The 71,905-nt window shown below is 48.2% G+C and overlaps 2 long non-coding RNA genes across 2 annotated transcripts in view; one reads left to right on the forward strand and one right to left on the reverse strand.

Moving 5' to 3' along the window:
- Nucleotides 1-19,128: 19,128 nt before the first annotated feature.
- LOC114812258 lies at nt 19,129-31,151 on the reverse strand. Its single transcript, XR_003759921.2, has 3 exons — nt 30,956-31,151; nt 23,447-23,605; nt 19,129-20,001 (listed from the first exon to the last, which is right to left on the reverse strand). It is a non-coding gene; the product is annotated as an uncharacterized LOC114812258 (long non-coding RNA).
- A 39,142-nt stretch (nt 31,152-70,293) lies between these two features.
- The window catches only part of LOC114812213, a 16,955-nt gene continuing 15,343 nt past the window's right edge, over nt 70,294-71,905 (forward strand). Inside the window, exon 1 of the long non-coding RNA XR_003759863.2 lies at nt 70,294-70,877. This is a non-coding gene — a long non-coding RNA (uncharacterized LOC114812213). The remainder of the gene's footprint in view (nt 70,878-71,905) is intronic.

Here is a 71,905-nt window from a genome sequence, read left to right on the forward strand (position 1 = left end):
CGGTAGTAGTTCGGATGGAGAGGAAAGGGCTGATTTTAGAGATGTTGTGAAGGTGGGACCGACAGGATTTAGTGATGGATTGAATGTGTGGGTTGAGTGAGAGAGAGCGGAGTCAAGGATAACGCCAAGGTTTCGGGCCTGTGAGACAGGAAAGATGGTGGAGGAATCTACTGCGATGGGAAAGTCGGGGGGAGGACAGAGTTTGAATGGGAAGATTAGGAGTTCTGTTTTGGACATGATAAGCTTGAGGTGATGGGCAGACATCCCAACAGAGATGTCTTGAGGGCGATACGTACGTAAGTGCTGTGTGGTTGAGAGGGGGCAAGAACAAAGGGAGCAAGTCAGGGCAACGTAGAAGGGAGTGAGAGAAGAGGAAAGGGGTGTTTAGTCAGGGAAGCCTCCTTGGAAGAGATGTGCCTTCAGTAAGGCTTTGAAGGGGGGAGAGTAATTGTCAGAATAGAGAACGGAGGGCGTTCCAGGCCAGTGGTAGGACGTGGCCGACGGGTTGGCGGCAAGATAGATGAGACTGAGGCGCAGTGAGAAGGTTAGCGTTAGAGGAGCGACGTGTGTGGGCTGAGTTGTAGTAGGAGAGTTGCAAGATAATGGCGGGGAGGGGGGTGGGGCGGGGAACAAGGTGATTTAATGCCTTAAAGCCAACGGTGACTTTCTGTTCGATGCGGAGGTGGATGGGCAACCACTGGAGTTTTTTGAGGAGAGGCGTGACATGTCCTGAGCGTTTTTTGTAGAAAAATGATTCAGACAGCAGAGCGAAGTATGGAATGGAGTGGGGAGGGACAGGAGTCTGAGAGGTCAACAAGGAGGCTGATGCAGGTGGGAGAGGCTGAGTGATTGTATGAATGTGGTAACTCTTTGATTGGAGAGGAAAGGGTGGATTTTAGCGATGTTGTGAAGGTGGGACTGAGAGAATTTAGATGGATTGAATATGTGGGTTGAATGAGAGAGAGAGGAGTCAAGGATAACACCAAGGTTACGGGTTTGTGAGACAGGAGGGAAGGTGATGCCGTCTACAGTGATGGGAAAGTAAGGGGGAGGACAAGGTTTGGGAGGGAAGATAAGGAGTTCTGTTTGGACACGTTAAGCTTGAGGTGATGGGAGGCCATCCAAGTAGAGATGTCCCGAAGGCGGGAGGAAATGCAAGACTGAGACATCAGACTGGAGATGTAGATTTGGATATCATCCACATAGAGGTGGCATTTGAAGCCATGGGAGCAAATGCATTTTCCAAGGGAGTGGATGCAGACGGAGAATAGAAGGGGGCCCAGAACTGAACCCTGGGGGATCCCCACAGTTAGAGGATGGGAGGCAGAGGTGGAGCCCATGAAGGAGACTGAGAATGAATAGCCAGAGAGATAAGAGGAGAAGCAGGAGAGGAGAGTGCCAGTGAAACAAGGAATCAATCAAAGAAGTGAATCAATCCCCATTTTACAGATGAGGCAATTGAGGCACAGAGAAGTAAAGTGACTTGCCCAAGGTCACACCTCAGACAAGAGCAGATTAGAATCCAAGTCCTTCTGACTACTAGGTCTGTGGTCATGCTGCTTCTCTAATCCATCCATGGTCTGCGAGGATTCTGGGATGTTGGCCTTTCCCTCTGACCTTTCCCTTTGGAAGGAGTCTTCCTTCCTTTTGAAGTTGAGTTAGACTTCCCTTGACCCCTTTTCACCGGGTCAGGTGGTGAGGGTGATGACATCATTACGCATGGAGGGGGCTGAAGATCGCTCCATCATGCTGCACAGCACAGTCGCGACGTTTTCAATCAGGCCATCAGGCAATGGTATTTTTTGAGCACTTGCTCTGAGCAGGGCACTGTACTCAATGCTTGGAAGAGTACGATAGAAGTAGTATTCCCAACCCCTACCCTAAGGAATTTTACGGTCTATCCTATGATATTTTTGATGGTGGTTTAAGAGCAGTTTCTCGGCGAGAACGATTCCTCAGGACAACCAATCTCAAAAATGAACTTTGCCTTTTCCCTTCCAACACCAATCTTTAGCGTGGCTCAGTGGAAAGAGGCCGGACTTGGGAGTCAGAGATCATGGGTTCTAATCCCAGCTCCACCACCTGTCAGCTGTGTGAGCTTGGGCAAGTCATTTCACTTCTCTCTGCCTCAGTTACCTCATCTGAAAATGGGGATTAAGACTGTGAGCCCCACGTGGGACAGCCTGATTACCTTGTATCTCCCCCACTGCTTAGAACAGTGCTTGGCACATAGCAAGTGTTTAACAAATACCATAATTATTATTCCCCTATTTTCTCATCTCTGCCCAAAACATCACCATCCTGCCCCAGAAGAAGCCTTCACTTGCCTTTTTGGCTTTCACATCGATCCATCAATCCATCAATTGTATTTACTGAGTGCTTACTATGTGCAGAGCACTGTACTAAGCACTAGGGAGAGTGCAACACAACAGAATTAGCAGACACATTCCCTGCCCACAGCAAGTTTACGATCTAGAGGGAAAGAGAGACATTAATATGAATAATTAAGTAATTGATGATATATGATTGAAAGATATGTACATAAGTGCTGAGGAGTTGGGGGTGGGGAGAGTATGTCCAAATGTCCAAAGGATAACATCCAATCAACTGCCAGGTCCTACTGGTTCTTGAGAAGCAGCGTGGCTTATTGGCAAGAGCCCGGGCTTGGGAGTCACTGGTCGTGGGTTCTAATCCCGCCTCCGCCCCTTGTCAGCTGTGTGACTGTGGACAAGTCACTTCACTTCTCTGGGCCTCGGTTCCCTCGTCTGTCAAACGGGGATGAAGACTGTGAGCCTCACACGGGACAACCCTGTATCTCCCCCAGCGCTTAGAACAGAGCTCTGCCCATAGTAAGCGCTTAACAAATACCAGCATTATTATTATTATTATTTCTCCACCACATTTCCTGAAACTGCCTCTCCTTCTCCCCCCAAATTGCCACCCCCTCCCTGGTCATCCTGTCGTCGCCTCCAGATCAGATTACCATATCAACCTCTTCTCCCATTTCCCTGCTCATCTACCTCTCCCCACTTCAGTCTGTATACTTCACGCTGCCTTCTGGATCGTCGTCATCATCAATAATGAAATTTATTAAGTGCTTACCGTGTGCAAAGCCCTGTATCACGCTCATGGGAGAGTACAACAGAGTTCATCTCTATTAAGCACGACTTGCTACCCTCCTCTTCACTCCTCAGAACCCTCCAGTGGCTTCCACTTCTCTTCATGTCAAAGAAGAAACTCCTTATCCCGACTTCAAGATTCTTCGCCACTTCACTCCTCTTTCGCTCATCTTCTAAGTGAATCTCGGTCTTGACACTCCAACCCCCAGCTCCATTACTCACACTCTTCCCACTGCTTAGAATCTTTTTCCTCTTCAAACCAGTCAGTCACAGCTCTTTGCCTCTCAAAGCCCTCTTGGTAATTCCACCTCCTTCAAGAAATAAATATTGATAATAACAATATTGGTTAAGCACTCACTATTTGCCAGGCTCTAGGGTAGATATAATTTAGGCAGATCAGACACGGTCCCCGCACCAATAATAATAATAATATGGGGCTTACAATCTAATTAGGTGGGGAATAGGTGTTGAATCCCCATTTTACAGAGGAGGAAACTGATGCACAGAGAAGTTAAGTGAATTGCCCAGGGTCACACAGCCAGCAATAGGCAAGTCAGAATTAGAACCCAGGCCTTATGAGTCCTGGACCCGTGTTCTTTTCACTAGACCACACTGCTTCCCTGATTACTTCCCAACATCTCAGAGGAGGAAGAGGGAAAAGAAGTGGAATAGGTGGAAGAGGAGAAGGAGGAAGCAAAGGGAGTTGGAGGAGAAGGAGGAGGAGGAAGAAGAAGAGGAGGAGGAGGCAAAGGAGTTGAAGGAGAAGGAGGAGGAGGAAGAGGAGAGAGAGGAGGAAGAGGAGGAGGGGTTTGAGGAGGAGGATGAGAAACAGAAGTAGGAGAAGGAAGAGGGAGAAAGCGAAGGAGGAAGAGGAGAAGGAGAGCCTGACAGGGAACAATGAAAACACAAAGGAGAAACATCAGATGTCTGCAAAGCCAGAGGCTAATGGGGCAGCCAGCTGTTTGGCTTTAAGTTAAGCTGAACACAGAAAGTGTGCATAAGTTGGTTTTTACTAATCTACAATTAATTTGGATGACTCTTGAAAGTGAACAAGAGACACACAGTTCTGCCTTTGATGGTCAGGGAGACCAGCTGCTTTTATTCCTTTTCAAGACTTTTCCACCCTTCATTCCCCACCCCCGACCACTGCCCCGAGCCAAAAAACCCAACAGTTTGCAAAGTGAGGCTGAAGTTGGTATAATTCCTGAGAGAAGGATGATTCTTAGATAGAAACTAATAGAGATGAGGTGCTCTATGGGGTTCAGGGAAGCGGCGTGGCCTAGTGGAGTGAGCAGGGGCCTGGGAGTCAGAGGACCTGCGTCCATCAATTGCCCGCTGTGGGACCTTGGGCAAGTCACTCAACTTCTCTGGGCCTCAGTTTCCTCATCTGTAAAATGGGGATTCAATACTTATTCTCCTTCATTCTCTCCCCCTCTACATTGTAAGCTCACTGTGGGCAGGGAACACGTCTGTTTACTGTTGTAGTGTACTCTCCCGAGTGCTTAGTATAGTGCTCTGCACACAGTAAGTGCTCAATAAATACGATGGACTGACTGACTTAGACTGTGAGCCTCATGTGGGACAGGGACTGCATCCAATCCAATTGACTTGTATCTACCCCAGTGCTTAGAAGAGTGCTTGGCAAGCACTGTAACAGATACCATAATTATACTTGCATTATTTCTGCTCCTGCTTCATTTTGCTTCATTTCCCTCGCCTTCTTCTCCAGGGTTCCTTGTGATGCTGACATCACAAAATGTCTCCTTCTGCAGAATGCTAGCTCCTTGTGTTCTGGTGTCTAGGATGAAGCAGCATGGCTTGTGGCAAGTGCACGAATTCGGGAGTCAGAAGATGTGGGCTCTAATCCCGGCTCCGCCACTTGCCTACTGTGTGAACTTGGGCAAGTCACTTAACTTTTTTGTGCCTCAGTTACCTCATCTGTAAAATGGGGATTAAGACTGTGAGCCCCATGTGGGACAAGCTTACCTTGTATCTATCCCCGTGCTTAAAACGGTGCTTGGCACATTGTAAATACTCAACAAATACCGTTGTTATTATTATTATTAGGATGAGTGAAAGAGAACATAGTTCAAGAAGACCACGCTAACCAAAAGTCAAGAGGTGCCTCGGAAATCTTTTCCTTTCTCTCTTTTCCCTTCCTCCTCTTCCCACTTCCCTCCGACCTTCTAAAGACTATCAGCCATCTCTGCAGATAATAATAATAATAATAATAATAATAATGTTGGTATTTGTTAAGCGCTTACTGTGTGTCAAACATTGTTCTAAGCTCTGGGGTAGATCCAATGCCTGGCACATAATAAGCTCCTAACAAATACCATTATCATTAATACCTCCGAGTCAGTAGACAAATTCCCTGTCCACAGCGAGCCTACGCTCTAGACTTCGGCAAGGTCCAAAGTCCACTGAGCACCAACCAAGTGCAAAGCAATGTACTAAACACTGGACACGATATGGGCAGGGAACGTGTCTACCAACTTTGTTATATTTGTTATATCCTACTCTCCCAAGCGCCTAGTACGGTGCACTGCACAGAGCAAGTGCTCAATAAATACGATCGATTAATCGATTGCAAGGGAAGCAGGGAACATAATCACTGCCCTTTGGTAGCTTACGATCTAATGGAGTGGACAGACAAAAAGCAGGTAGTCAGAGCTAAGGAGAACCTTATTTTCAGACCCAAGATTCGAGTCGATTCAGGTATCGTCATAAATGCAGATATTGGAAGTTTCCTTCGAATCTCCTTTATAAATGGAATCTCTTTTCTAGGTTGAATTGGGCCTATTCGTAGGTTGCCTGTTGCCACAATATCTAGATGCTTCTACAATCTAATTAGGCTAATTTCAATTTCCTAGTTTTAATTATTTTTAATTTAATTAATGTAAAATGCACTCTACAAGGTTATTAATTAGTAAACGTTAGTAAAGCACTTTGGAGATGAAAAATGACGTGTTTGGATTAAATAGTATCACGATCAGAGCCACTAAATCTTCCACGGAGAATCACCTTCTTTTGTTGCAACCAAGTGGGAAGAGACGGAGGAGAGGGAGGAGAGGGGGGTTGAGATCGATTTGGAGGATGATGCTGAGCTCCAGAAAATATTGGTTTTTAAAAGAGACATACATGAACTGGGGTGAGGATGGATTTCACTGAGATAATTGAGTCAGTCAATAGTATTGCCTCTATTGTTAATCAATAGAATAACCTTGTGATTCTGCAGAATTTGGGGAGAAATACTAGACCAGACCTCAATTCTAGAGTAATAGTAGTAATAGTATTTATTGAGTACCCACTGGGTAAAGTCTACTGGATTAAGCTCTCATTTTTTAAAAAAATGGTATTCTCAAAGTAATTACTATGTACCGCACATTGTACTAAGAGCTGGGGTAGATAAAAGATAATCAGGTTGGACACAGTCCCTATCCCACGTGGGGCTCACCATTAAGGGAGAAGTTAAGTGACTTGCCCAAGGTCACACAGCAGACCAGCGGAGGAACTGGGATTAGAACCCGGGGCCTCGGACTTCCAGCGTTGTGCTGATTTTTGTAATAATTGTATTTGTTACCGGGTTACTATATGCCATGCACTGTGCTAAGCACTGGGACAGATCCATTGCCTTCCCATAAGGGGCTTATTCTTTGTGGGGAGAGAGAGACCTTAAAATATTTATAAATGAAAGATGTACAACTAAGTAATTGAATGTACAACTGAATAATGTATGGAGAAGTGGTCAGGAGACTGTTAAGACGGTGAGCTTGAGGGGAGCGAAGAGAACGAAATGGGGAGTAACGGCGGAGGACTTTGGAGCTGATATAGGATATAGAGAGCCGGCGGAGCGTTGCGAGGAGCTGGAGGAGGGCTACAGAGAGCTGGCGGAGGGCGGGAGGGAATACTGAAAGCCGGAAGAAGGGGTTAAGGATTTGGAAGAGGATTTTGAAGAGTGGGCGGAGGGTTCGGAGGGGTGGAAGGGGTGGTCCAAGTGACACTAACAATAATAATGATGATAACAGTAGAAATGAGAATAATGAGAGTTGTAGTTGTTCAGTTGATTCAATCATTTTGTTGAGCGCTTATTGTTTGCAAAGCACTGTACCAAGTGCTTGAGAGACTACAACATAACAATAAAGAGACGCATCCCCTTCCCACAGTGAGTTTACAGTCCCCGGTGCCTACTGTGTGCTAAGCTCAGTGCACATAGTATATTCAAGACAGGCCCAGTCCTTATCCCACGTAGGAATCATTGTCTAAAAGGGAGGCGCTTGATACATAGGAGGGGCATAAGAAGTATCGTCAAATCAAATCAAATCAAATAAATATCTTAAAAAAGCTCACCCCAGGTAATCTGGAAATTGCATTTCCCAAACACTCTCTCTCTCTCTCTCTCTCTCTCTCTCTCTCACACACACACACAAAAAAACACACACACACACTGAGCTACCCTGTTACCATTTCACTCCCCTTGAACATTAAATGGGACAGGTGGGAGGGTTTGGGAATTTCAGGATTCTGTGCCTTTACCCAGGTCTTCCCGACTCTTAATCCTCAACTCTCAGATAGGAGAGCCAGGCACGGGGCAGGCTTGCTATGAAGCAAGCTTCGATCCTTATCGCGATCAACCCAGAATACTAACTTACCTTTCGATCTTTGCCGAGAACCTAGCTTGTTGCCTCTTCCTCTTCTTCCGGGCCTTTGGAGATGAAGCTGAGTGAGTCGGGCTAAGTTACCATGATTTATTGGAGCCTGGGGAAGTTGTGTTTTACATGCGTGATCTTTGAGATGCTGGCAGCGTCTCCTCCTATAAATCTTAACTAGCGTTTCTTTGCCTTTTCTGCCAGAAATTTCAGCCATACAACACCTTTCCCATGCAGTAGCCTGTGAAAATATTGAAACCGCGCCCAGACAAACACCAGGATACGAAGGGAGAAACTTTGATGTTTTGCAGCTATTTTTGAATGGGGACTTGCCAAATCTTAATTTTTCCAGTTTACAAGTAAGAGTTTCTGACCATCTGTTTGCTGTCAACTGATGTTTGTTTGGATAGAGATTTTATTATTTTTTTCCATCTAACACTCCTGTTCTTATGAGTAGTTTATTGAACTTAATAAATGTCAGCTTTCACATTCATTTGGTAAGCAAGTTATGATTTACTATTTAATCAAAATTGAGCAGTCGGTGTCTGTAATCAATCTGAATCGAGAATAACAACAAGAAAAAAAAATGACCAAAATTTATGTATTCCAACAGCCTGAGCGTTGGTTATCATAATGGTTACCAGGGATCATTGTCATGGAAAATGAAAAGAAAAAGAAATCTGTTCCCTGAAGGAGTGGTGGGGTGAGGGGAGATTAGAACAGCTTGACATTTTTGGTTCCCAAAGATGGCAAAATGCTTAAGGCCATTTATAGCCAAATTCCTTTCTTTGTTTGAACTTTATCTTATTAAATATTAAGAGTAGACCCTTTGGGATGTGTGAAGGGAACAGGATTGAATAATAATAATAATAATAATAATGGTATTTGTTAAGCGCTTACTATGTGCCAAGCACTAAGTGACTCAGGGCCAAGTTTTCTGTGGGCTCTGCTAATGGTTGACATACATATGTGGTGAGAGAAGAGAGAGGGAGAGAAAGAGAGAGAGTGGAAAAGGGAGAGAGAATGGGAGGGAGCAGGAGAGAGAAAAAGAAAAGGAGGGAGCGAAAGATAGAAAAAGAAAAAAGATAGGGAGGGAGAGAAAGCTGGAAAGAGAAAGAGAGCAGATTGAGAAAGAGAGAAAGGGAGGGAAAGATGGAAAGAAAGAGAGAGGGAGAAAGATGGAGAAAAGAGTGGGAGAAAAGGGAGGGAGAGAGGAAGAGAAAAGAGAAAGGGGCAGAGAGAGAGAGAGAGAAAGAGGAGAAAGGGAGGGAGAAAAAGAGGGGGAGAGAGAAAGGAGAGAAAAAGATAGGAAGAGAGAAAGAGAAAAATAGAAAGAACGAGAAGGGGAAAGAAAGGGAGAAAAGAGGGAGAGAGAGAAAGAGCAAGAGAAAGAGAGAGAGAGAGAAGATAGGAAGAGAAGGAGAAAGGAATAAAAAGAGGGGAAGAGGGAGAGAAAGATAGTGGGGAGAGAAAGACAGAAAAAGAGAGAGAAAGCGGATGAGAGATGGAGAAAGAGAAAGTGTGAGGGAAAGAGGGGAGAGAGAAAGATGAAAGAGAGTAAGAGAAGGAGAAAGGAAGAAAAAGAGGGTGAAAATAAGAGAGAGGGAGGAAAGAAAAAAGAGAGAAAGAGGAGAGGGGAAGAAAAAGAGAGGGAGGAAGAGAAAGACTGGGGGAAAAGAGAGCGGAAGAAAGAGAAAGGAAGAGAGCGAGAGTAAGAGAGTTGTCCTGGTGCCAATGAAGGAGCTACCCAACCCTTGGTGGAGGGGAGTTTGAAAATACCAATTCAAAGCTTTCATTTTTGTTCTGACAGACACTGTGTACATGCAGAGATTGTTCCTTCTTGTGCTTATGTGTTTGAGGTTGGCAGTGCCTGGCACTGATTTGGCTTTTGCTTCCTCGTCTCTTCTGCCTCGGCACAGAAAGAGCCGTTTGTTTCTCGAGAGCAGAGCGCCACGCCCGTCTACCTACGACTGCTAGTCTTCCACTGAAACGCAGAGTAATCCGAGGCTCAGTCTTCCCTTATCCTGAAAATGCCTCCAGACTGTCAGCTCGCTGTGGGCAAGGAACATGTCTTCTAATTCCGTTGTGTCTTACTCCCCCAAGCGCTTAGTACAGAGCCTGAGTCCTCTAGACTGTAAGCTCATCCTCCGGACCCTGAGCTCATTGTGGTCAGGGAATGTGTCTACCAACTCTGTTGTTTACTACTCTCCCAAGTGCTTAATACAATGCTCTGCACACAGAAAACACTCAATAAATACGATCGATTGATTGATTGATTGATGCAGACCTTGGCACTTAACAAATACCCCAACTATTATTATTATTATTCAATAAATACCACCGGTCGACCGGTCGATAAAATACTTCCGCCGCCTTATTGAGGATCGGTTTGGCCAAGTTGAAAGAGCACAGGTGTAGGAATTAGAGGGCCTGGGTTCTCATCCCAGCTCCACCTTTCGCCTTCCGTGTGACCCTGAGCACGTCATTTAATTCTTCTGGGCCTCAGTTTCCTCATCTGTAAAATGACGGTTAAGTCTGATCCCTCTTACTTAGACTGTGAGCCCCCCGTGGGGAGGGACAGTGTCCAACCTGATTACCTTGTACCTACCCCAGCACTTAGTGCAGTACTTGGCACATAGTAAGCGCTTAACGAGAACCATCTTTTTCTTTGGTTTTTGGGTTTCTTTTGACTCTCCCCAGCGCCTAAGCCTTATTGAAGTCGTCTCCTCCAAGAGGCCTTCCCTGACTAAGCCCTCCTTTCCTCTTTTCCACCTTCCTTCTGTGTCACCCTGACTAGCTCCCATTATTCATTCCCCTTCCCAGCCCCGCAGCACTTACGTCCACATCTGTAACGTATTTATTTATATCCATGTCTTTCTCCTCCTCTAAACTGTAAGCTCACTGCGGGCAGAGATTATGTCTGCTTATTGTTGCATTGTACTCTCCCATGTGCTTAGAACTGTGCTCTGCATGCAGTAGGTGCTCAGTAAATATGATCTGTCGACTGGCTCAAGAAAAATCGTCGATTGACTGATTGACCCACTGAGCTGGTCTGATCCCTGTCCGAGAGTGATGTTTGTGATTTTCAGCCACCAGTTCCTCTCCGACTTGGCTCCCGCAGCTGAGTTCTGAGGCTCGGAAGCGGGGCCGCGTTCACGAGGGGGATGCAGAGGCTCTGGAGAGAGGAAAGGTATCGGGGATCCCCCACGGGAAAAAACACCCTGGATTTTGGTAGACTTGAATAGGCTTCTGCAGAGAGGTAATAATAATAATAATGTTGGTATTTGTTAAGCGCTTACTACGTGCAGAGCACTGTTCTAAGCACTGGGTTAGATACAGGGTAATCAGGTTGTCCCACGTGAGGCTCACAGTCTTAATCCCCATTTTTTTACAGATGAGGTAACTGAGGCACAGAGAAAGTTAAGTGACTTGCCCACAGGTACCTACGACGTCGTCATTTGAAGCTGTCGGCTCGGGAGAGCCCGGGTGACACCCGGCCTGTCAGACCTACTCCACAGTATCTGGCTCTTTCAGCTCTGGCAGGATTCCTCTCAGACCTGGAGTTTGAGAAAAAGGGCGGCAGAGTATTCCAGGTTTGGGAACTGTGATAAACCCCTCTATCTGGTACACTGACCTGTGTAAATCCTCCTTGATTTATCTAGGCCTTGTTAGTACTTTAGGTTCTTTAAATAATTCATTGTTAATGGATTATTAAACATCAGCTTACTAATGGTTTATTATTGACCGAGCAAGCAGCAGATTGTTGACTCCAGGTGAATCGGAGCTCAGGGAAGCTTAGCTGTGCCATGTCTCACCGAGCTGAGCTCTGACTGATTTTTTAAATTTCATTTTATGGCATTTGTTAAGTGCTTACTATGCGCCAGGCACCGTTCTAAGTGCTGGGGTGAGTACAAGTTCATCAGGTTGGACACAGTCCCTGTCCCCTCTGGAGCTCACAGTCTTAATCCCCTTTTGACGGATAAGGTAACTGAGGCCCAAAGAAGTGAAGTGACTTCCCCAAGGTGACGGGGAAGACAAGAGGTGGAGCCTGCATTGGAACCCAGGTTCTCCTGACTCCCCAGTACCATGATCTATATCCACTAGGCCACTCTGCTTCTCTGGTTGAATGAATGATGACCTTTGAATGTGGATTCCTTGGGGCTTCCTTGTGCCTAACGCGATTGCTGGCCACAGCATCTCTTTTTGCCCTCCCCCGCCCCATATATTTTTAACGGTTCTTGTTAAGCACTTACTATGCGTCGAGTACTATTCTGAGCACTGGGAGATATGAGTTAATCAGGTCACATTAGAACCCAGATCCCCTGACTGCCAGGCCCGTCTTCTTTTCAGTAGATCACGCTGCATCTCAAGGACTATAAGCTCCTTCAGGGCAGGTATCTTGTCTTCTAACTCTACGGAAATCTCCCAAGGGCTTAGAACAGTGCTCCCAACAGATCAAGTGCTCGATAAATACTATCAGTTGATCGTGAGCCCTCTGTGGGACAGGGACTGTGTTCGACCCGATTGTCCCATTTCTTCCCCAGCACTTAGAATAGTGCTTTTCACATAGTAAGTGCTTAATAAATATCACAATTTATTATTATTATTATTGTTATTATTTGATGGAGAAGAGAGGTTGGGTGTTTAAATCAAAAGTAGGGGCTCAGTGGAAAGAGCACAGGCTGGGGAGTCAGAGGTCACGGGTTCTAATCCCGGCCCCGCCACTTGTCAGCTGTGTGACTTTGGGCCAGTCACTTCACTTCTCGGTGCCTCATCTGTAAAATGGGGACTAAGCCCCACGTGGGACAATCCAGTGACCTTGTATCTTCCCCAGCGCTTAGAACAGTGCTTGGCACATAGTAAGTGGTTAACAAATACCAGCATTAATCAGTGCCATATCTGTACCAGCAGAGAATAGACCAGCAAGGAGCCCTCTAATAATAATGATAATTATGGTATTTGTTAAGCGCTTACTATGTGCCAGTCACTGTACTAAGCGCAGGGGTGGGGACAAGCTAGTGGGGTTACACAAAGTCCCTTTGGACTTTGCCCAGTGTCACAGAGCAGACAGGTGGCAGAGTCAGGATTAGAACCCACGAACTTCCGACTCCCAGGCCCATGTTCTCTAGACTGTAAGCTCATTATGGGCAGGGAAAATGTCTGTTTATTGATGTACTGTACTCCTCCAAGCCTTTAGTACAGCGCTCTGCACATAGTAAGTGTTCAATAAATATGACTGACTGACTGATTGACCAGGAGAAACCTGGGCCGTCCAGTATAAAACCAATGGCCGGTCATCATCAGCGTCCTTCCTCCACTTTTCTCCTGTTGTGCTCCCCCACTTAGAGGCAGAACAAAGGTCCCAGGGCGCACTGCTTCCATACCCCACACCCGAGTCACCTTCGGGGAGCTCTCGAGGTTTGCGGTGGATACGGGACAAGAGGAACCATTCCCCATCTTCCCCGTGCGGCCTAGTGGAAAGCACACAGGATCAGGATTCGGACGATCCCAGGTTCTAATCCCCACTCTGCCTCTGATCTCTTGTCCGGAGAGTCACTTCGCTCCGCTTTCTCATCTGTAAAGTGGGGTTAAGACTACAAGCCTGGAGTGGGAACGGGACTACATCTGAATTGTTAACTCTGTATCTTCTCCGGCCTTAACGCCTAAGTGCTTAATTCACACCGTCGTTATTATTACTGAACAAAACCGAGGAGCAAGCTGGATATAGAAGTGATTTCAGGGTATGGCCAATGGCTCTCCTTCCCAGGGCTGTTGTACAGCTCTGTGCCTCTGTTAGGGTCCCCCCAAGGACCCCCACCCGCCTCCCTTTTCTAGAGCAGCCAACCCCTTTTCTGGAGTGGCAGCCCCTTTCTTCTAGAGCGGTGATCCCTTTTTCTAGAGTGACCAGCAGCCAGTCCCAGAACTCCCACCTCCAGCCCCGAGGCGCTGACCCAGTGCTCTGTGCCGCTGCCAGTCCTCTCCCTGCCTTCCCCAGTCTGACCGATTCGTTTCCACTCGGGCTTCGGAGGGGCTAAAAGATTTCCAGAAAAAGTGCTCGGCCTGGAGGCCTATGAATGAGTAGGAATTTTAATATCCGAGCCGTCCTTTTTCAAAGGTTTCCCTGGCAGACGGACACTCTCCCGGCCGTAATTACGTTGACAAATAGCGATCGGTTAGTTCGATTACACGTCAAACGCTTCCCTAATTTAGGTCTTTGCTCCCAGGCCCCGGGAAAAAGATAGAAGCCCAGACCTCGTGGACAAACCAGAGGGATGGGTTTGCAAAGGACAGGTCCTCTCCCACTGGCTTTGGAGGTGGAAGAGCTGAGAAGGAAATAGGTCCAGCGTCGCCCCACGAATTGTCATTAGGGGAAGTCCACGGCTGGGCAGGCCTCCCAGTGGAAAGAGCCTGGGCTTCGGAGTCAGAGGTCATGGGTTCGACTCCCGGCTCTGCCACTTGTCAGCTGTGTGACTGTGGGCAAGTCACTTCACTTCTCTGTGCCTCAGTTACCTCATCTGTAAAATGGGGATTAACCGTGAGCCTCACGTGGGACGACCTGGTTACCCTGTATCTACCCCGGCGCTTAGAACAGTGCTCTGCACATAGTAAGCGCTTAACAAATACCAACCTTATTATTATTATTGTTAAATAGGAAGTCCGACCAGAACATCTTGGAGAAGGAAAGGGTTTTCCGCTGGTGATTGCCCGAGCCCGCCAGTAAGAGAAATTGACAGATAGAGCTTTACTCTCCCAGGCTGATTAGAGCGTAAGCTCCTTGTGGGAGAGAAGCATCGTGGCCTGGTGGATAGAGTTCAGACCTGGTTTCTAGTCCCAGCACTGTCACTTGTCTGCTGTGTGACCTTGGGTAAGTCACTTCGCTTCTCCGGGCCTCAGTTCCCTCATCTGCAAAATGGGGTTTAAAACTATGAGTCCCATGGGGGACAGGGACTGTGTCCAACCTGACTTGCCTATAGCTGTAAAGAGGGGTTAAGACTACAAACCTTAACTGAACAATGTTCGGTTCTGTGTGAGGCTCACGGTAAACGCTTAGCAAGTACCATTTAGAAAAAGAAATAGTCAATAGCGTCCTCCCCAGGACAGTTAGAAAGGGTGAAACCTTGGGAATTTCCAAAGTTCAGTGAACTCTTGGACCTATGCAGAGGTAAATCCAGACAGATCTTGGTGAAGCTGCCCTCTCCCAGCAAGACTATTGGTTGGGTCTTGCTCCCAGAGAGGCAGCCTGTCTTGAGTTCAAATCTTGACTCTGCCACTTGCCTGCTGTGTGACACCGGGTGCCTCACCTTAGCTCTCCGTATCTCAGTTTCCTCATCTGTAAAATGGGAATATACCCACTTTCCCTCCCACGTAGACTAAGAATCCTATATAGGACAGGGGCGGCGTCTGATCTGATGACCTCAAATCTGCCACAGCATTTGGCTTATAGTAAAGCACTTAACGAATACCATAAGTAGTACTATTCTAGATCCTGTGTGGATGGAGGAATTGATTTTAGTGCTAGCAGCTGGCACGGTGCCCCTCGGGCTCACTCGTCTCTTCTAGTCACGCTCCTGCCAGGACGTGGGGTGCACTGAGTAAGGGCGCAGGGCCGCGGCACCCCATGAGATGGTTTACAGTCGGCCGCGGGGGTTCCGACCCACAGCCGACGCTAGGCCGGAGCACCGTGATCCAGCAGGCGGTCGTCCCGTTAGCCACCGCGGTCTTCCCCGTCCTCGTCGTTCGGCCATTTTTCCCAATCCCCGTTAGGCCTGTCCACCTCCCGACAAAGGCTTTCCCCAGCGGCGGCGCCCCAGGGCCGACATCTTGACTTCCAACGGGAAACGCTCAAGGCTCCCGCCCCGAGGCGCTTTGACAAGCCGGGAGAAGCAGCAGACCCGGCAAGTGGAGCCCTTGGAGTTAGACGCACGAAGAGCCGGGACACCGGAACATTCCCGTTGATATTCCATTCTCCTCAGGCAGTGGCGCTGCGGGCTGCTATTTCAATCTGGTGATCTCTGTGGATCTCCTTCACGGGCTTGTCCTTGCCGGAACTGGCCAGACAAGCCTCCCTCTCCCCCCCGGCAGCCTCCCCCCGGCCCGCTCCCCGTCTCTCCCTGGCTTCTCCAATCATTCTGCTTCTCCACGTCTAATCCTGAGGAAACGAGATATCGCCAGCTGTAAGGTTACCCTTGGCAATGTGCGTCAGTCAGGAAACTGCAAATTGTGACTCCTACAGTATCTCGCGCTTGGTCACGGTACACCCGCTGCTGGGTAGGTTAAGGGTAACTCAGGGGTTAGGTGTCCTTCACAGGGCCCCGGGAGAAGGGAGCCAGGTCTGGGAAGGGATAGGGGTGACTGGGAGGGCATAATAATGATATTGATAAGAATAGTATCTGTTAAGCGCCTACTGTGTGCCAATCACCCTACCAAGTGCAGGGGAAAATGCAAGATACATGTGGGGCAGTTCCTTCCCCAAAGGGGACTCGCGGGAGGGAGAATGGGCATTGCATTCCCATTTCACAGATCAGAAAACTGAGGCATAGAGCAGCTAAGTGACTTGCTCAAGGTCACTCTGCAGACAATTGGCAGTGTGGAGATTAGAACTCAGGTCCCTAAATCCCAGGCCTGTGGTCTTTCCACTAGGCTATGCTGCTTCTCCGTGAACCCTATGACTATATCTATTCGGATGTGTTTGAAATTCCACCGTCACATCAGCGGCTCGCTTTCTTTTTATGGTTTTTGTTAAGTGTTTACTACATAGCAGGCCCTCTACTAAGAGCTAGCGTAGATGCAAGATAACCCAGTTGGACCCAGTCCCTGTCCCACATAGCGCTCACAGACTTAATCCCCATTTTATAGATGGGGTCACTGAAGCCCAGAGAAATGAAGCGACTTGCCCAAGGTCACACAGCTGACAGGTGGCAAAGCCGGGACTAGAACCCAGGTCCTTCTGACCTCTAGGCCTGTGCTCTATCAACCTGGCCACTCGCTCATATCTTTTTGCCCTTTGAGGACAGTTTTCACTCAGCCCCACTGGGGGCCAGTATGGAAAAACCTAGTTATTCCAGTGGAAATGATCCGGGATCGATTTCCTTTTGGCGGGATTCCCGGAGAGCCAACGTGATCAGAACCTGTCATTAATGATACGGACAACTGAGAAAAACTGATACGGGTCATGAAAACCAAATGAATTGGGTGCCAGCTAGAGCAGTTCCGTGCTGAATAATGAAAGATGGAAAACAAAACTTGAAGTAGCCTTCTGATACATCTGGACCCAATTACTCTGGAGTGGATTAGAATTCTATGTCTAGAGGCAGCAGGTAGAGTCAAGGGGTCTAGGTGACAGGTATCTTTATTAAGAGACAGAAAAACAGAGAGCGCGAGACAGATTGAGGAAGAGGGAAAGAGAGGAGAGAGGGAGGGAGGGAAAAAGAGAGGAGAGGGAGTGGAAAAGAGTGAGAGATTATCATTATCAATATTATTATTATATTTGTTAAGTGCTTACTCTGTGTCAAGCACCGTTCTAAGCACTGAGGGTGGGTAGAAGATATTCTGGTTGTACATAGTCTCTGGAGAGAGAGAGGGAGAGAGAGGGGAGAAAGTCTGAGGAAGGGAGAGAGAGAAGAGTGAGAGTAAGAGATTGAAGGGGGGAGAGAGACAGAGAGAGAAAGAGAATCCTAGGGATTGAGGAAGGAGGAATGAGAGGGAGGAGAGGAGGAGGAAGAGAGTGAGGAATATAGAGAGGGAGTGAAAGAGATAGACGTGAGAGAGAAAAGAAAGTGGAGAATCTAGCAGCAGAGTAAATTGAGAAATGTAAAAGGGAAATGGATCATTTCCAATTCAGCAGTTCTCTTATGTCCTCGCAATCGGATACTCTCTGACACTAGAGAGGAAGGGCGGGGAGGACTTTTCCTTTGAAAAAAGAAAAAACACACCGAGACTATTCTTTATAAACTAATTATTTTGAATATGCACGTTGGTTGGAGATCTGGTTCAGAAAACTGTATACATGTGTTTTCTCTTTTGTGGCATTTGCCATACTCCTACTACGTGCCAGGCCCTGTACTAAGCGCCGGGGTAGATACAATTGGGATGGACGCAGCCCATGTCCTACGTGGGACTCACAGTCTTAATGCCCATTTTACAGATGAGGTAACTGAGGCCCGGAGAAGTGAAGTGACTGGCTCGAGCAAACAAGCGGTGGAGCCAGGATTAGAACCCAGGTCCTCCTGACTCTCAGGTCTGTATACTATCCACTACACCATGCTGGTTTCTCTGTTAGGTGAAGACTGTAAACTCACTGTGGGCAGGGAATGCGACTACCAACTCTGCAACAGTCCATTCTCCCAAGTGCTTAGTACAGGGACCTGCGCACATTAAGTGCTCAATACATATGATGGACTGATTGAGTGAATAAAGCTCGGCAGTAAGCACTTGGCAGAGTACAATAGGGAGGGAGACATGATCACTGCCCTCAGGAGTTTGCAGTCTAGTAGGAGGAGACAGACACTAAAATCAAAATAAAAAACAGGTTGGAGGGAGAAACTGAGTTTAGAGATGTGTACGTTCAGTCGATTATACGTGGGAAGCAGCGTGGCCTCGTGGAAAGAGCCCGGGCCTGGGAGTCAGAGAACCTGGGTTCAAGTCCCGACTCCGCCACTTGCCTGCTGTGTAAGCTTGGGCCAGTCACTTAACTGCTCTGTGCCATGATTTCTTCAACTGTAAAATGGGGATTCAATACCTGTTCTCCTTCCTGCTTAGACTGTGAGCCCCATGTGGGGCAGGGACTGTGTCCAACCCAATTTTCTTGTAGTTACCCCAGTGCTTAGTAGAGTGCCTGGCAGGCAGGAAGTTTTTAACAAATACCGCAATTATTATTATTATTATTAATCAACCCCCACCCGAGGCCGGGGGAGGTTTCACCGCAAGAGAGGGAATCTGACTACCGCTCGATAAACTTCATCAGGCCGAGCGGAGCCGGGTGGCTATTGACACCTTGGAGATTAGAAATCTGGGTTCATTTCGGGAGAGTAACTGGAGTTGTTGATAGGCAGAGGAAATCTGTGATTGATGATCGCAGATGAAAAGTATTAAGTAATGAATTCCCCGCCGGTGCCGGGCTAGTTGAAGACTCTCTCACTTTCTTAATTCGCTTGAAAAGCGCACACGATTCCTCCTGAAACCGACAGTAAACTTTAATAGCGGCAGATTCCGTGATTGTGTTGGTTTCTGATTGGCCCAAGCCTCAGAACCAGGCAATTCTCTGGTGTCTGAAGCTAATTAGGATGCAATTTTTCAATTACGGTACATTAAGCAACCGCACCTCCCAGATCTGGGAAAAAGAAAAAAATCGATAGGCTTAATTTGTCTATTTTCCTTTATTTCTTAATCATCTGATGATAGAGCAGTAATTATTTGTCATTTGGAAAAGAAAATTGTCGCACAGCTATTGTCTTCTCCTCTTAATATCCCATTCCATCTTTCTGGGAACACTTATACTTTGATCGATGTTTTGAATTTTGCCTCGATGTCGGCGAGGCAACAGGAAAGCATTATCCTGTGACGTTGGTCTGTTCCGTTGGAAATACTTTTTAAAAACCAGGCGTGGAGGAGGCTGGGCTTGTGTTTAAGAGCGGCAGAAGGGCCCAGATGCCAGTTTCCCAGTATCATTTGTGTTGGGTAAATCTCCTCCATCCTTTGCCCTAATAAGATGTCCGGAAAATCAAGGGTGCCAAAGAGAAGTGGGAATAAAACCCTTGCCAGATATGGAAAAAACCGAAATTACTCTGAATGTCACAGTCCTCCGAAAAGGCAGTTCTCCTCCGTCTGCGAGCTCATTAAATGGAAAAATGTCAAATGAGCTGTTTGAAAATATTAATGACAAAAATGATGCAGGATTCGAGAATATGCGGCGCCTAGGAAACCGATCTATTGCTTAACCCTTTTCGGAGGCTCTTTAAGTTGGCATTTTCGGGATGGTTCGAAGCGATTGGGTCTGGGTGAGCTAACACCTGCAGGATTTAGATAGCAGGGGCCTATCCTGTGTGGTTCCATCTCCAAAGGCTCATCAGCGGGATTAGTTCTGGGTTTCGTCTGCGCCGTGGTGCACTCAGCCAGTCTCACATGACGGCCTCGATTGGAGTGGCCGGCTGTCCGTTTTTCTATCATCCGGTCCGCTGGTTCGCTGATCCGTCCTCCGCCTGGTACAACTCCGATACCGGATACCTCTATGTCTGCTGTTTTTAATTTTCAGTGATGATAATAATCAATTGTGGTATTTATTAAGCGCTTATTATGTGCCAGGCATTGTACTAAGCGCTGGGGTAGATACGAGATGATCGGGTCGGACACAATCCCTTTCCCTCATAGGACTCACAGTCTCCGTCCCCATTTTACTGATGAGGGAACTGAGGCACCGGGAAGTGAAGTGACTCGCTCAAGGTCACATGGCAGGTAAGTGGCAGAGTCAGGATAAGAACCCAGGTCCTCTGACTGCCAGGCCCGTGCTCTTTCCACTAGGCCACACGGCCTCATTCTGCCTCAGCTGCAGCTGCCGATTTCCATGGCTTGGAAGTAGCGCCCGTGTCCACAGCGAACTGGGAGGGGAAAGCATTGGTCCTCCAACAAGTACGTAGGGTTCGGGGCGGGGTGGAGGGAAGGGACGGCAGGGTCCCCCCAGAAAAATATTTTGGGTAAGGGGATCCAGAAGTACTTCTGCAAAATGGTGCCCCGGGCTTTACCCCTTACGCTGTGTGTCCAGCATGGTGCATGTGAGTTAATAATATTAATAATGATAATGGTATTTGATAAACGCTTACTGTGCTTCAAGCACTGTTCCAAGCACTGGGGTAGATACAAGGTAATCAGGTTGGACACAGTCCCTGTCCCACATGGGACTCACAGTCTTAATCCCCATTTTACAGAGGAGGTAACCGAGGCACAGAAAAATGAAGCGACCTCCCTAAGGTCACACAGCAGACAAGTGGCGGAGTCTGGATTAGAACCCCAGTCCTTCTGATTCCCAGGCCTGTGCTGTATCCTCTAAGCCATGCTGCTTCCTGAGTTCACGTGTGTTTCCACGTCTGGTTTTCTCTGGTGCCATAAGGGGCCACGCTAGTAATTAATTGTGATGTGGGTTAAGTGCTGACTGTGTGTCAAGCACTATACTGAGCACTGGGTTAGTTACTAGCTAATCAGCTCAAGCATAGTGTGAGACGCGGAGTGGCCTAATGGGTAGAGCATGGGCCCGAGAGTCAATAGGACCTGGTTTTTCATCCCGGCTCCTCCGCTTGTCTACCGTGTGGACTCGGGCAAGTTATCTACCCATTGGTCGATTGGTTAGATCGAAACCTCCTCCCTTCTACTTAGACCATGAGCCCCGTGCGGAACAGAGACTGTGTCTGGCCCGACTATCTGGGATCCATCCCAGGGCTTAGTACAGTGCCTGGTATATAGTAAGCACTTCACAAATACCATAAAAAAGTGACCCTCAGGAGAGGCAGAGGCAGGAAAACCCAAGGAAACAAGAATTAGTGGACACGTTCCCTGCCCATAACGAGCTTACAGTCTAGCAGAGGAGACACATGTTCATAGGAATAAATAGGTAATATATCCAGCGCTTAGAACAGTGCTTCACACATAGTAAGCGCTTAACAGATGCCATCATTATTATTATTATAATACATAATTTGAAGATTTGTACACAAATGCTATGGTGTTGGGGGTGAGGCGAATATCAAATCTCCAAAGGTCCCAAATCCGAGTGGATAGACGATGCAAAATAATAATAGCACTATTTGTTAAGCACTTACCATGGGCCAAGCACTGTTCTAAGCTCTGGGGTAGATACAAGGTAATCAGGTTGTCCCACGTGGGGCTCACAGTCTTAATCCCCGTTTTACAGAGGAGGTAACTGAGGCCCAGAGAGATTAAGTGACTTGCCCAAAGTCACACAGCTGAAAAGCGGCAGAGTGGGGATTAGAACCCACAGCCTCTGACTTCCAAGCCCATGCTCTTTCCACTAAGCCACGCTGCTTCTCTAAAGGGAGAGGGAGCTGGGGAAAAGAGGGCTTATTCGGGGAAGACGTCTAGGAGAAGTTGTGACCTCAGTTAGGCTTTGAAGGTGGAAAGAGTGGTGGCCTAGGAGGACCTCACTATCTTGTGTCTACCCCTGAGCTTAATACAGTGCTTGTCACATAGTAAGCACTTAACACACGCCAAGGTTACCATTTTTATTATTAGACCTTTGGGATTGTAAGGTTCTTGAGGTCAGAGGTCGGGTCATTACACTGCATTGCATGGCACGGTCCCAAGCACTAAGCAGAATTTTCTGCACAGTCTAGGCACTTAATAAATGCGACTGATGGATTAATTGATTGATTAATTGCCCTCAAGGAGCTTACAATCTGATGAGGGAGATATATTATTTAAAAAGAGTGGGAATGGGGGGGATGTATATGGGTAATAACAGGAAGCAGTCAAATATATCAGGATGAAATAGCAGAATACGAATACAAATACAAATATCCACATGTACTTAGATGCTGAAAATAAGAATAAATTATATCCAGGCTAAGGTAGGGTGTTCTCATTCCCTTTTGTCCTCACCTAATAATATCTGTTAAGTGCTTATCGTGTGCCAAGAACTGTACTAAGCGCAGGGACTTAAAATAGAAAATACAAAATAAAATACAAAATACAAAATAGAGATTCAATTCCTGTGCATCCACCTATTTGGGTTGTGAGCCCCCTGTGAAACAGTGACTGTGTCTAACCTGCTTATCTTGTCTCTACTCCAGCACTTAGAAAAGAGCTTGGCTACAAAGGCTTAACAAATGCCATTATTTTTATTATTATTAGTCTATATGTTGCCAAATTGTACATTCCAAGCGCTTAGTACAGTGCTCTGCGCATAATAAGCGCTCAGTAAATACTACTGAATGAAATACTATTGAATGAATATTCGTATTCTTGTCAAGATAATGAGGTAGGACACAGCTCCCATGTGGAGCTCGTAGCCTAAGGGGAGGGAGAAGAGGTATGGAATCCCCAAGTAGGGAAATGGAGGCACAGAGGAGTTAAGTGGCTCACCCAAGATCACCCGGCAGGTAACTGGCGGAGCCAGAAGTAGCAGTCGATCAATCAGTCAATCACAGTTATTGAGCATTTACTGTGGGAGAGCCCTGTACTAAACACTTAGGAGAGTACAGGACAGTATTAGGTGTAACCCATGTCTCCAGACGGCCAGACCTGTGCTCTTTCCACCTGGCCACGCCACTTCTCAGTTGGCTTGTTGGCCAAGGTTTATTCTTAGTTACTCTGTTTCGCACCCTGAAGTTGCAGACCTCTAGAAAAGTCCCTGGCCACTCTTTCTCCTGCACCCTTCAGAAACTGTACTCTCCCAAGCACTTAGAGAAGCAGCGTGGTTTAGTGGAAAGAGCACAGGATTGGGAGTCGGAGGGCGTGCGTTCTAATCCCGGCTCCGCCACTTATCAGCTGTGGGACTTTGAGCAAGTCACTTAACTTCTCTGTGCCTCAGTCACCTCACCTGTAAAATGGGGATGAGGACTGTGAGCCCCACGTGGGACAACCTGATCACCTCATATCTACCCCAGTGCTTAGAATAAGCACCCAATAAATAGGATTGACCGTCAGTCAGCCGGAGCCGGAGGTCCTTCCCACCTGGTGGTTTTAGAGGTGACATGGCAGTCTTGTATCTGAGGGCCGGAGTTCGCTTCGTCGCTTCGTCGCTTCATCCTTTGACGTCTGTCTATTGTCGGAGGCCTCCGCTCCTTAGAAGCTCTGGCTACGTCTCGCTTCCGGGGCTTCGGGGTTCAGCGTCTGTGGGAAAGGATGACGCGGAGCTGCCTCTCAAGAGGCCCTGTGGCAAAGCAGATGTTTTCTGACGGATTTTCTGTCTGGTCAGCGATGGCCTCTGTTCGGCTGTGAGCCCTGCCTCTTGGGACAAGTCATCGACTTTCTCTCTTAATAAACCAACGGTGGGGATTTCCCAGGAGGTTTACTTTTTTAAAGTGCTTTGATTTTGGCAGCTCATGGGGAGACTTAGGTTGAAAGTGCAAATAAAGGCCTCTCCGTATCAATCGGTGGAAAGTATTGAGGCTTGCTGTGTACAGAGTGCCGTGCTGACCACCAAGGGAGAACAAAACGACAGCGTTGGTAGACACAATTCCTGCTCTCAAGGAGCTTACGGGGCCTGGCACTTAAGAAGCGCTGAGCTAATACCATAGAAAAGGAGCTTACGATCTAGTAATGGTGGAGAGCAACGTGAAAATAAATTACAGATAGGAAAAGTGGCAGAGTATAAGGACATGGACGTAAGTGATTTGGGGCTGGGAGTGAATATCAAAATGCTCATTTTTTTTTTAATGGTACTTGTTAAGCACTTACTTTGTGGCAGACACTGTACTAAATGCTGGGGTAGATAAAAGGTAATCAGGTTGGACACGGTACCTGTCCTACGTGGGGCTCACAGCCTCAATCCCCATTTTGCAGATGAGGTGACTGAGTCCCCGAAAAGTGAACTGACTTGCCCCACGTCATGGAGGAGACAAATGGTGAAGCTTTTGCCGATTTTGCCGCAGGCAACTGACAGGGTCAGGATTAGAACCCAGGTCCTCTGACTCCTAGTCCATGTTCCAGCCATTAGGCCACACTGCTTCTCATTCCTCTTCTCTGGTCATTTTTGATGGAGACAGTGGCAGATTTCCCAAGAGGCTCTAAAAGCTCCAGGTTTAGAGTGGTAAACTTGGAAAAGGAGAAAGAGAAGGGAAAAAGGAAGAGAAGTATGTATGTTCAGCCGGCTTTATGCCTTACGGTGGCCATTTCGGGTTTGAAAGGAAGGCATGGCAATCTTCTAAAAGTCAAAACTCACCCGACCTGGGCAGCGGCGGCATGAGAGAGAGAGTCGAGGGCGGAGACTCAAGTTTACTGCGCGGAAGGAGGCGGTGGTAAACTACTTTCATATTTTTACCAAGAAAACTCTATGGATAATCTACCAGAACGATTGCAGGTGGAAGTGGGACATTCTGGGAGCGATGTGTCTATGGCGTCGCTATGCGTCGGACCTGACTCGACAACGTAAGACAACAACGACTCTTCCAAGTGCTTAGTACAGTGCTCTGCACACAGTAAGCACTTAATAAATATGATTGAATGAATGAATAAATGAATGGTGTTTATTGACTGCTTACTAGAAGTAGAAGTAGAAATAGTAGTTGTAGTAATAATAATGATAGTATTTATTAAGTGCTTATTGTGTGCAGAGTAGAGTTCAAAGCACTTGGGAGAACGCAAAAGAAAAACCAGCAAAAAACAGTGTGTTCTAGAGGAAAGAGCCTGGGCCTGGGAGTCAGAGAACCTGGGTTCTAATCCTGACCCTGTCAGTTGCCTGCGGTATGACCCTGGGCAAGTCATTTACTTCTTTGGACCTCAGGTTCCTTAGCTGTAAAATAAAATTTCAACATTTGTCCTCCCTCATCCTTAAAACGGGAGCCCCATGTGGAACAGGGGCTCAATCGGACCGTATTATCTTGTATTTACCTCAGTGTTTGGAGTGGAATAAGTGTTTAACCAATTTCGCTCTCATTATTGATAGACTTAGTGGTCACAATCCCTACCTTAAGAGATTTGTAACCTAGCAGGGGAGGAAGACCCAGAAATAAATTACAGGAAGAGGGAAGCCGGGCGAGTAGAAAGATACGTGCCGTGAGTGCAATGAGTGAAGAGGTATGACTGCTCAAGTGTTTAGGTGATGCAGAGGTGCTGAAATGGCAGTTGGGCGGGAGATAGAAGGTGTTTAGGATTTCTTTAAATCTGTCAAGTGCTTCCCCAGTTAACATGCAGTGTAGTGTAGTTCCTGATCTTGCTACGGACATCTACAGTGCAGCACAGAACGAATGGCGAATCGCTTTAGTCTGAAAGACCAAACGGCTGGAAGACGGTGATGAAATGAATGAAATATTTTCCTTATTTCCTACAACTCCACTTCTTGCATTCATTCATGCATTCATTCATTCATTCATTCATTCAATCGTATTTCTTGAGTGCTTATCATGCGCAGAGCACTATACTAAGCACTTGGGAAAGCACAGTGTAACAATAAGCAGACACATTCCCTTTCCACAGCGACCTTCCAATCCAATTTTGATATTTGGCAAATCTGACTTGGGCTTGGTATCAGAGCATAAAAAATTAATAAATGAAATGAAATAGAGGAAGATTTTTCAGAGACCTCACATGGACCGATAATCTGGAGGGAATTATAGTGATCGGACTCCTAATTAGCCATCTTTATACAACGCATTTTGAAGAAACTCATTAAGAGCTACTGAAATGAAACAAGAACGAAATAAACTCCAAGATCTGTAGGACAAAAAGCAATCCTTTTCTCAGTGTCTTTCATAGAAACCACTTAATCCCTCAATCAGTGGTATTTATTGAGCATTTACTGTGCAGAGCATTGTACTAAGTACTTGGGAGAGGACAGTACAATAGAGCTGACAAAAATGATTTTAGAGCCAGTGTGGCTTTGTGGAACGAGTGAGGGACAGGAAGTCAGGAGATCTGAATCTAATTACCACTCTACCACCGACCTACTGTGTGACCTTGGGCAAGCCCTTTCACCTCTCTGGGCCTCAGTCTCTTCATCTGTAAAATGGGAATAAGATACCCGCATGGCATGCATCTTACATGAGGGAACCTGGGAAGGACAAGAACTGTGTTGGATCTGATCACCCTGTTCCCGCCAAGTCCTTATTATTATTGTTGTTATTATTATTTATTATTATTACTGAATCTTGAGACCCTCATAGCTCTAACTGGGGACCAGCCTAGCTCTCCCAGCCTCATGTTTATCCTGAGAGTTGGGATTCTGAAGAACTCATTGTAGGCAGGGAAGCAAGCGTGGCCTAGGGGATAGAGCACGGATCTGGGAGTCAGAAGGACCTGGGTTCTAATCCAGGCTCTGCCACTTGTCTGCTGTGTGACCTTAGGCGAGTCACTTCACTTCTGTGTACCTCAGTTCCCTTATCTGTAAAGTGAGGATGAAGACGAGCCCCACCTGGGACGGAGACTGTGTTCACCCTGATTAGCTTGTATCTACCCCAGCTCTCATTAATCTCCAGAGATTAATTCTCTGGAGAAGACACTAGCGCTAGGAAAAAATCCGGGGAAAACGTGGAAGAGACAGACCGGCAGCAAGATGGATAGAGACCATAACAACGATAACGGAAGAACCATTAGAAAGGTTGCGAATTATGGCAGAGGACAGGACGTTCTGGAGAAAGTATATCCATGAGTCGCTATGGATCGGCAACGACTCGACGGCACTTAATAATAATAATTACCCCAGCTCTTACTTCAGCGCCTGCCACATAGTAAACGCTTACCAAATGCCACTTAGAACAGTGCTCGACATAAAGTAAGTGCTTAACAGATGCCATAAAAAAGAAAAAAAAAAACAGAAGGCCATACAGTAGGCTGGTGGCAGAGCTGGAACTTGAGCCCGGATCTCCTCTCTTCCTTTCTTTTGCACTTTCCACTAGCCCACACTGCCCTTCCCTTCCCCCTTCCCTTCCCTTCCCTCCCCTGCCCCCCATAACTCAGTGCTCAAAAAAATACCAGTCTCTCAGAAGACAACATCCTGTGGGTTATGGGGAGAATTAGATTATTGGCACCAGAATTTTTCGTTTCCCAAGTCATTAAAAGCTCGGCAGCTCCAAAAGTCAAAAGCTTTCAAGGTGAGGTCTGCTTTTCATCACGAAGTAAGGGCACCCTGAGCCTTCATTTTCATGAGTCCCATTACCATATGCAGTGTTTAAGCCCTTTGCTCCGCTGCACAGTGTCGACACCGAAAAGCCTCTTCTTGTGGTTACATCATAAAAATTCTTTCGCTCTTGGAAGCTGACTGTGAATATTTGCATATGTATATCTTCAATTTTCACAGAGCAGGCTGGCTAGCAGATGGAAAAACCAAAGAAGCCTCCAACATTTATTTGAAAGTTCGACGTCTCCCCGTGTTGTGAACCGCATAGGAAACTAGGTGGGTTTTTTTTTAACCAAACTGAGACTGTCAGATCCCAACCTCAGAATATTTTCACAAGGGGAAAAAAAAATAAAGAGAGAAAAACCCAACAGAATTGGTTTTCTTCTTTCTCTCCTCCCTCCAAACCAGATGGCAGATGGTATGCCATCAATAAGATGCGGATTCCAAACTCTGTTTGCTTACCGTGGAGCATGTTACATCTCCGAGGCCCACCGAGTAGCAGAGAGATAATGACGGTCCAATCGATCAGTCGATCCATAACATCTACCAAATGCTTATAGTGTGCACAACACTGTACTAAGCACTTGGGAGAGTACAATATAACAGAGTTGGTAGATGCTTTCCCTGCCCACGAGGAGCTTACAGTCTGGAGGGGGAGACAAAGAAGGAATGAGAGATCTGAATTTAGATCCCTGAAAAAGTATTTGTTCAGGTGTGAATAGTTGGGGTATTTATTAAGTGCTCACTATGTACTAAACACCGGGGTGGTTAGGACACAGTCCTTGCTCCAGCCAGGGCTCATAATCTGAGAGGTAAAGGAGAGCAGGGATCCTCGCCCCATTTTACGGATGACAGAAATAATAATGATGATGATACTAATGATAGTATTTGTTAAGCGCTTACTATGTGTCAAGCGCTTTTCTAAATCATGGGGTGGCTACAAGCTGATCAGGTTAGAGACGGGCCCCGTCTAACACACGGGGCTCACAGTCTCAATCCCCATTTCACAGATGAGGTAACAGAGGCTCAGAGAGGTTAAGTGACTAGGCTAAGGTCACTCAGCAAGCCGGAGGCACAACTGGGATTAGAGCCCGGGTCTCCTGTGGCCCGGCCCTCTTCTCTCTCCAAAGGGCCACACCGCCGCGACCTGGCTCGGAGAACAAATTGACTCTTTGTTTAGCCGATCGACCGGCACAAGGGCCTCTTTCTCTCGCTGTGGGAACACCCCAAGAGGGACTTGACCTTCCAGCAGGGCAGGGCCAACCGGTAAGCCTGGGGGACGGAAGCCCCTTTCTGGCTCATTTGGGATGACCTCGGGGTGACCAGAGAGCACTCTGGGAGGCGGTCCAGCGCGGTCGGCCGCCCGACCACGACGGGACGGCGAGAACTCTCGGCCCCCCGCCACGCAGACGAGGGCTCCAAGTGCAAAATCTGTCCTCCATTAATCTGTAAGGAGTTGACAAAAGGGGCTTTGATCCCGGCCTGTTTTTTTTCCCTCTTCCTCAAGTTTCCTGATGACACATAATAGGCCACTTCAGAGATGGGGCCAGAAATGCTCAATTCGACTCTGGCCAGGCCTCGGTTCCCCTCCCCCCCCCCCCGCCTGGCCCGGGCCCGGCCCGCGATATTAATGGGCCTTTAAGTAGTTGCATGTGTTGCTTTTATGTGTCGGTTGAATTCAGTTCTTTCAAATTCACAGCTCTCTGGGAGACCGGAAGCCGGGTTCCTTGTACGGGGTGTGGGGAGGGGGTCCTGGGGAGGTGAGCGTCAGTCCCCCCCGCACCCCACTCCCTTTGGGGAGCCTCGTCCTGGTCTGCTGAGAGCAGTGCACAGTAGTAGCAGTAGTAGTAATAATAGTCGGTCGGTCAGTTGTATTTATTGTATGTGTTCAGAGCACTGTACTAAGCTCTTGGGAGAGTACAAAAGAACAGACGCGTTCCCTGCCCACGAGAAGCTTACGGTCCAGAGCGGGAGACAGACATCAGTAGGAGTAAACAAATTGCAGATAGGTACGTAAGCGCCGTGGGGCTGGGGGGTCGGGGGGGGGGGTGAATAACGGGAACAAGTCAGGGAATGACACAGAAGGGAATGGAAGGAAAGGAAAAGAGGACCTAGTGAGGGAAGGCCTCTTGGAGGAGATGTGCCTTCAGTAAGGCTTTGAAGACGGGGAGAGTGATTGCCTGTCGGATACGAGGAAGGAGGGCGTCCCTGGCCGGAGGCAGGACGTGGGCCAGAGGTCGGCGGAGAGATAGACGACACTGAGGTACAGCGATTAGGTTGGGTCATAGAGAGAAGTGTGTGGGCGGGGCTGCAGTGGGACACTAACGAAATGAGATAGGAAAGGGCAAGGTGATTGATGGAAGGGAGTTTCGGTTGGATGTGCAAGTGGATGGGCAACCGTGGGAGATTCTCGAGGAGTGCGAAAACCTGGAAGGAGCGTTGTTGTAGAAAAATGATCTGGGCAGCAGAAGTAGGGTCTGGAGTCGCGAGAGACGGGAGTCAGGGAGGGCAGCAAGGAGGCCGATGTAGTAATCAAGGCAGGATAGGTTAAGGGCTTGGATTGATGTGGTAGCAGTATGGACGGAGAGGAAAGGATGGGTTTTAGTGATATCGTGGATAAAATCGACAGAATTCGGCGATGGATACTACTACTCGTCTCCTCTCCCTTCTCCCCCTCCCCCCTCCCCTTATTCTCTTTTCCCTCCTCCTTCTCCCACTCATTCTTTCCCTTCTCCTCCTCCCCTTCATCCTCACCTTCTTTTCCCTCCTCCTTCTTCACTTCCTTCTTCTCATCTTCCTCCTCTTCCTTCTCTCGTCCTCCCTTCCCTTCCCTTCCCTTCCCTTCCCTTTCCCTTCCCTTCCCTTCCCTTCCCTTCCTTCCCTTCCCTTCCCTTCCCTTCCCTTCCCTTCCCTTCCCTTCCCTTCCCTTCCCTTCCCTTCCCTTCCCTTCCCTTCCCTTCCCTTCCCTTCCCTTCCCTTCCCTTCCCTTCCCTTCCCTTCCCTTCCCTTCCCTTCCCTTCCCTCCTTCCTCTTTTTCCTCCTCCTCACCCTCCTCTTCCACTTCACCTCTTCTTCTTCCTCCTCTTCTTCCTCCTCCTCCACTTCTTCCTCCTTCATCTCTCCCTCCACTTCTTTCTCCTCCACCTCATTCCCCACCCCTTCCCCCCTTCCGTTAATGGGCCTTCATCACAGACTTCTGAGACCATGGGGTTCTCACCCACTAGTATTACCAGTATTGAGACCTTGGTTAAGCTCCTGGAGGATGTAATTAGAAACAGAAATTGCTTTCATCTCCTCGCTTTCCCGACGCCGAACTGTATCCACGTAGCCTAATGGGCTGTTTCCTATAATCAATAATAGAATCAGGCTAATTCCTACTGTACTAATTTGCGATGTCTGAAGTTTACCCCGCCGACTCGGTGGTCCGCGTCGAGGCTTAATAGCGGCTAATTAGCGAAGCACTGCACGCTGCAACGAATAGGAAGACCAGCTCAAACCAAAACCAGGAGAAGGCCGACTCTCTCCGTGGCCCGAATGCCTTGCCTTGGGATGGCTCTTCCCAAACCCATCTTCCGATTCGTTAATTTTTCCGACTTGCAAAATGCAGTTCCGAGCCATTAGCGGACGTTTAAGGTTCAGTTGTAGAACATCTGAGCGAAAGCGTCGGGTGACGGTGACCGTTAAAGTCCTAACGAGGGACACGGGACATCTGTTTGCAGTTTGCCAGGTGGCGGGGCTGGCTTAGAACAGGAGTGATTTCTGAGCTCGGGTCAAGCAGATGCAGACCCGGGATCGATCCCCTCCCCGAGACTGTTTTTTCTTTGTTGATTCAATCAAGTCAATTAGGGAAAATACAATTCAAATTTATTTGACTTTCACATATGCTAATGAATAATTAGCACGTAGGCCTCGGGACTTGAATTCATTTGTGGCTATATAAAATAAGAATTTCCTGAAAGCCTGTGTGGGTCGGGGGTGGGGTGGAACGCCGCTCTTGTTTCCGCTGAGAAGGGAACGGACGGTGTCCTCGGTTCACCTTTTTACCCCCGTTGCCCGTCACCACTAGAATGGGTGGAATTAAGCGAGGTCGCAAGAAACCATCCTGGAAAATATGACCCAGAGGTCTTTGAGAGCGAGGGAGGGAGAGCTCAAAACCTCCCACTGGACCCACATTGGTTGGTTGGCTTTGTTGTCCACAAGGAATCGTCTGGGTTCCACGAGGTCAAACCGGGGTCCAAATTCCAACCTTGACCCCTCTCTAGGCAGCTACGTTTGGTTACTAGAGTGACCACATATCCAGTCTCCAGCTGGTCCGTCCCCTATTCGGTCTGGCCGCGGCACCGGAAGTCTTCATGTCCAGTATTTTTATTTTCAGTGCCTGGCTTCCCTTTACCTCTTGCTGCCAAGTTCCCTGAAGCGGTGCCCGCGTTCACAGGCCCAGCGGTAGAGGGGATACACTGGCTCTGGAGGGATTTTGCGGGGCTGCGAGGGTCTCACTGGAGAAATACTATTTGTTCACGTAACTTGGGACAGGTTTCTCATTCATTCTTTCAGTTGTATTTACTGAACACTTACTGCATGCAGAGCACTGTACTGTACACAGTACAGCGTAACAATAAACAGACACACTCTCTGCCCACAACGATCTTACAGTCTGGGGTTGGGGGACAGGGGACATCATTATGTTACTTTTGTGTCAAAATGTGCGTCAGTCCGATATCCCCTAGGGCTGTCAGATGCCACCACATAAGGGCTTAATATCACAAAGTTTCCGTTAAAATCAAAGAGAAGTGGAAGAACCAATTGGCTTCTCCTTCGAAGGATTTTTAATCTATCAGTTAATTAATCAATCAAATGTATTTATTAAGTACCTCTTGTGTGCACAGCACTGTACTGAAGAATAGGCACACAAGAAATATAGTGAGGCTATGTTTAAGATGTTGAAGATGACATTAAAGGTCTTTTCCTTGTACCAACCTCCCCAAATAGCAATGTGAGGGGAAATGCAAGCACGGACACACACACACACACACACACACACACACACACACCCCCAAAGCATCAGTTTGATGACTAATTAGGACTCTGTGGCTCATTCACCCTGAACCTGTTTTTGTCTCATTTCCTGAGGCGATTCACCCCTCTGAATCTCCCTCTGAGGTTTAGGTTTTTCCCCTGAGTCAAAGTGAATTTTCAGCAGACCTATTTTGCAAGACTGTGGGAAGGTGAGAGGTAGGGGAGAGAATGCCAGAGATTGCTCCCTTTCCCCCCACCCCCATCCCAAATCTCTAAAGAGAGATGGTTCAGATTCGGGATTGGTCTTCCAGTTTCTGGGAATGGTTGACTCTGGGCACTTTCTCATCGAGGGGAAAGTCAACCCCCAACCTTCTTCTCCTTTAAAGAGGTGCCAAGGGGCTGAATATGAATTCCCTGAATTCTAACATCATTTTCACCAGATGGGAAAATGAAGTCTCAAAATTATCCAAGGCATATTGGATGTCTTGAGCTTTCTCTTCCTCCTCTTCCTCCTCCTCTTCTTCCTCCTCTTTCTCATCCTCCTTCCCTTCATCTTTCTTTTCCTTCTCCCTTCTTCCTCTTTTCTCCCCCCCAGCTCCTTCTCCCTCCACCTTTCATCTTTCTCTTCCTCCTTCTCCCCTTCTCATCCCCCTTTCCCCCTTCTCATCTTCCCCTCTATCTCCCTCTTCTCTATTTCCTTCTTCCTTCACCCCTTCCTTCTCCTCCTCCTCCTCCTCCTTCTCCATCCCTTCTCTTCCCTTTCCTCCTCTTTCCCCTCTTTCTCCTCTTCCTCCTCTTCCTTCTCCTTCTCATCTTCTTTCTCATCCTCCTTCTTCCCTTGTCATCTTCCCCTTGTCACCACCCCCTTTTCTATTTCTTTCTTTTTTCCCTTTCCCCTTTCTCCTCCTTCCCCTTTCTTCTTCCTCCTCTTTCTCCTCCTTCTCCTCTTCCTTTTCTTCCTCCTCCTCCTCTCTGTCCTCCTCCTCTTTCTCCCCTTCCCCCGTTTTCCACTCCTTACTCTGCTCCTCATCTGATTCTGACCCCCAGCTCCTAAGGAGGAGGGCTTGAAGGAAGTCAGGCATAAAGAGACCAAGGGCTTCTCAACTCTAAATCTTATTGTCCTGCTTGTTATGGGTAGAAATGAAGCCTTCAGAATGGGCTCAGCCTGGTCTTCAGTCAGTCAATCAATCAATGGTATTTATTGAAATCATACGATGTGCATGAGCTTACAGTCTCCAGTGCTCAAAGGACGTTTTTAAGTCTCCAGTAACCACATAATTCTTTTGGTTACCTCCGGGAGGGCTTTTTCCTCTTGCCCAAAATTATCTAGAGACCCCCAGTGCAGATGCTGGTTGTGGTAGAGCTTTACAGAAAAGAACTGTGAGGAGATGAGGCTGTTGTGTGTCAATTTCCGGCTTTTTGGTTGAGGGAGGATTTGGGAATGACACAGGAGAATGATAATAATAATGTTGGTATTTGTTAAGCGCTTACTATGTGCCGAGCACTGTTCTAAGCGCTGGGGTAGACATAGGGGAATCGGGTTGTCCCACGTGGGGCTCACAGTCTTAATCCCCATTTTACAGATGAGGGAACTGAGGCACAGAGAAGTTAAGTGACTTGCCCACAGTCACACAGCCGACAAGTGGCAGAGCTGGGATTCGAACTCATGAGCCCTGAGTCCAAAGCCCGTGCTCTTTCCACCGAGCCACGATAATAATTATGGTATTTGTTAAGTGCTTACTTTGTGCCAGGCACTGTATTAAATGCTGGGTTGGTTACAAGCAAATCAGGTTGGACACTGTCCCTGTCCCACGAGGGTCTCACAATCTCTATTCCCATTTTACAGATGAGGTAACGGAGGCACAGAGAAGTTAAGTGACTCGCCCAAAGTCATACAGCTTACAAGTGGCAGAGGTGGGATTAGAACCCATGATCTTCTGACTCCCAGCCCTGTGCTCTAGCCACTACAATCACACCGGGGCCAACTGATCCAGTGATCCCATCCCACAGACTTGACATCAGTGCCATTTGAGGTTAATTCCATATCTTTTTGTCTTTACTATTAGTTTACAAGATATCTGTTAAGTCCTCACTACGAGCAAGGCACTGTCCTAAGCACCGGGGGAGTCAAACGTTAATCAGGTTGGACACAATCCCTGTCCCACATGGGATTCACAGTTCTAACCCCCATTTTACAGATGTGAAATGTACAGTCGATTAGACTGTAAGCCCGTCGATTAGACCGTAAGCCCGTCAAACGGCAGGGACTGTCTCTATCTGTTGCCGACTTGTACGTTCCAAGCGCTTAGTACAGTGCTCTGCACATAGTAAGCGCTCAATAAATACTATTGAATGAATGAATGAACAGATGAGGTAACGGAGGCACAGAGAAGTAAAATGACTTATCCAAGGTCATGCAACAGACAATTGGCAGAGCTGGGATTAGAGCCTAGGTCCTCTGCCTCCCAGCCCCGTGCTCTTTCTGCTAGTCCTTGTTGCTTCTCAAGGTTGTCTCTGGAGGGGAGAAGAATTTGGAAGCTCAAGGACTGGACCAGTAAGACCGGGGTCAAGAGGTGGGATGGACATATGGGGTGTTGGGGGGGTGAACTGCTCAGGTTTCTTTCCCCCAAATGATGGATCCCAAAATCCCATTTCAATGGGCCACCTTCGTCTGGTGAATCAAGCCCAGAGCTGGAGAATAGCCCTGCTTAATTAAATATTTCAACTTACTGAACTGGAGGTGAAGCCGAGCCTAATCAGCAGAGCAGTCCTATAAATTAGGAAATGATGACAAAGCTGACAATAGGTTGTAAACTACTACAGTGACGTGTTTTAATGAATTCATCAGAGCAATAGTGTCTGCTCTCTGACATCTCCGCCCTCTGCGTTGCCCTTTCCTTTCTCCCTCTGGAGAACTGACTTCTGAAAAAAGAAAGCCGTGGTTGATTGTTCGGTGGCATCGACGTCAAGTCTACGGGCTGGGACCACTGGGGCAGAGAAGTTGATTACTGCAACGGGTGACCCCCGTGTGATTGTAGTGGCAAGAGCACGGGCCTTGGGACTCAGAAAGTCATGGGTTCTAATCCCGCCTCTGCCACTTGTATGTTGGGTGACCTTGGGCAAGTCACTTCACTTCCCTGGGCTTCAGTTAAAAGTGAAAAGAGCCTGGGCTTCGGAGTCAGAGGTCATGGGTTCGACTCCCGGCTCTGCCACTTGTCAGCTGTGTGACTGTGGGCGAGTCACTTCACTTCTCTGGGCCTCGGTTACCTCATCTGTAAAATGGGGATTAACTGTGAACCTCACGTGGGACGACCCGGTGACCCTGTATCTCCCCCAGAGCTTAGAACAGTGCTCTGCACATAGTAAGCGCTTAACAAATACCAACATTATTATTATTATTATCTGTAAAATGGGGATCGAGTTGGTGAACCCCATCTGGGACAAGAGGCCGCGTCCAACCCGATTTGCTTGCATCCATCCCAGCACTTACTATGGTGCCTGGCATGTAGTAAGCAATTAATAAATATCATTATTATTATTATCATTAAGGCATCATTTATTGCAAAGCATTTGAGAGATAAAATGGCGACAAGGCCAGTGGTTCCTTGGACCTTATAATATTATGGGCGAAACAGACAAATGATTTACAAATAGTGGAATCAGAAATCAAGCGCTTAATACAGCTATCTGCACACAGTAAGCATTCAGTAAATACCAGTGATGATGTGGGAGCAAGAGAAAGAACAAGGAGATAAAAGGTAGGCGTATGAATATGTCGGGATAAAAAAGCATAGCTAAACAAATGAGTAAATATAGATATGTACTGATTACAAACATACTGAGTGGAAGTAGTAGGAATAATAATAATAATAACTGTGGTATTTGTTAAGCGCTTACTGTGTGCTAGGCATTGTACAAAGCACAAGGGTGAGTACAAGTAAATCGAGTTGGACACAGTCCCTGTCCCACATAGCACTCACAGTCTCATTCGTGGCTCAGTGGAAAGAGCCCGAGCTTGGGAGTCAGAGGTCATGGGTTCAAATCCCAGCTCCGCCACTTAGCTGTGTGACTGTGGGCAAGTCACTTCACTTCTCTGGGCCTAAGTTCCCTCATCTGGAAAATGGGGATTAACTGTGAGCCTCACGTGGGACAACTTGATGACCCTGTATCTACCTCAGCGCTTAGAACAGTGCTCGGCACATAGTAAGCGCTCAACAGATACCAGCATTATTATTCCCCATTTTAGAGATGAGGGAACTGAGGCCCAGAGAAGTGAAGTGACCTGCCCAAGGTCACACAGCGGACGACTGCACTGTACTAAGCGCTGGGATAGATGCAAGGTAATTGGGTTGGACACAGTCCCAGTCCCATATTGAGTTCATAAAAATGCCATTTTAGAAATGAGGTAACTGAAGCCTAGAGAAGAGAAGTCGTGGCTCAGTGGAAAGAGCACGGGCTTTGGGGTCAGAGGTCATGGGTTCGAATCCTGGCTCGGTCACTTGTCAGCTGTGTGACTTTGGGCAAGTCACTTAACCTCTCGGTGCCTCAGTTACCTCATCTGTAAAATGGGCATGCAGACTGTGAGCCCCACGTGGGACAACCTGATTCCCCTGTGTCTACCCCAGCGCTTAGAACAGTGCTCGGCACACAGTAAGCGCTTAACAAATACCAACATTATTATTATTATTAGAAGTGACTTTCCCAAGGTCACGCACCTGAAAAGTAGGGGAGCCAGATCAGAACCCATAGGCATCTGACTTTGTACCCAGTACAAATTGAAGAATTTTCCCTTACATTCTAAAACAGTGCGCAACCCAAAGGAAATATATCTGGATCCTCCCGATTCGTCTGTACTTAGATCGGAGAATATGTGCTGAAAGCAAGTTGATGGACAAGGACTCTAAATTCCTATTTAATGAGCATTTGGTGTGTTTGTGTGTGGTGTCGTATTAAAAGCAGAATGTTTCCATGATTAGGCTCCGGAGGACCAAACCCAGAGGAGAAAAGGCTCATATTTGTGAACGGAGAAGCCAAGAATATCTTGGGACTTTCCATCCTCTGAGAGGGAATAGGTCAGAAGTCAAATGCCCAGGGGTCAATTGACAGAGAACCAACTGCTGAAAGGTGTCACTGACACTCTAATGATCAATTAAACCCATCTTTGCCCCCTATCCCCTGTGGTCACCGCCAACCCTAACCATAACCCTAAATCTCATTTTGAGTCTAACTCTAGCCCTGCCCTTAATGAGGCGGTAAGACATCAGAGGTCGTCCATGGTGACGATATAGACTTGCAGGAAGAACTGGGGATTGGAAGTGAGAAGCGGTGTGGCCTGTTAGGTAGCGTTCCCTCCCGGGAGTCAAAAGGACCCGGTTTCTAATCCCGGCGCTGCCGCTTGTCTCCTGTGCAACCTCGGGCTGTGTCTCAGAGATCTCATCTGTAAAATAGGGAGTGAGACCGTGAGCCCCACGAGGGACAACCCGACTACCTTGTATCTACCCCAACGCTCAGGATGGTGCCTGGCACATAGTGAGTGCTTAATGAACACTATTTTTTAAAAAATTGGTCACCAGATGGACTTTATGTGTTTCATTTTAGGTCATTTGCGGTGCTCGGCTCGCACTTGGGGACTGGGTTACTGGTCCTAGTGGGGAAGAGTGGTTTAGCCCCTCTGATGGGCTAAACGCGTTAGAGCTTCGGGGACCTTCTTTCCCGCCTGTTGGACTCCCTGCCGTTGGCACTCCCAGCAACCTCTCTGAGAGGCGAAAAATTAATCCTGCAATCAATCAGTACTATTTATTGAGCACCTACTATGTGCAGAGCACTGTACTACACGCTTGGGAGAGTGTGGTAGAAGAACAGATGGGATTTCCGCTCTCAAGGACCTTACAGTCTAGCTGGGGAACAGATACTTAAAGTAATAGCGTATTTAAGATATGCACTTAAACCCTCCTGGGGGTTCATTCAATCATATTTATCGAGTGTCTACTGTGTGCAAAGCACTGTACTAAGCACTTGGGAGAGCAGCGTGGCTCAGTGGAAAGAGCCTGGGCTTCGGAGTCAGAGGTCATGGGTTCGACTCCCGGCTCTGCCACTTGTCAGCTGTGGGACTGTGGGCGAGTCACTTCACTTCTCTGGGCCTCGGTTCCCTCATCTGTAAAATGGGGACTAACTGTGAGCCTCACGTGGCACGACCCGATGACCCTGTATCTCCCCCAGCGCTTAGAACAGTGCTCTGCACATAGTAAGCGCTTAACAAATACCAACATTATTATTATTATTACAATATAACAATAAACAGACACATAACCTGCCCACAACGAGCTTGTAGTTTAGAGGCTTGTGAGTACTTAAGTGGCACTAGAGTATTTTTTTGTGTTATTCATTAAACGCTTACTATGTGCCAGACGTTGTATGAAGCGCTAGGGTAGATAAAAGATGATCGGCCTGACACAGTCCCTACCCCGCAGAGGACTCTCAGCCTTAATCCCCATTTTACAGGCGAGGTAACTGAGGCACGGAGGTGTTAAGTGACTCGTCCAAGGTCACACAACAGACGAGGGGCAGAGCCGAGATTAAAACCCAGTTCCTCCGACTCTCAGGGCCATGTTCTATCCACAAGGCCGCCGCGAGACTATAGAATGGGGATGTAAAGTGGGGAGACGAGAAAAGGCCTCTGGAGGAGTCGTGATTTCAGAAGGGGTTTGAAGAAGGAGAGAGCTGTGTCTGCAGGATATGGGGTGGGAGGGTGTTCTGGGCAGCGAGCCTGAGCAAGAGGATGGTAGCGAAATGCGAGAATGAGGCACAGTGAGTAGGTTGGCTTAAGAGGAATGGAGCGTGTGAGCTGGGGTGTACTGGGAGATGAGAGTAGATCAGTAGGAAGGAGAGAGCCAATGAGCAGGAGTTTCTGCTCAATGGGGAGAGGAATGGGCACCCAAGGCAGGTTTTTGAGGAGCGGGGAGACGTGCAGAACGCCGTTTTAGAAAACATTCATCGTTCCCCAAGGGAGTGAGTTTGCGAGGGATGTGAAATGCCGTCCAACAGTTGGTCCAGGCTGTGGGGGGAGAGCTCCAACAAACTGCAAACTCACTGTGAAATAACACAGAGGATGTTTCTGATCCAGGTAGGAAGACTCCAGCTAAAACCTGCCTCCGTTAAGCCGAAGCAGGCGAAAGGGCGGACGCAGGCGGCGTGCGAAATGAGCTTCCGCCTCTTCAAACGACACGGAAAAGGCGTCGAGAGGAGGAAGATTGGAGAATCTGTTTAACTCAGCAGATGGACGTCGCTAGGATAATTAGGAGTGCTAAAATAAGAATCCCTAACACTGAACGGCTGAGAATAATTCAACCAACAGCTCCGGGGAGAAGCAGCGTGGCCTAGCGGATAGAGCACGGGCCCGGGTGTCGGAAGGACCTGGATTTTATCCTGGAACCGTGTGACCTTGGGTAAGTCACTTCACTTGACTGGGCCTCCGTTCTCTCATATGTCAGATGGGGATTAAGACTGTGAGCCCCATGTGGGACAGAGACTGTGTCCAACCTGATTTTATATATATACTTATAAAGAAATTATATGTATTACATGAGAATTACTATATGCATATGTGTGTGTATGTATCTATGTATCTATGTATTATATATTAATGTACACATTATATATACATTAACTCTCATGTATCCTTCTTAGACTGTGAACCCCCTGTGGAAAGTCTGTATCCAACTTTTATATTTTGGATCTACCCCAGTGCTCACCACAGCGCTTGGCATAGAGTAACCCTTAATTGATGATTAATTATCTATTATTATGATAATTCATTATAATTGTTACACACTTACTCTGTGTCAAGCACCGTACTGTGAAGTGGGATAGATACAGGATAATTAGGTCGGACACCATGGCTCAGTGGAAAGAGCCCGGGCTTTGGAGTCAGAGGTCATGGGTTCGAATCCCTGCTCGGCCACATGTCAGCTGTGTGACTTTGGGCAAGTCACTTGACTTCTCGGTGCCTCAGTTACCCCATCTGTAAAATGGGGATTAAGACTGTGAGCCCCATGTGGGACAACCTGATTCCCCTGTGTCTACCCCAGCGCTTAGAACAGTGCTCGGCACATAGCGCTTAACAAACACCAACATTGTTATTATTATCTCTGTCCCCCATTGGGCTTGCAGTTTAAGTAGGAGGGAGAACAGGTATTGAAACACTATTTTACAGTTGAGCAAGCTGAGGCCCAGAGAAATGAAGTGCTTTGCCCAAGAACACAAAGCAAGCGATTGGCAGAGGCGGGTTTAGAACCCAGGTCCTCTGACTCCCCGCTTCGTGCTCTTTCCACTAGGCCCCGCTACCTGTACTAAGTGCGAGGGAGAGTGTTCCGAGAGTCAAAGGCATAATCTTTGACCTCAAAGGGTTTATAGTGTAATGGATTGTAAAGTAGAACCTTGAAGGGAGGGATCAGGTCTACTAATCTCACTGTACTCTCCTTAGCACCTAGTACAGTGCTCATCACACAGGAGGCCCTCAATAAGTACCACTGATTGATTGATCGCTTTATTTCTATTAAAGTCTACCCTCCCTGCTAGACTGTAAACTCACTGTGGCCGGGAAGCGTGTCTACCATCTCTTTTGCCTTCTACTCTCCAGTGTGCTTAGTACAGTGCTCTGCCCACAGTAAGCACTCAATAAATATGATTTAATAATACCATTGATAGACTGATGATAGAATCCCTCTGATTCGAAGGTAAATGGCAGCCCCAAGCAAAAGACATGCTTTTTCAGTGGCTTAATTGACGCTCTTAAGAGAAGCAGCATGGCTTAGTGGAAAGAGCCTGGGCTTGGGAGTCAGAGGTCATGAGTTCGAATCCCAGCTCTGCCACTTGTCAGCTGTGTGACTGTGGGCAAGTCACTTCACTTCTCTGTGCCTCGGTTCCCTCATCTGGAAAATGGGGATTAAGACCGTGAGCCTCACGTGGGACAACCTGACGACCCTGTATCTCCCCCAGCGCTTAGAACAGTGCCCTGCACATAGTAAGCGCTTAACAAATACCAACATTATTATTAGGTATTTTTACATTTCCTTCCTTCCTGACTTCTGGCACCATGACTGCTTCTCTCACCACTAGTGGGAAATGGACCCTTCATTGGTATTACTCTGAGAAGCAGCTGGCATAGTGGATAGACCGTGGACCTGGGAGTCAGAAGGATCTGGGTTCTAATCCTGCTCCACCACATGTCTGCTCTGTGACCCTGCACAAGTCGCTTCACTCTGCTTCGGTTACCGCATCCGTGAAATGGGGTTAAAAGTGTGAGCCCCATGTGGGCCGGGGACCGTGTCCGACCTAACGTGTCTACCCCAGCGATTAGAACAATGTTTGACACGCAGAAAGTGCTTAAATACCGTAATTATTATTATTACAGTCTGTTTTCAACTTGGACTTTGATGTTGGAAGAGCAATAATTTGTGGGAGCTAAGGGCAAGCCTGTCTCTCCGCTCCAAGTGCTAGTGTAGGGTCTTCCCTGCTCTTTAGAATTTAAGCTTGCTGTGGGCAGGGAACATAGCTGGAAACTCCGTTATGATGTGTTCTCCCAAACGCTTAGTACAGTGCTCTGCACATGGTAAGCACTCAATAAATACCCTTGATTGATCAACTGATCTTAAAGGAGTTTGGCACTGATGCAGGCAGCGTTTCCTGTTTGCTTTAAAGGTTCAGAGTATGGGCTTCAGAGTCAGAGGAGCTGGGTTCTAATCCTGGTTCTGCCACTTATCTGCTGTGTGATGTTGGGCAAGTTACTTCACTTCTCTATGCCTCGATTCCCTTATATGGAAAATGGGGATTAAGGCTTTGAGCCTCAAGTGGGACATGGACTGTGTTCAAACTGATTAGCTAGTATCTACCCTATCCCTTAGCGCAGTGCATGGCACATAGTAAAAACAACAAAATACCATAAAAAATGCCTTTTAAAAAAAACAAACTCAGAGCACCAGGTAGATGCAAGCTCAAAGCCTCCTGAATAGATGGGTAGATATGTTTATCTTGGGGAATGTTTACTATCAATCAATCACTCAATGTTATTTATTGAACTTTTACTATGTGCAGAGCCCTGTACTAAGCTCTTGGCAAAATACTAGTATTTATGGCACTTCTTGGTCTCCCGGTATTCTTTTCCTACTTGGCTGTTATTGCTGGGAAGAGGCAATAAATGTGAGTCTAGACAAATGAATTGGGAAGATTTTCTGTCTCTAGCCGTCAGCTTCAGGTGGACAGAGCCCTCTAAAAAGGAGATTGGGAGGAGAGAACCCAAACGTTAGCTGCCTGAGTGAGAAAAGGATAACTGAGGCTGAGAGGGGGAGGGGAGGGAGGTGTCCTTGCAAGTCACTTCACTTCTCTGTGCCTCAGTTACTTTCACTGTAAAATGGGATTAAAACTGAACTCCTCTGATTTAGCCTGATAACCCTCTAGGGGGACAGGTTCTTTGTCCAACCTGATTATCCTGTATGTACCCCAGCTTTTAGAACAGTGCTTGAGCCATAGTCATCACTTAAAAAATACCATTTAAAAAAAAAAAAGCAGGTGAGCACAATGATTACTTGTCATTTCTACCAAGAGACGACATAAAGACTCGCGTATTCAAAAACAAAAGGAGACTTTTCTAGGAGGAAGATGTGAGTAGCAAAATCTGGTTTCTAATCCCGGCTTCGCCACTTGTCTGCTTCGTGACCTTTTAACTTTATCATTTAACTTCTCCGTGCCTCAGTTACCTGATCTGTAATGTGGAGATTAAGACTGCCATCCCAATGTGGGACAAGGACTCTGGTCAACCTGATTAGCTTGAAATGACCCCAGCGCAGAGTACAGTGCCTGGCACATAGTTAGCGCCTAACAAATACCATAAAAACCCAAACCAAAACAAACAAAAGAAAAATAAATCAGCAGGCAACATGGTGGCTTAATCCTCTTTTTAAAACCAAGATCCTCAGCAGTCATCTGCTGGAGTGGAATAAACACCTTGTAGAAGAAAAGGGAAAGGCTTAATTAGGAAATGTTTTGCATGATCACAGTGGGCCACTTGGACAGGAAAATGTTGTTATAATGAACATCTCTGGGCAGCGTGTTTAGACACAGCTCCCTTCAGACCAAGAAACGAATGTGTCTTTTGCCAGGAATGCTAAGAATTCCACAGAATAAGAAACAGCTTAGCTACGGACCTTCCTTGAGCCTTCCCCGATAAAGTTAGCTACTCTCGCTTGGTATTATCTGTCCTTGCTGATGAGTGAGGAGAAATACATCTGGCTCAGCAGCCTCAAACCCACCACAGTGGTTGGGTGTGACTTTTCAGCACTAAATCTTTGGAGAGGAATCGCTGCGTTTCTAGGCCGCGAAGAAAGACGGCGTTTGGAGAAGTTCTCTGAGAAGCCATCTGTGCAGTTGTTGATCAACTCCCGATTTCTAGAGCCTCTGTCTTTCCATGTCTTTGTGGTGTCGGTAATCTTCACAGTAGCCCGGAGAAGCAGCGTGGTCTTGTGGAAAGAGCTCGGGGTTGTGAGTTAGAAGAGGTTGGTCTCTTCCCCCCATTCTAGACCGTAAACCCGGTGTGGGCGGGGATTGTCTCTCTTTATTGCTGAATTGTACTTTCCAAGATCTTAGTACAGTGCTCTGCTCAAGTAAGCGCTCGATAAATACGATCGAAAGAATGAATCCCGACTCTGCCACTAACCTGCCGGGTCACCTACTATAGCCCAGGCCGCACGTTTTGCTCCTCTAATGTCAACTCGTTAAGCGCTTACTACGTGCCAAGCGTTGTTCTAAACGCTGGGGTAGATACGAGTTAATCAGGTCGGACACGGTCCCTCTCCCACACTGGGGCTCACGCTCTTATCCCCCCTTTTATAAACGAGGGAACTGAGGCACAGAGAAGTGAAGTGACTTGCCCAAGATCACCCAGCAGACGTGGGAGAGGTAGGATTAGAACCCAGGTTCTGATTCTCAGGCCTGTGCTCTATCTACTAAGCCACGACTCCCTAGATCTTGATCTCCTCTAGCTCACCGCCGCCTCCTTCGCCGCCTCCTTCCTCCGGCCTAAAACCTCCTCCCCCTCCATAAATGATGACTGCCGCTCTCTCCACCTTCAAAGCTTTATTAAAATCACACCTCCTCCAAGAGGTCTTCAGCCCTCATTTCCTCTTCTCCCTCTCTCTCCTATGTCGCTTATATACTGAGCTCTGTTCCCTTTAGGAACCCTCAGCCCTATAGACTTATGTCCCTAGCCACAATTTATTTTACTATCTGTCTCCCTCTCTAGACTTGGCACAGTAAACGTTGAACACATTTTTTTTTTATTTAATGGGAAGGGGCAGTTTTGTCCTTGGGGAGACCGAGACCCGGAAAGGTTTGAAGACTTGACCGAGATTCACTCATCAGGAAGGTGACTGAGGTCTCTTGACATTCAGTTCAGTTTGGGGTCACTCTACTAATTAGAGACATTTTTAATCAGTCATTGATTAAAGGCTTACGGTGGCAGAGTGCCATACTAAGGGTTAGAAAGAATATGTAGATGCCAATTAAGACACAGAAATTTATAAGGGTTCGTCTGCTGTGTGGCTTTGGGCAAGTCACTTCACTTCTCCGCGCCTCAGTTACCTCCTCTGTAAAATGGGGATTAAGACTATGGACCCCACGTGGGATAGGGACCGGGTCCAACCGGATTAGTTTGTATCTACCCCGGCGCTTAGAACAGTGCTTGACCCAGAGAAAGCCCTTAACAAATACCATCGCTATCATTACCATTATTATTATTATCAGTTTACTGTGGGAAGCAGCGTGGCTCGGTGGGAAAGAGCCTGGGCTTCGGAGTCAGAGGTCATGAGTTCGACTCCCGGCTCTGCCACTCGTCAGCTGTGTGATTGTGGGCGAGTCACTTCACTTCTCTGGCCCTCGGTTCCCTCATCTGTAAAATGGGGATTAACTGTGAGCCTCACGTGGGACGGCCCGATGACCCTGTATCTCCCCCAGCGCTTAGAACAGTGCTCTGCACACAGTAAGCGCTTAACAAATACCAACATTATTATTATTATTATTATCATTATGACCTGACTGGAATACTGTGATTCTGGGCATATCAATGTTGGCCTTCCCACGTGGCCTTTGGCCAAAGGTGGAAACATCCAAGGAGTAGGGGAGCAGGGGTGGTTTTGTGTCACCCCGAAAGGAATGACCAATGTCTGGAGTGAGTGGTGGCCAGAGGGCGAGCCAGAATGGGCAGCTGCCCAGGGTGCCAAACCCCTTCAGGAGAGGCAGGAAGGAGGAAGCATGAGGCGCAGCAGATGTAGTCATGGGTTCGAATCCCGGCTCCGCCACTTGTCAGCTGTGTGACGGTGGGCAAGTCACTTCACTTCTCTGTGCCTCAGCGACCTTATCTGTAAAATGGGGATTAACTGTGAGCCTCACGTGGGACAACCTGATTACCCTGTGTCTACCCCAGTGCTTAGAACAGTGCTCGGCACATAGTAAGCGCTTAACAGATACCAACATTATCGTTAGTGGATTGAGCCTGGTTCTGGGAGTCAGAAGGTCCTAGGTTCTAATCCCAGCTCCGCCACTTGTCCGCTGTGTGACCTTGGGCAAGTCATTTCACTTCTCTGGGCCTCAGGTCGCTCAACTGTAAAATGGGGATGCAGACCGTGAGCCCCCCATAGGACAGGGACTGTGTCCAACCCTATTAGCTTGTATTCACCCCAGTGCATAGTACAGTGCCTGGCACATAGTAGGCACTTAACAAATACCACAATTATTATTATTATCAGTGTGGCAACCTGGGACAGGGTGAAGGGTCAGAGGTTAGAGTAACCGGCATCCCAGCCAGCTCCAGCCCTCCGAATCCGCCACGGGACCTTGGCGTATCCTGGTAGACGGAGTTGAACGCGCTCCTCTTTAGCCGGGGCAGCTCTGACCCCAGGCCTTCAGGTCTCTGATCTCGTCGAGGGCAGGGAATGTATCAGTTTATTGTCGTACCCTCCCAAGAGTTTAGTACAGTGCTCTGCACACAGTAAACGCTCAATAAAAACAATCGAATGAATGAGTGAATGAATGAATGCCCAAAGGAGTCAGATTCCTGGGCCCGGTGGGGGGCACAGTTAGCAGAGACTGTGAGGCCTGGAGAGCCAATGGACCATCACCACCCTGCCCCCGCCATGATGGTTCAATCCCTGCTCCGCCCCTCGTCCGTTGTGTGGCCTTGGGAAAGCCACTTCACTTCTCTGCGCCTCGGTTGTCTTACGCTGTCGAATCGCTCCCACCCGTAGCGTCCGTGGACACATCTCTCCCAGAATGCCCCATCTCCACCTGCAATCATTCCGGTAGTGGATCTGTAGAGTTTCTTTGGTGAAAATCCCGAAGCGGTTTAACCACCCCCGCCTTCCGCACGGTAAACTCGAGTCTCCGCCCTCGACTCTCTTCCATGCCACTGCTGCCCAGCACAGGTGAGTTTTGACTTGTAGCAGGTGGCCTTCCACTGGCTAGCCGCCGCCAAGCTAGGAGTGGAATGGATATGCCTCAGTCTGACTCGCCCTCCTGTAGCCAAGACTGGAAGAGTCCTGGAAACTCTTCGGGTGCGATCCTGAGAGGGTTTACCTCGGTTATCTCCTCTTTAAGAGGGGGATTGAGATTGTGAACCCATGTGGGACAGGGATTGTGTCCAACCCGATTCGCTTGTATCCACCCCAGCATTTAGTACGGTGCCTGGCACATAGTGAGCACTTAACAGATATCATGAAAAAACCAAAAACCTGGGGCCCCTCAACCTATGGAGGTCAGACCCAATCTCGCGGCTGCCACTGGGACACGAACGGTAAACTGGGAAACATTTCTTCAGGCTCCCGCTTCCCTCCCCAACCCGACGGCCGGTTTTCCGCCCAGCGGGGAATAAGTCTGCTCCCTCATTTGCCGCTGTCGGCCCTCTCCCGGTTACGGCGTTGAGAGGAATGAGCACCAGAAGCCATTATAATTAAGATCTCTTTGGCGCTGACAGAAGAAATAGATGGTATGCCAGGCTGGAGCGAAGCCGCTCAGCTGTTCCTTTCTCTGGCCGTCCCCAGGAAAATTACAGAGGTTGATGGTTGTATTTTTAACGCAGTGGAGCTAAGTGATAGATATCTGCTTTGTCTCTGAGAAGCGGGAGGAAAATGGAAGGAGAGGCCAGATCATCTCTGCCTTTCCCCGGTCATGGGTTCCTGAAAACAGTGACACTTTTTCTTGCTCTCTCTCCCCTGTCTTTCTCAATCTCTACTTTTCTGTCTTTCTCGCTTTCTCCCTCTTTCCTTTATCTCTGTTGCTCAGTATTGTCTCCTCTTCCTGTCTCTCCCTCTTCCTCCATCCTCCTCTGTCATCTGTCTCTCCCCATTTATTTTTCTCTCCCTCTCTCTCACTCACCCGTCTCCTCTTCCTGTCTCTCTCCCCTCCTTTCTGTCTTCCTCTTCCTCTCCATCTCTCCCTTTCTTCCTCTTTCACCTCTTTCATCTTCCTCTCTGTCTCTTTCCTTCTCTTCTTCAATCCCTCTTTCCTTGTCTTTTCCCCCCTCTATCTTCCTCTCCCTCCGTGTCACCTGCGTCCTCTTCCTGTCTCTTTTTCCACTCTCTCCCTCTGTCTCTCACCTCTCTCTTCCCATTTCTCTTTCCCTCTTCCATTTCCGAGTTCTCTTCCTCTCTGTCTCTTCCCCTCTCTTCCTCTATCCCTCTCTTTCTCTCTTCCTCTCGCCTTTGCTTGTCTGTGTCTCCTCTCCATCTTCCTCCCTCTCTCCCTTTCTCCCTCTGACTCTGTCTCTCTCAGGCTTTAGATCCTTGTCACCTTCATTCCTTCCACATCCTCACCTTCCCCCGGTCTCCGGCCTTGTCCCCGGGACAAGCTGCTTTCCTAAGGTCCACTCCTATTATTGCCTCTCCTTCCAGGTGCCGAATTCCTGTACTGTTGACTGAGTCTTTGAATTGTACAGCATTGACCTTTCTTTTCTGGACCGGATTTGTTATACACTTACTCTGTACCAGGCTCTCTACAAAGTCTTCTAGACTGTAAGCCCAGTGTGGGCAGGGATCGTCTCTCTTTATTGCAGAATTGTACTTTCAAGCGCTTTGTACAGTGCTCTGCACATAGTAAGCGCTCACTAAATACGAATGAATGAATGAAAGACACGAGATAATTGTGTCTTTAGAGAATTCGAGAAGCAGCGTGGCTCAGTGGAAGGAGCACGGGCTTTGGAGTCAGAGGTCATGGGTTCGAATCCCGGATCGGCCACTTGCCAGCTGGGTGACTGTGGGCAAGTCACTTCACTTCTCGGTGCCTCAGTTACCTCATCTGTAAAATGGGGATGAAGACTGTGAGCCCCACGTGGGACAACCTGATCCCCCTGTGTCTACCCCAGCGCTTAGAACAGTGCTTGGCACATAGTAAGCGCTTAACAAATACCAACATTATTATTATTGATTGGGTTGGTTGAGGTCCCTGCCCCACATAGGACTCACAGTCTTAACCCTAATTTTACAGATGAGGCAACTGAGGTGCAGAGAAATGAAGTGACTCACCCGAGGTCACACGGCAGGCAAGTGGCAGAGACAGGATTAGAACCCGGATCCTCTGACTCTCAGGACCGGGCTCTTTCCAATAGGCCAAGCTGCTTGATCTGGAGACTTGGCACCAGTGAGGAGAACCCACTGGCCCGGGGGCGTCGGAGGACGTGGCATCTAATCCCGGCTCCTCCACTTGTCTGCTGTGTGACCGTGGGCAGGTCACTTCTCTGGGCCTCAGTTTCCTCATCTGTAAAATGGGGATTAAGACTGTGAGCCCCACGTGGGACAACCTGATTACCTTGTATCTATCCCAGTGCTTAGAACAGTGCTTGGCACATGGCAAGCACTTACCGAATACCATCATCATTCTTATTACAGTGTTCGGCGCACAGGAAGCGCTCAGTAGATATGACTGACTGACTGTGGAGGGAGGGCCCCCAAAGAGGTAATGTGTTTCTATCAGGGTCCCTCGAGATGACAGGAGATCCTCAGGCATCTGCTTAGCCAATTTGCCTCTGAAACTTTGAAGTTGCTGCTGCCCTGAAGGCTGACAGCCTGTAATTGAGGAAGCTTTGTTCTCCAGGGGAGAGGGGCCAGAAAGCCATTGGAAACTGTAAATCAGCTCTCTCCAGTGATTTGTGGACCAACAAGTAAATATTTCCACCTGCTCAGCTCATCTTTCTTATGTGGCATTTACAGCGGAAATGCTTGATTTGGACTACGCTGGTGTATTGAGCAGCTTTCGGTCTCTTCCTCACTTCGTGGCTTTATTTTTTACATCAGTCATTCAATCGTACTTATTGAGCACATGCTGAATGCAGAGCCCTGTTCTAAGCACTTGGGAAAGTACAATATAACAGCGTATAACACAGTTGAAAGACACCTTCCCTGCCCACAGTGAACTTACGACAGAGGCATTTTATTTTATTTTTTTGGTATTTGTTAAGTGCTTGCTGTAAACCAGGCACTGTACTCAGCACCGGGTGGATAAAACCTAATCAGACTGGACACAGTCCCTGTCCCACGTGGGGCTCACAGTCTCAACCCCCATTTTAGAGATGAGGTAACTGAGGCACAGAGAAGCCAAGTGACTCACCCAGAGTCATAAAGCAGACAAATAGAGTCGGCATTAGAACGCAGGTCCTTCTGACTCCCAGGCCCGTGCTCTATCCATGAGGCCGTGCTACTTCTCTCCTACTCTGTGGCTGGAAATGACGATTCAGTCTCTTCCCAAATCCGACGTGGGGTGGGAAGGGCTTTGACCACACGCAGTCCACTCCTTCCACTGGAGAACTCTGACGGCTCTCTTCTCCTGCACCGATAATACGATTAATGGGAAGCAGCGTGGCCTAGTGGAAAGAGCCTGGGCCCGGGAGTCAAAGTGTACTCGAAAAGAGAATGGAACTAAAAGAGCGGTGAGGATTCGAACCCAAGGTGGTGACCCAAGCAAGGAAAAGTAACACCCGGAGACGGTGCTGGATAGATCAGAAAAGGGAGGAATATGATCGAGTGCCCGTTGACCTCTGGGGAGGTACGAGTGACACAGCGGGCCCCCTCTCCAGTCTGGCCGTGCCTTTATTTACGACATATGGGAGAACTAGGCAATCACCAAAGAACTCAGACGAGCGTGTTTTCTTCAGTGACAAAAGAGACTCTTAGGCAGGCAGGCGGGCCTTATCCGTTTACGGTAAGAAGCAATCTCCCGCGCCTGGAATTTGCGGATGTGGTATCCATCCCACCTGAAATGGGGGACTTCCTGAGACAAAAAAACCAGAATCATTTAGATCAAGAAAAGCTGCTGTGCTCAGAATGTTGTTCCAAAACAAAAGGACTTGGGTTCTAATCCCGTGTCTGCCACTTGTTATTTATGGGCCCTTATACGAGTCACCTAACTTCTCTGCGCCTCATTTCTTCTTCTGTAAAGTGGGGATTCAGTCCCTGTTTGCCTTCTTACTCAGACCGTGAGACCTGATTATCTTGTATCCTCCCCAGTGCTCGGTGTAGTGGTTGGCACATAGTAAATGCTTAACAAGTATCATTTTCATTATTATTAGCGTTAGCATTATTACTATGATTGTGCTAAGCACTGGCAGAGATAGATGGTCACCGTGGAGTGTACTTTCCCGAGCATTTTGTACGTAAAATTGCACCCAAAGGGTGCTCAATAAATGCGATGATTCGTATCTCTGCTACAACTTCTGCTACTTCTACTAGTACCACCACCCCTGACTGTAAGCTCACCGGAGAAGCAGCATGGCTTAATGGAAAAAGCGCGGACTTGGGAGCCAGAGGTCGTGGGTTCGAATCCCAGCTCTGCCACTGGCCAGCCGGGTGACTTTGGGCAAGTCACTTCACTTCTCCGGGCCTCAGTTCCCTCATCTGTAAAATGGGGACTGTGAGCCCCAAGTGGGACAACCTGACAACCTTGTATCTTCCCCAGCGCTTAGAACAGTGCTTGGCACAAAGTAAGCGCTTAGCAAATGCCATTTTTATGATGATCATTATTATTCTTGACGACGGGAAACGTTTCTACCGACTCGGTTGTCCTCTCCCGAGTGCTTAGCACCATGCTCTGCACATAGTAAGTCCTCAATAAACACCATTACTACTACGATGTCCCATCCGTGGCTCACATTCAATCAATCAATGGTATTTATAATGTTGGTATTTGTTAAGCGCTTACTATGTGCCGAGCACTGTTCTAAGCACTGGGAGAGATACAGGGTAATCAGGTTGTCCCATGTGAGGCTCACAGTTAATCCCCATTTTACAGATGAGGGAACTGAGGCACAGAGAAGTGAAGTGACTTGCCCCCAGTCACACAGCTGACAAGTGGCAGAGCGGGGATTCGAACTCGTGACTCCCAAGCCCCTTGCTCTTTCCACTGAGCCACGCTGCTTAGAGCTCACTACGTGCAGAGCACTGTACTAAGCGCTGGGGAGAGTACAGTGCAACAGAATTAGCAGGCGTGCTCCCTGCCTTATCTATCTTATCCCCATTTGACAAGTGAGGAGACTGAGGCCCAGAGAGGTGATAGAGCTGGCTTCCCCACATGTCTGCTACGTGACCTCGGTCGAGTCACTTCACACCTCTGGGCTTCGGTCGCATCTTGGGGATTGAGAGAGGGAGCCCCACGTGGGACAGGAACCGTGTCCGACCCGATTAGCTTGTATCTACCCCATTGCTTAGCACGGTGCCTTGGCGCACGGTAAACGCTTAATAAAAAAAATAGGAATAAAACAAAAAATTCAGGGCCCGCGTCCCCCGGCGAGACTGCCGGCTCCTGTCGTGCTCCCCCAAGTGTGGAGTTCAGCCAACACTCCGCACCCAGTGAATCCATCTGAAATGATTGAGCTAGTAGAAACAACCCCCTGTGTTTTCTTTGGTTCTAAGGACTTGGCGGGCTCCGCAGGTCAGAGCAGGCAGGCTTCAGGTGTAATGTTGTGTCTCATTGCAACAGGGTGTTGGGTTGCTTCCTGTCCTAGCCTTCGCTGACGTCACAAGGTATTTCGAGACGCTGCCTCGGGGAGAGGATGAGGAGGGAGAGGATGAGGCGGGCTGGTCACCATCCCCAACCGGATGCCTTCGTTCAGTCGTATTTATTGAACGTTTAATGGGTGCAGAGCGCACTGCTAAGCGCTTGGGAGAGTTCAATATAGCAATAAACGGACACATTCCCCGCCCACAACGGACTCGATGATTTTTTTTCTGTCTGGAAGAGCCTATCAAGGTACCGTCTAGTGACAGTGAAGACTTGTATTGAATTTTTTTTTTTTTTTGGTATCTGTTAAGCGCTTCCTATGTGCCGAGCACTGTTCTAAGCGCTGGGGTTGACACAGGGGAATCGGGCTGTCCCACGCGGGGCTCACAGTCTTCATCCCCCTTTTACAGATGAGGGAAGTGAGGCACCGAGAAGCGAAGCGACCTGCCCAAAGTCACCCAGCTGACAAGTGGCCGAGCCGGGATTCGAACCCATGACCTCTGCCTTCAAAGCCCGCGCTCCTTCCACTGAGCCACGCTGCTGAATTTGAGGAGCGGGGTGGTCTAGTGGAAAGACCACGGGCCTGGGAGTCAGAGAACCTGGGTACTAAGCACGGCTCTGCCGCTGGCCTGCTGTGTGACCTCGGGGAAGTCACTTCAATTCGCCGTCACCTCAGTTTCCTCTTCTGTAAAATGGAGATTCCAACACCAGTCTACTCCGCTACTTAGACCGTGAACTACGTGTAGGGCCAGGACTGTATCCGACCTGATTATCCCGTGTCCGGTTCGGCACTTAGTTCAGGGCTCGGCACACAGTAAACCCTTAACGGATACCGCAGTCATCGTCGTTATTATTGTTGTGATTATTATCGTTGTGGCGTTGTTGTAATTACGAACAGCGGAGCCTAGCGATCAGCCCATGGGCCTGGGAGTCAGAAGGACCCGGGTTCTAATCCCGGCTCCGCCACGCGTCCGCCGTGTGACCTCGAGCAAGTCACTTGGCTTCTCTGGGCCTCGGTCGCCTCATCTGTAAAAGGGGGACAGAGACTGTGTCCCACCCGATGAACTTATATCTTTCCCCCGTGCTTAAGGGGGGGAAGAGCCGAACAGGGTGACTTTGTGAGCATCTCGGAGGAAGAGGGAGGTAGAGCCGTCAGGAAATGGGGGGGGGGGGGTGGGTTTGTGTGTGGGGGCGTGTGTGTGCCTTGTACTATTTTGTCATCAAGCTCATCAAGTCTAATTCCAGTGTTTGCCACCTCTCTAGCTGCCAACGCTCTCAGAGCTGAAATAAGTCATCTCAACTCATGCCCGAACGCCAGGCTGGTGCCAAGCACAAAACCCCACCCCAGCTCCCTGCCGTTCTCTCCTGAGGGATAAGCGCCCCCGTCAGAAGCCTGAAACCTGCTCCCACGTCTGCTGCAAAGGCGGGCGGGAGACAGGATGGGATCTTCTCAAGTCTCCACTGGATCTGACAGAACTCGGAGGGGCGGACGCCGGGGAGAAGCAGAGTCGCCCCGAAGGCTACCGGCGCCGGAGGCTCGGTGGGCCGCGGGGGAGGCCGTCGGGGGGGCCGGGACCTACGGGCGGACCCGGAGATCTCTTGCTCGGAGAGCGGCTTTCTTGGGGTGATTCACGCGGGGGGGGGGAGGGGGGGGGGGAGCTTGGGTCCCTCTGGTGCCGAGTTTTGCTTTTGTTTCTCCAAAGGGAGGGAAGGCAAATATCCGTTCACCTCCGACAGGCCGTTGCCCCGAGGATCCCAAAATGTAATTTAATCTGGGGAGAAGGGGTGCGGGTCGGGAAGCGGGGAAAGAGCCTAGCCCGAGATGGAGACGCCGTTTCATCTCCAGAGGCCTCTCCTCTCCCGCACCTGTCAATTAGCCTTTCCTTCATCGCCTAATGGGCAGACGGGGGAACTGAGTCATGGGGAAGGTGAGTTAAGAGGAAGGCCCTCGGCCTCACGGCAAATTAGCCATCCGGGACAGCTGCTGGTCGGGCGAGGAGACTCTAAGTCCTGATCAAAGCTACTGGTGGGCTCCCTACAGGAAGATCAGGAAGAAGGAAGTAGTTGTTTTTTTATTTTTGTGGCGTTAGTTAAGCACCTCCAGCGTGCCAGGCACTATACTGCCTTGGGCTTGGGGGTCAGAGGTCGTGGGTTCGAATCCCAGCCCTGCCACTTGTCAGCCGTGTGACTGCGGGCAAGTCACTTCACTGCTCGGTGCCTCAGTTCCCTCATCTGGAAAATGGGGATCAACTGTGAGCCCCACGTGGGACGACCTGATTACCTTGTATCTAACCCAGCGCTCAGAACAGTGCTCGGCACATAGTAGGCACTTAACGAATACCAACATTATTACTAAGCGCTGGGATAGATACAAGCTAATCAGGTTGGACGCAGTCCCTGTCCCACACGGGGCTCCCAATTTCAATCCCCATTTCCGGATGAGCTGACTGAAGCACAGAGAAATAGACGTGAGCTCAAGGCGGACAGGGAATGTGCCTATTTATTGTTATAGTGTACTCTCCCAAGTGCTTAGCACAGTGCTCTGCACACAGGAAGTGCTCAGTAAACATGGCTGAAGGAATGAATGATGGTGCTTGTGGACAGATGGTGCCGTTGCCACTTTGGGCCTGAAAATATGGCTTCATTCATTCAGTCGTATTTACTGAGCGCTTACTGTGTGCAGAATATTGTACCGAGCGCTTGGGAAAGTACAGAACAACAATAAACGGTGACACTCCTTGCTCACAGTGAGCTGAGAGTCTGGAAGAGGGGAGCCAGACATCAATACGGGTAAATAAAGTTTCAGATATGTACGTAAGTGCTCTGGGGCTGGGGGTGAGCTTTATCCTTTAGGAGCCAACGTTGGAGCCCGACGGATCTGGTTTTGAAGCTTTCACCCTCATCGTTCAAGGTATTTATAGAGCGCTTACTATGTGCCGAGCACCGAACTAAGCACTTGGGAGAGTAAAATGCAAGCTCTGAGCTGAGGTTTCTGCATTCCATCTTGGGACTATGCTGCGTTGACAGGGGAGACCTTATCTGTCAAAGGCCATCGCTCACTGGTATTTATTGAACATGTGCTGAGTGCTAAGTGGTCAAGCGAGAACAACTGCGGCAAGATACGCGTTCCCCGTCTTCAGGAAAGAGCAGGGGTATGGGAGTCAGAGAGCCTGAGTTCTAATTCTGGCTCTTGTTTACTGTGGGAACTTGGGCAAGTCACTTAACTTCTCCGTGCCTCATTTCCTCATCTGGAAACTGGGGATTCAATATCTGTTCTCCCTCCCTCTTTTTTTATTTAAATGCTAGCTGTTAAGCGCTTACTATGTGCCAGGCACTGTACTAAGCGCCGGGATAGCTACAGGATAATCATTTCGGCTCACAGTCCTAATCCCCATTTTACAGATATGGGCACTGAGTCACTGAGGGAGTGGAGTGGCTTGCCCGAGGTCACCCAGCAGACAAGTGGCGGAGCAGTGATTAGGACCCACATCCTCCGACCCCCAGGCCCTCGCTCTAAACACGAGGCCACACCGCTTGTCTAGACCGTGAGTCCAGTAAGGGATAAATCCTGGCTCCGTCCTGCGTATCTCATAGGTAGGTAAGTACAAGAGTGCTTAGTCCAGTGCTTGACACGTAGTAAGAGCTTAAAAAATACCAATCTTAATATTTATGAGTATAACAGTCCCCCAGAATGCAAGTTCTGTCTCCCTAGGCCCAGAGACCCCATCACCTTTGACCCAGTGTTTGGCTTTGAGCAGGACTGGGTCATCTTTCCTGTGGGAGGAGCACGGACACATACAGAAGGACAACAGAGGCACCAGACACATTTCCTGCCCACGAGTGGAGGAGACACATTAAAATATTTACAAATAGTGCAATCAGACTAAACAATCCAATGGACAATCGAATATGCGGACACGGTACACTCAGAAGCCGAGGGTGAGTGTGCATAAATGTAGACGTCCAACTGATAGGATGCTGTATTAATATAACAATATTATCATGGTGTGATCATGTTAATAATAGTAATACTTTGCACACTTGTTCGGGGCGGTCGTTAAGTATTTTGCATTGTAGTAGACATAAATACATAAGTTTAACTGATATGATTGTTATTGTATTAATAAAAATATCAAAATCGCATCATTACATTAATAACAGTAACACTTCGAGCACTGAAGGGCGCTTGTCACGTACTTTGTTTGCACTCTCTCAAGTGCTTAATAGAGTGCTCTGCACATGGGAAGCACTCAATAAATACCACCGATTGATTAGCTGATTGATTACTGTGAGCTCCATGTGAGAGAGGGGCTGAGTCCAATCTCATTATCTTGTATCTATGTCTGTGCTTTGTGCCTGGGGATACAGTAAGCGCTTAACATGTATAACAAATAACAAGTAACAATTGTTACTATTTACCAAGCACTGGGGTAGACATAAGATGATCAATACAGACCAGACACAGTTCCTGTCTAAGGGGGAGGGAGAACAGGTATTTAATCCCCATTTTACAAATGAGGGAACTGAGGCACTGAGAAATTAAGTGACCTGCCCAAGGTCACACAGCAGGCAAGTCTAGGGATGCTGTTGAATTGGTATGGCCCAGGGTATTGGGAATTAATAATAATAATGTTGGTATTTGTTAAGGGCTTACTATGTGCAGAACACTGTTCTAAGCGCCGGGGGAGATACAGGGTCATCAGGTTGTCCCACGTGAGGCTCACAGTCTTAATCCCCATTTTCCAGATGAGGGAACTGAGGCGCAGAGAAGTCAAGTGACTCGCCCACCGTCACACAGCTGCCAAGTGGCGGAGCTGGGATTCGAACCCATGACCTCTGACTCCCAAGCCCGGGCTCTTTCCACTGAGCCACGCTGCTTCTCAGCAGGAAGGTTTCTGCTCCAGGAACCTAATCAGGAAGGTTTCCTGGAGGAAGGGGAATCATAATGATGGCATTTGTTAAGCGCTTACTAGGTGCCAAGCACTGTTCTAAGCACTTGGGTAGATACAAGGTAAACAGACTGGACACAGTCCATGCCCAAATGGGGCTCACAGTCTAAACCCCCATTTTACAGACGAGGGAACTGAGGCCCGGAGAAGTAAAGTGACTTGCTCGAGGTCACACGGCAGGGGTGGCGGAGCCAGGATTAGAATCCAGGTCCTTCTGAGTCCCCGGGCCCCGCTCTACCCACCGAGCCACACTGCTTCTCTATGACCCTCTGTGGATCTTTGGGCAAAAATAAGGGGCATCCCTTGAGACGGGTTAAAAGTTGACCCTCAACTCTGAAGAGCTGGGTCCTCCTCCGCTCCCAAATGTGTTCGCTCGACGGGTCCTCCTTGTCAGTCCGTCGGTTATATTTATTGAGCGCTTACTGCGGGCAGGGCACTGAACCGAGCGCTTGGGAGAATATAAGATGACGGCGACGGTTGACACGTTCCCTGCTCACAATAAGCTTACAGTCTAGAGGGGGAGACAGATATTAATATAAATAAATAGAATGACAGCTATGTACATCTGCGCTGTGGGGATGAGAAAGGGGAGAACAGAGGGAGTCAGTCAGTCGTATTTTAGTGCTTACTGTGCGTGGAGCGCTGTACTAAGCGCTTGGGAGAGGACAGTATAACGATGTAACAGACACATTCACCGATCGTAACAAAGGGAGCAGATCCAAGGGCAACACAGAGGGGAGGGGGAGAGGAGAAAATGAGGGCTTAGTCCGGGAAAACCTTTTGGAGGAGTTGTGCCTTCAATCAGGCTTCGAGGAGGTCAGAGTGATCGTCTGTCTGATATGAAGAGCGAGGGAGTTCCAGGCCACAGGCAGGACGTGGGCGAGAGGTCGACGGAACGGCTGGTTTTCCAGCCCGCCCAGCCTTTCCCACTCCCCCGTTTCTGTTGTTTGTTGCTGGGGCGCGGGCTCTTGGCGTATGTCACTGTGGCCTCCGCGCTGCCCTCCCCAGCTCTCCCCCCTGCCCGCCCTGCAGGCCCGGGACCGGTCCGAGCTCAATCCGGGCCGGGAAAGCGGCTCGATCCTCTTCAGAGAAGGAGCTGTGACCTGGATTCCACTCTCTCCCCCAGAGAGCAACTGCTTTTAGCTCTATTAGGATTCTTCTCCACAGACTCTTGCGGGGAAGAGCCCTCATTTCCTTAATAGACTGTGTTTTCCATGGGAACTGAAGCAAGAGTTGCTCTTGAATAGAGAGAGAAACACCCCATTTATACCGTACCACAGACACAACCCTACATGCCCATGGCTCCGTCCCATTTTCCGCTCAAAAATAATATCGGTACCTGTCGAGCGCTTACTATTCGCCATGCGCCGTACCGAGCCCTGGGGAAGATACGAGATAATCAGGTCGGACACGGTCCCTATCCCACATGGGGTTCACGGTCCTAATCCCCATTTTACGGATGAGGAAACTGAGGACCAGAGAAGTGAAAAGACTTGACCGAGGTGACACAACAAAGTGGAGGAGTAGGAATTAGAACCCAGGTCCTTCTGACTCCCGGGCCCATGCTCTATCCACTGGGCCACGCTGCTTCTCCTCTCTCCCCAGGCTGTCCTTGGAGGTCAGAGTCTCTCAGACCCCAACCTTCCTACCTCTCCTCAGCCCCTGCTTCTCCTCCTCCTCCTCAGCTCCTCCTCCTGCCTCCCTCTTCCTCTTCCCGCTCCTCTTTCTGCTTCCTTTCTCTAGATGGGAAGTTCGCTGTGGGCAGGGCATATTTCTACCAACTCCACTGTATCGCTCTCTCCCAAGAACTTAGTACAGTGCCCTGCACACAATAAGCACGCAATAGATGTAATTGGTTCCTCCTCTTGTTGGACCCCTCCCTTTGACCCCCCCGCTTCGGCTTTTCTCCTGCCTCTCCCATGCCTCAGTCTTTCCAGCCAATTGTCTCCTGGGATCCCAACCCTGAGCCAAACCCAAAGCTTGGTGGTGAGTCAGATGGAGACAATTTATACTTTATATATAGAACATCCTCAGCTGTATTTTTGAGCCCCCTACTGTGGGGTGAGTACAAAACTAGGCACTTGGAAAAGTACAGGATGAAAATAGAAAAGCCCGGTCTCGGCTTTGGAGATCTTAAAATCTATAAATCTCCATTAAGTATAACGTGGCTTAATGGAAGGAGCACGGGCTTGGGAGTCTGAGGATGTGGGTTCTAATCCCGACACCCCCACTTATCTGCTGGGTGACCTTGGGCAAGCCACTTAACTTCTCTCTGCTTCAGTTACCTCATCTTTAAAATGGAGATTAAGACTGTGAGACCCACCTTGGACAACCTGATTACCTCGTATCTACCCCAGTGTTTACAACAGTGCTTGGCACGTAGTGAGCACTTAAATGCCGTTATTATTATTAGTTTTATTATAATAGATGTAAGTTCAATGAAGATCTATAAGTATGTGATAGATAAAAGTTCTACCACAGCTCATAATATTTAGTTGTGATTTGCTGTGCTGTTGTATTTACTTTTGTCTATTGAACTCGGTAATACGGTATATTATACTATAGTAGACTATAGTATATTAGTTCTCTGTTGAACTCTCCTAAGCGCTTAGTATACTGCACACAGTAAGCACTCAGTAAATACCATTGATTGATGGATTAATTCTCCACTCTGTGGCTCTGCTTTAGGCTCAGACGATTTTCAGTCAGTCAATCAATTGCATTTACTGAGCACTTACTCTCTGCAGAGCCCCGTACTAAGTGCCTGGGAGAGTACCATTTAACAGAATTTGGAGAAGCAGCGTGGCTGAGTGGAAAGAACATAGGCTTGGGAGTCAGAGGTCATGGGTTCGAATCCCGGCTCCGCCACTAATCAGCTGTGTGACTTTGGGCCAGTCACTTTACTTCTCTGTGCCTTGCTTACCTCATCTGTAAAACGGAGGTCAAGACTGGGAGCCCCACGTGGGGCAACCTGATTACCTTGTATCTACCCTAGCGCTTAGAACAGTGCTTGGTACAGAGTAAGTGCTTAACAAATACCGTTATGATTATTGTTAATTGGCAGACACGTTCTTTGGCCACAGTGAGCTTGCAGCCTACACATGTGCTGTTTGGTTTTTTTCCCTCCTGTTGTCTCTGGCATGCTTGTTCTGCTTCTGGGGGCTTCGTCTTGGAATAAGCGTCCTTCACGGGCTCCACCGCTTGCCTGCCGTGTGACCTTGGGAAAGACAGTTAGCTTCTCTATGCCTCAGTTTCCTCACCTGTAAAATGAGGATTCAATGCTTGCTCTCCCTCGCTCTTATTCATTCAATAGTATTTATTGAGCGCTTACTATGTGCAGAGCACTGTACTAAGCGTTTGGAATGGACAAATCGGTAACAGATAGAGACGGTCCCTGCCCTTTGACGGGCTTACGGTCTCATCGGGGGAGACGGATAGACAAGAACAGTAGCAATAAAACTAGGAGCCTCTGTGTTACAAGGACTTTGTCTACTCAGACTGTATTTGCCCCATTACTCAGCACAGTGTTCAGTCAATCAATCAGTGGTATTTATTGAGCACTTACTGTGTGCCAAGCACTGAACTAAGTGCTCGGGAGAGTACAATATAATCGACCAACCAGTGGTAGTTACTGAGCGCTTACTATATGCAAAGCAATCAATTGCATTTATCAATAATCAATTGCTAATCACTTTGGAGAGTACAATAGAACAATAAACAGACACATTCCCTGCCCACAATGAGCTCAGAGTTAGTAGACACATTCTCTGCCCACAACAATAGTAAGCACTTACCAAATACCACAATGAGGAGGATGATTATCATCATCCTCATCATCATCATTAGCATCTAAGGTGAAAGTCATCAGCATAAGTGAAAGAGTAGGTTGGGTAATGCCTGAAATCATCAGGCTAAAGCTCCACTTTTTTTTTCAATTATCTCTGCAGTCCAGGCAATCGTCGTGTCTGCATACCTGTAGGCTAAAGTTCCCCCAGTTAACTTGCACCTCAAGACTCCACTTTGCATACATTCATTCATTCAACTGTATTTCTTAAGAGCTTACCGTGTGCAGAACACTGTTCTAAGCGCTTGGCATACCACAATAACCGGACACATTCCCTGCCCACAGTGAACTTAGAGTCTATGTGGGGAGAGACAGGCATGAATGCCAATAAATGAAATTATAGATGTGTCCGTAAGTGCTCAGCAAGGAAGAGCAAAGAGAACAAGTCAAGGGAAGGCGGAAGGGAGTGGGAGATGAGGAAAGGTGGGGCTTAGTCTGGGAAGGCTTCTTGGAGGAGATGGGCCTTCAATAAGGCTTTGAAGTGGGGGAGGGTCATTGTCTGACGGATTTGAGCAGGATGTGGGCTGGGGGGTGGCGGCGAGACAGGAGAGATGGAGGCAGAGTGAGAAGGTTAGCGCTAGAGGAGTGAAATGTGTGGGCTGGGTTGTAGAAGGAAAGGAGCAAGGTGAGGTAGGAGGGGGCAAGGTGGTGGACTGCTTTAAAGCCAATGGTGAGGAGTTTTTATTATTATTATCATTAGAAGCACACAGTACCCCCCTTCCACCCGCTGCAGGTGGAATGAAACATCTTTCTTTCCTGAATCCCATCCTTTAGCAGCTGCCACTGGTCCATCGATCCATGGATCCATCAGTAACAGTGATAATAATAATAATGTTGGTATTTGTTAAGTGCTTACTACGTTCAGAGCGCTGTTCTAAGCGCTGGGGGAGACACAGGGGAATCAGGTTGTCCCACGTGGGGCTCACGGTCTTCATCCCCCTTTTACAGACGAGGTAACCGAGGCCCAGAGAAGTGAAGTGACTGGCCCACAGTCACACAGCTGACAAGTGGCCGAGCCGGGATTGGAACCCATGACCTCGGACTCCAAAGCCCGGGCTCTTTCCACTGCGCCACGCTGCTTCTCATAAATCGATCCCATTTATTGAATGTCAACTCGTTGCAGGAAACTGTACTGACTAAGCACCGGGGAGAGGAAAGTAGAATTGGTAGACATGATCCCTGCCCTCAAGGGGCTGACAGTCTAGAGCGGGAGGCAGTCATGTCACTAAGCACCGTGGCTTAGTGGGTATAACACGGGCCTGGGAGTCAGAAGGTCGGGGGGTTCACAGTTTAATAAGGAGATATAGCACAGACATTGAATCCCCATTTTAGAGATGAGGAAACCGAGGCCCAGACAAGTTCAGTGATATGCCCCAGGTCATCCAATCGGCGGAGCAGGGAATTAGTACCCGAGTCCTGTGACCACCCTAACAAACACTGTAGCCTAGTGGCTACAGCACAGGCCTGTGAGTCTGAAGGACCTGGAGTCTAATCCTGACTCTACCATTTATCTGCCATGTAACCTTAAGCAAGTCACTTCACTTCTCCGTGCCTCAGTTACCTCATCTTTAAAATAGGGATTAAGACTGGGAGCCCCACTTGGGACAGGGACTGCGGCCAATCCGGTTTGCCTGTATCCACCCCAGCACTTAGTACAGTGCCCGGCACACAGAAAGCACTTAAATACCACAATTATCATTATTATTATTATTACAGGCCCGTGCTCCTTCCATCAGGCCACGCTGCTTCATTTGTCTTGGTTAGCTGAGGCCCAAACGAAGCCTGTCGTCGCTTCAAAGAGAGCAGTAAAAAGGAGAACATAACAAGAAGCCAGTGTTCTCAGGAGACCACGACCCACACGAGCTGGTGTCTGACATAATCTAACGGGGATCGTTCATCAGGACGCTGAAAGCCGACCTTTTGCCGCTGAGCTCATGAGGAGATTCGGGTTTCAGATATTCCAAGCTCTGCATGTCTTGGCATGGCCAACATATCTCCAGAGAGTAAATCTCCAGTAACCAGGGTGAGATATTAGTCAGAGAACTCCCGGGACAGATGCTTCTAGAGCAGGCCTGGGAGCAGAACGAGAAGGGAGGCTGCCTCCTTCTGAATTTACGAGACGTGAGGTCAGTCATCCAAACGGATGTATGAGACAGCCTGCAAATCGCGTCTCCCGAAGATATTGTGGGAAATGGGACAGGGAGCCAAGAGGGGGAGTTGAAGAATTCACCAACATCCCTTGGCCTTGCTTATTTTGGTCGGTCCAAGTGACTTTTGTGTCACCCTTGAGTTCCCGGTGATCCTGTCAGTGACGGCTTGCTGCTGAATTTAGAGACATTAGAGAGACTAGGAAGTGTATTTTGAAGCTGGAGCTCTTGTCCTCCGCTATATCTGTAATTTCTTTATTTCTATTAATGTCAGTCTCCTCCTCAAGACTGTAAGCTCACTGTGGGCAGGGAATGTTTCTGCTTATTGTGGTATTGTTCACTCCCAAGTGCTTAGTCCAGTGCTCAGCACCCAGTAAGCGCTCAATAAATACGATTGATTGAATGAATGAATCCTCACCCGGAAGCGGTCCGAGGTGAACGAGGGGATGCGCCTAACATGCTGTTGGTTTTGTTTCTAGCCCCGTCTCTAAATCGGAAGCTCTATGAGGGCAGGGACTGTGCCTGTTACGTTTGTGGGATTCTTCCAAGCGCTCAGTATAGTGTTCTGACCAGGGTAAGTGCTCAAAAAATACCACTGATCGATTGATTGACGGCGACGATGGCGTTATCGTGATGAAGGGTCTGGGGTACATAATCTTAACGCAGCCTTGTCCTTAGCTCTTCAGTAAACTCCTCCTCCAGAGAAGCAGCATGGCATAGTGGATAGAGCACGGGCTTGGGAGTCAGAAGGTCATGGGTTCTAATCCTGGCTCTGCCACTTGTCTGCTGGGTGACCTTGGGCAATTCACTTTACTTCTCTGGGCCTCAGTTACCTCATCTGTAATTGAGACTGAGAGCTCCAAGAGGGACAGGGACTGTGTCCATTCCGACTGATTGTATCCACCCCCGCGCTTAGTACTGTGCCTGGCCCATAGTAAGCGCTTAACAAATACCGTAACTATCATTATTATTTTTAGATTATAAATTCCTTATGAGTAGGGATCAGGTCTAACAGACTCTGCCTCGTATGTTCTCTCCCAAGCCCTGTGTGTTCTGTGCGCTGTGGGCCAAAACATACAGAGCTTGGGATCCCTGAAACCCGAATCTCCTCATGAGCTCAGTGGCAAAAGATTGACTTTTTTAATGATCCCTGCTAGATAAATGCCACTGATCAATTGATCGATTGACCTGACTGGCATATTCATTTGTTTTTTGCTGGGTGAACAGGGAAAGACCCTGCTTCTTGAGGGAAGGGCAGCGGGTAACTTTCTTCAGTTATTTGCCAGTCTTATTTAAATAACTCCACGCCCCGGGGGAGATAATTTATATCTGTCAACTGGCTGACAGGGATGTTAGGAGGCTTAAGGAGTTAGGGCGGTGCTGGGCAAAATGTCAGTCGCCGGGGAAGTGGAAAGGTATGATGCTGGACTCTTTCCTGTGACCTTCGACTCAGCCCCCCTGAGCATAGTAAGCGCTTAATAAGTACCAAAATAGTAATTATTATTATTAGTTGGGGTAGGGAGTTCAGAATCAGCTCATTTCACCGTGTTTGAATGCCCATTTCTGAACCCTGGTTCTTTTCATATACCCAGCCTGTGCTTCTGAAAGCTTCAGCACTCATGAACATTTTATACATATATATGTATATATATATATACATATATATGTATATGTGTGTGTATATATATATAGATTCATAAATCATGTACACATTTATCTGTTCATCTATTTGTTCAGGAGTTGCAGTTCTTCCTATTTTATTCTTGTCCTTCGTCTGACTTTCATTCTTTGAAAATCACAGCGTCTGTCTCCCCCAATAAACTGTCAGCCCCTCGAAGGGAGGAAATGAGCATCTCATTCATTCATTTATTCATTCATTTCATTCATTCCCTTCATTAGACACGATGGGTTGTCCCAAGAAGGAAAAACCAGGCTCCGTCCCGAGATTCCAGGACCGAACACCCGTGTGGAGGAATGGCTTGACTACTCTGTGCCTCAGTTCCCCCACCTGTAAAATGGGGATTAAGACTGTGAGCCCTGAGTGGGTCAGGGATTGTGTCGAATTGTGTATCTATACCAGCGCTTAGATCAGTACCTGGCACATAGTAAGCTCTTAGCAAATGCCATAATAATCATTATTATTTTTCATCCCTGCTGGCACGGTCCACTTACACCTTCCCCACCAGTCAGACTGTGAGCTCATGGTGGTCAGGGATTGCCTCCGTTATTGCTGTATTCTACTTTTCCAAGTGCTTCGTGCAGTGCTTTGCACAGAGAAGCGCTCAATAAATATGATTGAATGAATGAACGAATGAAATGTTCTCATAGAAGCATAGAGTTACACGAGCAAGTAGAAGGGCAGGGCTGCCGCAGACCATCAAGCACTCGCAGGAACCACTTACGGCCAGAGTGACCGCGGCATCTCCGTCCGGCGGGCGGTGGCCTTGGTAACCACAGGGGTCTTTTCCACCCACCTCGGCCAGCTCTTTTTCAGGATTCCCGTCGGGCCCCTCCCCCCACGTGGAACCCCCCTGGGCGGCTCTTCCGGGAGAAACCTTCATCCCTCGTGGCCCTGCCGCGACTAGAAGAGCCAGCTTTGACTAGAACCAAGGTCTCCTGATTCCCAGAGCCAGGCTTTTCCCCCTGGACCCGCTGACGTGAGTAAACTTTGGAAAGGTTGCGTGGCCTAATGGATAGAGCCCGGGCCTGGGAGTCAGAAGGACCCGGGTACTAATCCCTGCTCTGCCACTTGTCTGCTGTGTGACCTTGGGTAAGTCACTTCACTTCTCAAAGCCTCAGTTCCCTCATCTGTAAAATGGAGAATAAGGCCGTCTGTGAGCCCCGTGTTGGGCAGGGACTTTGCCCATCCAGATGACCTTGTATCTACCTCAGCGCTTAGAACAATGCCTGGCAGATAACAAGTGCTTAACAAATACCACAATAATAATAATAATTATTATTATTATTAATGATAAATCTTCCGTTGTTACAGAAGGTGAGAAACACGCACACACGCGCTCATTCGTAATTTTCATTTATTTATTTAGTCAAATTGTCTGTCTCCCTCTCTAGACTATAAGCTCCTTGTGGGCGGGGAACGTGTCCATTTATTTTCTTTTGCACTCTCCCGAGCGCTTAGCACTTCGCACACGGTAAGCGCTCAATAAATCCGATTGAATTGAACCGAAACGATACATTCACCTATGCGCTGTCCCTTTCAGAAGGGCTCCACCGCCGATAGGCTGCTAAGTGGCATTTCTCTAACCTGGGGAGATCCTATTCTCACACAGGCCGCAACTCTGACCTCGGTGTTCAGCTGCTAACTGCTTCTGATTCTGACAGTTGCAAGCACATTTCTGGGAAGCCGTATCCTCTCCGCGGCCCCCGATCAGCAGGCCGACGCGCGTGGCTCGGGGAAGATTGATCGGCTCCAAGAGAATCCCATTTACAGCACTCACGGAGACTCGGTTTACCACGGCCGGGGCACTAATGACTCCGATAGCGATGATCTAAATATGTCAGCCAGGGCCCGGGGTGGCTACTCTCGACAGTATATTTATACAAAGCGGCAATTAGCGGAATGCTCACTAATGCACTGCCACTTCCATGTAAATTTAGGATCTCCCAAATGGCGTAATGCTAGAGTTCATTTTAATCCGCTCGGAATTTCGGGGTTATTACTGGGCCTGGCCCATTCCTGAGGATCTGCCAAATTTATTTCTGCCGACGCTTCAGCTCGCGTTCTCAGGTTAAGAATATGCGCCGTCACTTATCCGGGGGAAGAATAGTCTGGGCAGATCTTTAAATTACACATTATAAAGTATTTATTTATATTCATGTCGGTCTCCCCCTCTAGTCTGTGAGGGTGTTCGTGGGCAGGGAGCGTCCGTTGTATTGGGCTCTCCCAAAAACTTAGAACATCGCTCTGCACATAGTTAGAAGGTCATGGGCTCTAATCCTGGCTCTGCCACTTGTCTGCTCTGTGACCTCAGGCAAGTCACTCCACTTCTCTGTGCCTCCGTTCCCACATCAGTAAAATGGGGATTACGACTAGCAGCCCTTGAGGGACAGGGACGTTGTACAACCTGACATACTTATATCTCCCCCAAAGCTGAGTACAGTGGCTGGCACGTAGTAAGCGCTAATTACAGTTCTTTTAAAATCCAAATTTGACATTGGGCTCAAGGCCCCTGTGGGTTTTTGTGGGGGGGTTTTTGTGGTATTTGTTAAATGCTTGCTATATACCAAGCACCGTTCTAAACGCTGGGGTAGATGCCAGGTAATCAGGTTGGATAAAGTCCATGTTCCACATGAGGCTCACAGTCTTAATCCGTATTTTATAGATGAGGGGACTGAGGCCCAGAGAAGTTAAGCGACTTGCCCAGGGTCACACAGCAGACAAGCGTGCCATTGTTCTCGTCTGCCCGTCTCCCCCGATTAGACCGTAAGCCCGTCTAACGGCAGGGACCGCCTCTATCTGTTGCCGACTTGTTCATTCCAAGCGCTCAGTACAGTGCTCTGCACATAGTAAGCGCTCAATAAATACTATTGAATGAGAGTGACGGAGCTGGGATTAGAACCCAAGTCCTTCCGACTCCCAGGCCCGTGGTCTGGTCACTTGGCCATGCTGCTTCTCGTTCTTGGGAGGCCCCGTCATTTCTACAGAAGGGAACGAGATCTACTTCCGTTCTTTTAAAATCCTAATTCGGCATCGGTGAGCACTCAGAGTCCGAATGCCTATGGGTTCTTTTTTTTAATGGTATCTGTTAAGCTCTTGCTATGTGCCAGGCACTGTACTAAGCACTGGGGTAGATACAAGCTAATCAGGCTGGTTATAGTCCATGTCCCACATGGGGCTCACAGTCTTAATTCCCATTTTACAGATGAGGGAACTGAGGCCCAGAGAAGACTTGCCCAAGATCACGCAGAAGAAAAGTGGTGGAGCCGGGATCAGTACCTATGTCCTTCTTACTCTTAGGCCTGTGCTCTAGTCACCCGGTCAAACTGCTTCTGTGGTTTTAATCAATCCATCGATCGATCGATGGTATTTATTGAGCACTTACTACAGGAAGGGGACTGTTCTAAGCTCTTGAGAGAGTACAAGAGAATAAGCAGACGTGTTCCCTGCCGATAATGAGCCTGCAGCTTAGAGGTGAGTTTCCAGTCTAGAGTATACAGTCTAGTTCTAGCCGCGGTGGCTCTGCTTGAGCACTACGATTTTAATTCATCCGATTTTACACCGAACAGTGTGGTTTCCAGCTGCCTCATCCCATGTCCGATACAAATTTGGAACCAGATGATTTTCCGTCTGATTTAAAAGTGGACTAGAACCCAGGCCCTCTGACTCCCAGCTCGGGGCTGTTTTCACAGGGCCATGCTGCTTCTTGATCGAAGGGTTTGGAAAAGACCAAACAAAATAGTGCCAAGAAGTGGCACATCCCCTGTCCACAGGAAGCTTCCACTCGGAAGGGAAGTCAGACTCACAGGGGTTTACAGCTGGAGCTGACAAGAGCAAAAACCGAACGTAGAGAAGCAGCGTGGCCTGCTGGAAAAAGCATAGGCCTGGGAGTCACGGGACCTGGATTCTAATCCTGGCTCCGCCACTTGTCTGCTGTGTGACCTTGGGCAAGACACTTAACATCTCTGGGCCTCAGTTTCCTCACTTGGAAAATGGAGATGCGATAACTGTTGTCCCTCCCCCTTAAACTTTGAGGTCCCATGTGGGCTGGGGACTGTGGTCCGATCTGATTGCATCCTGTCTTCCCCGGTGCTTAGTACTGTGCTCGCAGCAGAGTAAACACTTCACAAATGCTACGGTTATTTTCATAATGTCCTCCTCCCAACATTCCCATCGCTGTAGACAACACCATCCTCCTCACTGTCTCACAAGCCCATAACCTTGGCGTTATCCTCGACCTCATCTCTCTCATTCCACCCGCATATTCAATCGGTCACCAAATCCCATCAGTTCAACCTTCACAACATCACTAAAATCTGCCCTTTCCTTTTCATCCAAACTACTACCAGGCTGATCCACTTATCCTATCCCACCTTAAATGTATCATCGGTGGTCTGGGCCCGATGATGGAGTGAGTTCTCAAGTGCTTAGAGAGTGCAGATGTGGCTGCGGACGTGGATACAGATGTGGATACAACACGGGCCTAGGAATCAGAATGTGGCTCAGTGGAAAGAGCACGGGCTTTGGAGTCAGAGTTCATGGGTTCGAATCCCGGCTCGGCCACTTGTCAGCTGGGTGACTTTGGGCAAGTCACTTAACTTCTCTGTGCCTCAGTTACCTCATCTGTAAAATGGGAATTAAGACTGTGAGCCCCACGTGGGACCACCTGATTTCCCCTGTGTCTACCCCGGCGCTTAGAACAGTGCTCGGCACATAGTAAGCGCTTAACAAATACCAACATTATTATTATTATTAGAAAGACCCGGCTTCTAATCCCAGCTCCGCCACTTGTCTGCTGTGTGACCTTGGCCAAGCCGCTTCACATCTCTGGGTCTCAGTTACCTCACCCGTAAAATGGGGATTAAAAGTGTGAGCCCTGGTGGGACGGGGATGGTGTCCAACCTGATTAGCTCGTACCTACCCCAGTGCTTAGAATAGAGCTTGACACATAGTAAGTGCTTAACAAGTACCGTAATTATTATTAGTTATAATTATTATCACAAATCTGAGTACAAAGGTGAGGGAGCAGAGGAAATGAGGGCTCTCCCCTCTTGTGGTTCCTTTCTTTGGTTTTCCTCTGGTCTGCTTTGCCCGAGTCCCGAAAGTGCTTCTCTTTCTTCTCCGAACTGTTGCAGCCCCTGCTTTCCAGGGGAGATGCAGCAGGCACCATCCGGAATCCGCGAGCGACCGAAGCCGTCGAAGTTGGGCCCTGAGTCCATGATTAAAGCCGTGATTCTAACCTCTCCCTCTGGAAAAGGCCGACCCTCTCAAAGAGAACATCATTTGAAATGCATGAAAACCGGGCCTCACAAGAGAGGAAGATAAGTCTTGTTTGCATGCCCCTGTTCCGGATTCCTCTCTTTCCTCTGAGAGATGTGTCAAAGCCCAGTTTCCCAAGGCCGGCCTTTTGGGCTAACACCGCTCTGCCGCTCTTGGTGATGAGGAGAATTCACCAAGCATGCGATAAATCCCATTAACCTCCCAAGGCAGTGCCCGGGTTTAAGAGAAAGCGCTAAGCAGCAGGTTAAAAAGATGCTCTCGCCGCATAGCTCTTTCTGACCATTTTCTTTTTTTCAGCAGGAGATCGTACTTGATCGCATGAATCCTGGAGTTGGCGGGTGGATCTCGGATAACGCTCGGCTCATGGGGAGAACTGGACGGACGGTAGGTCACTCCTCTGTGGGATTCCATGTGACAGCATGATTTTCATAGCACTTTTAGGTCTGATTTGAGCAAGCAGTTAGCAAACCCCTGTCCCTTCTCCAGCGGAAATTTGTGGACAATCATTCAGGGCAGGAAAACTCCGTGGGCTGCTAACTGGCCAAACCAACCAACGGCAAATGCTAGGACGTTCCAAATCCGACTGGGATAAGGAATGAAAAAAAAAAAAGCATGGTGCAGGGGGCTTTGAAAAAAATCTAATGTGAGAGAAGACTATCGAATTCATTCATTCATTCAGTCAGTCAGTCGTATTTATTGAGTGCTTACTGTGTTCAGAGCGTTGTAGTGAGTGCTTGGGAGAGTACAATATAACAATAAACAGACACATTCCCTGCCCACAGTGAGTTTACAGTCCAGAGGGGAGCAAGACAGACATTAATTGAAATAAATAAATGACAGTTATGGACAAAAGCACTTTGGGGCTGGGAGAGGGGAAAAAACAAAGGGAGCAAATCAGGGTGACATAGAAGGGAGTGGGAAAAGTGGGGCTTAGTCATGAAAGGCCTCTTGGAGGAGGTGTGCTTTCAATAAGACTCTGAATGAGGGAAAATAATAATAATAACGATGTTGGTATTTGTTAAGCGCTTACTGTGTGCCGAGCACTGTTCTAAGCGCTGGGGTAGACACAGGGGAAGCAGGTTGTCCCACGTGGGGCTCACAGTCTTAATCCCCATTTTACAGATGAGGGAACTGAGGCACAGAGAAGTTAAGTGACTCGCCCACAGTCACACAGCTGACAGGTGGCAGAGCTGGGATTCGAACTCATGAGCCCTGACTCCAAAGCCCGCGCTCTTGCCACTGCGCCACGCTGCTTCTCTAATACAGGGTACGCTGCTTCTCAGGTTGAGTGAATTTCCCAGCACCACACAGCTAGTCAGTAGCGGAGGTGGGATAAGAACTCCCACTTCTCCTCACACCCAGGCCCAGGGGCCTTCCACAAAGTGACGAAGGTTAACGTTTCATGGGAACCT

Source organism: Ornithorhynchus anatinus, chromosome 5 (genome assembly GCF_004115215.2).
Source record: "Ornithorhynchus anatinus isolate Pmale09 chromosome 5, mOrnAna1.pri.v4, whole genome shotgun sequence".
Taxonomy (NCBI): domain Eukaryota; kingdom Metazoa; phylum Chordata; class Mammalia; order Monotremata; family Ornithorhynchidae; genus Ornithorhynchus; species Ornithorhynchus anatinus.